The sequence below is a fragment of the Scyliorhinus canicula genome, chromosome 6 (genome assembly GCF_902713615.1).
Source record: "Scyliorhinus canicula chromosome 6, sScyCan1.1, whole genome shotgun sequence".
In the NCBI taxonomy this organism is placed as follows: domain Eukaryota; kingdom Metazoa; phylum Chordata; class Chondrichthyes; order Carcharhiniformes; family Scyliorhinidae; genus Scyliorhinus; species Scyliorhinus canicula.
In genome coordinates this window covers 143,516,587-143,588,675 of record NC_052151.1, presented here as the reverse complement: position 1 = coordinate 143,588,675, position 72,089 = coordinate 143,516,587, and positions in this window count along the sequence as shown.

Genomic DNA, 72,089 nt, shown 5'->3' with positions numbered 1-72,089 from the left:
AAGGCACCTAAAAAGTGTTTCTGCAAAGTTGTGGGCTGTTTCCTTCGCCTTAATATTTATGCCCATGGGGTCCACCTTCAGTTCTGATGTGACCATTTAATAAGGAACACTCACAGTAAAAGATTGAACTTTATTGCATAAAACAATGTGAAATACATGCTCAGGAGAGAGCAGTTCCACAACGAAGGTTAGGATTGCAGATAGGAGGGAGCAGGGCTGGAAATCAGTCATATGTTAAAATCAACCGTAGTATTTTGCTTTTTGTAAAAAAAAGAATGTGGTTAAGAATCGCAAAGAAGCCCAACTGAAGAGCAACAGGTGGCGGGATTCTCCGTTGCCCGATGCCGATATCGTAATCGGCGATCGGGCGAAGAATCGACTTCAACGTCAAAGTCGGGGCTGGCGTTGATTTTACGCCGATCAGGCATGCTCCGCCCACTGTGAAATTGCGTCATTGTGTCACGCGCCGGACGCGGTTGCAATGGCATTGGCAGGTCACCGGCCGGCCCTCCCACGATGCTCCGCCCCCGATTGGCCGAGTTCCTGACGGCGAGGGACACCTGAGGTCTCAGCCGTGAGGGGACCCGGCATGGCCGCTGCGGTCTGTATCCAGCATTACCACACTTGGCCGGGCTCCATGCCGCTGCCCGGGGGGTGGGGGGGCTTCCGCGAGGGCTGGGGGGACGGTGGTGGGTGGCCAGGAAGTGTCCAGGGAATGGGCTTTGTGGTCGCGGATTGTGTTTTGGGTCCCCCCCACGGCCGGCATGACTGCCGCAGGTCATCAGCCATACACATGCACGGTCAGGAACCCAGCCATTCTCCGGCCGTTGTCGACGAGGGAGCTGGGAGTTTCACCTGGCCCCGATGCTAGCCCCTCATCGGTCCTGGAATCAGTGAGCATTTCACGCAGGTTTTTGCTTGTTAAAGTCCATACATGCTCCGCTGGCGTCTTAGCCACTGAAACGGAGGATCCAGCCCAGGATGTACTGTAAATCATTTCCGCCAATTAAAAAGCTGCGTACATAACTTTAATGTATATGAATATGTAGAACTCAGATTGAATTCAATAATCCTGTGGTCCCTGGTCCCACAGTAAGAAGGTATTTTCAAAAGATGCAAGATTTGGAGATGGAGCTACAACATTATCCAGTGAGTTTACCTTAATATAGCACGTCTGATATATTCTCAGGTCACATTGTCAATTGAACTTTATACTCTGGGTGTTCTGTGCTAACAAAGTATGCTCATTTGAGTAATGAGGTCTTAACCTCACACAACAAATGTGATAAATAGGTTTGAAAGACCATTCAAAGTGATCATTTATTGTGTTATCCCACATAATCCAACTTTTGACTCATGGGGATGAAGTATTATTGTTACTTTTCTTGACAAATGATTATTGCCTATCACAATTAAATCCTTCTTAATTAATAACTCTCTGCAGTTCTATTTGTGCATAATCACAGGTCAAAAACTGAATAGACAGATGAAAATTAAGCCCTGTGTTGTAAGTAAGCATGACCCTTTGGTCAACCATGTTATTCCAATCGTGGACAGATCTGTGACACAGATTTAGGCTTTGCAACCTTACTGTGTAACACTTCACGCTTCCCTGATACTTCAGGAGCATTGCAGAAAGGATAACAAGACACAGAGGGTGACTGTCTATGCGGAGTCTGCACGTTCTCCCCGTGTCTGCGTGGGTTTCCTCCAGGTGCCTGGTTTCCTCCCACAGTCCAAAGATGTGCAGGTTAGGTGGATTGACCATGCTAAATTGCCCTTAGTGTCCACAAAGGTTAGGTCAAATTACGGGGTTACGGTGGAGTTGTGGACTTGGGTAGGGCACTCTCTCCAAGTGCCGGTGCAGACTCGATGGGCCGAATGGCCTCCTTCTACACTATCAATTCTGTGATCTATGATATCCTGGTGTGAGAGGGGGAGTGGGCTGTTTTGCATTGAGATAATACATATATGGTATGTTCAATAAAGGAAAGGGGGATTTCAGATGGAGGAGAAAGGTCAAGGTCTAAAGTTGCCAACCTTAGTGTTGGATCCTGTGGGTTGCAATGTGCCCAATGGGAAGATGACATACTGCTCCTCCAGCTTTGTCTGGGCTTTATTGGAGCATTACAGCTTTCATGCCTATATGACTATCCATGGCCAGCTGTTGTGACTTTGGCGACTTTAGATTTTGAACTTTCTCCTTCATCTTAACCCCCCCCCACTTTCTTTTTTTAAATATTCCATACATGTATTGCCTCAATGAAAACCCACTCCCTCTCCCTCTCACACCAGGCCATCTGTCATTTGTTCTTAACGTTGGTACTTTTTGTTGCAGTTTCTACATTCTCCCTCCTTTCAGTTCTGACGAAGAGACTATGGACTCAAAACGTTAACTTGGTTTCACTCCTGATTTATGCCAGCAGGCCTGCTGGGATTTTCCTGCGTCCTCTGTTCTTGCCTCACATCTCTCCCTCTTGGGATCTAATGTGCTCTATGGCTAAGAGCCTGGGAAGGCAGCTCTACTCCATGCAGTGAAGCCTATTCAACATTTTAAAAATATTTTTGGGATGGATATTTGAAATAAAGGCTCATTTTTTTTCTTTGTCTGTTATTTAAAGAATTTCTAAGCTGATTTCCTGGCATCCTGGACCATTGTTTTTTTTGTTAAAGGAAGCAAAATCTGTTCCACCCTCAAGTGAAGCTGACAGCCATTTGAGAATACACAATATTATATTTAGAGAAAGGTTATTTTTATTACCATTGTTGCTTTCCACTTGACACGTTTGTCTTTATTAGTGCAGTTTCCTGGGATGAGTTGTTTACGTTTATCAATGGAATATTATTTAAATGGAAAGAAGCGTGATTTGTCACTCTTTGTCTTGATGGCGATGACACCTCGCGAGGATATAGTTCCACGTGCACCAATTATCCTATGGTACCTTGCTCAAGTGGCTGTTGTTCATGTATAAGCTTTCATTCACAGTGACTACTGGCAAGCCAGATAATCATTTGTGGCACCATCACAGAACGAGATCTTGTCCTCATTTGATGTGCACTGTGCACTCTCAGCTGGGGCTGCTGAGGGTAAGTAAGTGTAAGAATTCAATGTCATTTTCACCTCCCTGGCTCAGTAGCACTGATATCAACCATGCTGTCTCAGCTCAGGTAAGTCAACTGAATGTACAGCTAGACCCAGGTCTAGGAATCTTCTGGATGGTTTAGCTCAAATACTCACTGGAGCATAAGTTTTTTTTTTAAATTTAGAATACCCAATTCATTTTTCCAATTAAGGGGCAATTTTAGTGCGGCCAATCCACCTACTCTGCACATCTTTGGGTTGTGGGGGCGAAACCCACGCAAACACGGGGAGAATGTGCAAACTCCACACAGACAGTGACCCAGAGCCGGGATTCGAACCTGGGACCTCGGCGCCATGAGGCAACAGGGCTAACCCACTGCGCCACCGTGCTGCCCCCACTGGAGCATAAGTTGAGTGGTCAAGGAAATTCCTGTCGATTCTTTTTTCTTGGACAAATCCCTATTTTTAAACTTATTTTCCTCATAAGAATAATTAATATTTGATGTACAGCGTAAAATGCAACAGTTTGTTTCATCACATGACAAGTGAATTAAATTTTATGGTAGTTATAGCGTTGAATCTGCCTTGTATCAATGTCTTGTGACAGGAAGAATCTTTCAGCAAAACAATATGCTCACTGTAACTCAGAAAATATCTTGCATGTATTTGAATGGCAGTTTACCCATGAGAAATTGTGGATTTTGCATAGGTTGGCGAATATTCATACATTGAAATGCTCAAGTATTATCATAAACCATCAGAGCTATCTAAATATCAAAGAGCACACATTTGGCTAATATGGAAGAGTCTTTTTCAAAGACTAGGAGAGACCAAATTTTGTGACAGTTTTATTGGGAAACTGTAAGAAGGGAAGATTCTAGATTAGATTCTCGACTAGGTCAGCACGGTGGAGCAGTGGTTAGCACTGCTGCCTCACAGCTCCAGAGTCCCGGATTCAACTCTAGCCTTGGGTGACTGTAGAGTTTGCAATTTCTCCCCTGTCAGTGTGGGTTTCCTCTGGGTGCTCCTGTTTCCTCCCACAGTCCAAAGATGTGCAGGTTAGGTGGATTGGCCATGCTAAATTGTCCCTTAGTGTCCAAAAGGTTAGTTGGGTTACTGGTTAAGGGGATAGGGAAGAGGCATGGGTTTAAGTCGGGTGCTCTTTCCAAAGGATGATGCAGACTTTTTGGGCCGAATGGCCTCTTTCTGCACTGTAAATTATATGATTCTATGATTTCATTTAACACGATCCCTTGAGAACATTGACTGAAATTTGGAATTAAATATAACCTGTGCTGATCAGTAATAACTCACAAAGGTGTTTGATGTTTGTTTCTAGTCTGAATTGTTTGATTTTGTGCCTAATTCCAAGGGCAAGCGGAACTTGGCCAGGTCCAGTACAGTCTAACCGGATGCTCTTCCCTTCATATGGCTTTTTCTGTTGCCACACTTCTGAATCTGTTAAGGTCAAATGATTATGCTGCTTTTAACACATCTTGTCCAACCTCATTTTGGTATTGGCATCAATGCCATCACCATTTAAAAATAATTGTTTTCCATTTCCTGCCTTTGTTGTTCTTCTTTTTATAATATCAGCTTTAATTTTTGTGTCATGAAAATTGCTAAATTGAAAGAGAATTACACAAGGAAATGGGTGTGAGAGTAGTTAAGGTTCGTCTGAGAGGAAACAGTTCTATTTCAGCTTTAGCCTAATCCATGTATGTTTATAAGTTCCATCCCCGAAAGCAGCATTTCGCATCATCGTGGGGGCGGGAATTGAGTTGGCCCTGGGTTTGTTCATGCACAGTTTGTGGAGGCAGCTAGCCATTTAAATTACCATCTGCTCCACTGAACTGGGATTTTTGAACACAAGCTCCATGAATTGCAGAGTACACAGAACAGACCAGGTAAGAAGTAGTCTGCATTTAGTGAATTCTTTTGATAGCTGGGGTGCCCCTGTGGAGAGATTGGTACCTCTTCAGATAGGGTCATTGGACCTTTTGGAGAGACACGGCATCTTTTGGGAGAAGTATGACACCCTTTGTGATTGTTAGAATTCAACTTGATTATGCACTTTTTACATGCCAAACCATTAGAATGGTCAATCTTTCAAGGAACTGTTAGGCTGTCCAGGAAGTGTCAAAGCTGTCAAGGAACCATCAAGATGTCCAGGAAGCCTCAACCTATCCAAGAAGGGTCAAGCTATCATGGAAATGTGAAGTTGTTCAGGAGGCGTCAAAGCTGCCCATTAAGTGTCAATGTATATTAATTGAGTTGTCATGGAGGGGCATTAAGGCAAAGTGTGGCATGAGTTGGCACTAAGTTGGCATGGGGGTATGAGGGGCCATGGGGTGTGTACAGGGTTCATGGGGGATGGGTGGGGAAATGTTTGGTGTAGGTTGGCATGGATGGGCACAGGGAGTGTGAGGGGTTGAGTGGGGCTGAAGGGCGAGGATTGGAAGGATTTAAAAAAAAATTAAAAACAATGCTGATGCACAGAGGCTGGCATTCTGCCCAGTCCCCTTCCACAGTGGGTAGTCTCCACACTCATTTGGTATCACCCTCTCCGGCTCCTATTTCAGCCAACACCCCTCCCGCTTGACTGAATATGTGACCTGTGGGTGGCCATGTTCAAACGTTGGCTTTGCTGAGTTGGGAACTCTCTTGACTGTGCACACCAGACCTAGGGTGGAAAACCTGGGCCACAGTGTATAAAATAAACAGCTTCAACAAAGAAGAATATTCATATATAAAATCCTCATTGTGTCCAAGAGGATATATAAGATGAATAAATCTGCTCATATCCTCATGACCTGTTTTAAGAAAAGTGTTATGTGCATTTCAGCACAAATTGGGGACAAGAGGTATATTCAACAATATTGTTGATATTTTCAGAGTGATAGATTCATAGACTCTTACAGCATCGAAAAAGCCCTTCGACACATCACATCTGCCCCAGTCAAAAACAACAACCTAACCATTCTAATCCCCTAATCCCCACCACTGAGATTAGACTGGCTGGCCTGTAGTTTACTGATTTATCCCTTCCTCCCTTCTTGAATAATGGTATTACGTTGGCTATCCTCTAGTCCTTCGGTATTCTCCTGTGGCCAGAGACAAATTGAAAATTATTGCTAGTGCCCCTGCTATTTCCTCCTTGCCTCACTCAGCAGCCTGGGATACAATTCATCTGGAGACTTGTCTATCTTAGCCTGCCAGACCAATATCTTTAATTTTATTACAGTCCTTCTCCCTGATTTCTGTATCCACACTGTCCCTCTCACAAGTGAACACTGACACAAAGCATTAATTTCAACCCTACCTACTTCCTCAGGCTCCAGACACAAATTGCCACTGTGGTCATAATGCATCCTATTCTTTCCCTAGTTATCCTTTTACTCTTAATGTACTTGTAAAACAATTTAGGATTTACCTGTCAATATCCTTTCATGTCCTCTTTTTGCTCTCCTAATTTCTCCAGGGCTTCTACCGTTTTGAGCCCTCAATATCTGCCATAATCCTCCATTTTTCTCCTTATCCAATGCTGTATATCCCTCGATATCCGAGGTTCACTGGATATGTTGGTCCCTCCCTTTTCCTTGATTTGAACATATTGGCCTTGTACTCTCCCTATTTCCTTTTTGAATGCATCTCACTGTTCTGTCTCAGATTTACCGAAAAATGTTCACTCCCAGTCCACTGCGGCTAAATCAAATCTGATCTTGCTAAAATCGGCCTCCCACCAGTTTAAAACTTTGATCTCAGACATATCATTGTCCTTTTCCATAACAATCTTGAATCTAATGGAGTTATGATCACTGTCTGCAAAATGTTCCCCCACTGATACCTCAATCACCTGCCCAGCTCTGTTACTGAAAATTATGTCCAGGACTGCCCCCTCTCTTGTAGGTTCTTCTACGTACTAGCTTAAAACGTTCTCCTGGATGCATTTTAAGAATTCCGCTTGCTCTAAATCTTTCACACTTTGGCTTCCCCAGTTAATATTGGGGAAGTTGAAAACCTGACTGTCACTACCCTATTACTTTTACACTTCTCTGAAATTTGCCTACTTATCTGCTCTTCTATTTCTCTCAGACTGTTGGAGGGCCTATAGAACACTCCCATCAATATGATTTCTCCTTTTTAGATTTTAAGTTCTACCCATATGGCTTCAGTTGTAGATCCTTCTAAGACGCCATCCCTCCTTACTGCTGTAATTGATTGATCAATATTCTGACAGCCCATCTCCGCTTTCACGTCCTTTCCTATCTAGCCTGAAGATTCTGCATCCTGGAATATTGAGTTGGATGACTCAAGCATGATTTTGCACCTGGTGTGGAGCCTGATTTGAGGTCATCCCACAATTCACCCATCGCACCCCGCATGGATACGGGAATGACGCGGGAAAATTGCGCCCATGGGTATAACTGCACGAACAGAATCGACAACATAGAAACAGGCATTTATTTCAGCCCAACTGTGTTTATTGTGGAATTTACACCATACAAATCTCCTCCCACACTACTTCATCCCACCTTTTGCCTCTATCCCTCTATTCCCTTTTTCTTCATACATGCATTAAGCCTCTCCTTAAGTCAGGGGTGGGCAAACTTTTCCGTGCAAGGGCCACATTCAGAAAATCACAATTCACAAAGGGCCGCATATTATATTAAGTAAAATAATTACTTCACCCGGTTATGATTCTGGGCGCCTCATATAGAACATAGAACAGTACAGCACAGAACAGGCCCTTTGGCCCTCGACGTTGTGCCGAGCAATGATCACCCTACTCAAGTCAACGTATCCACCCTATACCAGTAAGTAACCCAACAGCCCCCCTCCATTAACCTTAAAAAAATTTTTAAAAAAAAAAATTTAAAAAAAAAAAAAAAATTTTTTTTTTTTTTAATGACTTGGTGGGCCGCAGAAATACCTTTGGCGGGCCGCATGCGGCCCGCGGGCCGTAGTTTGCCCACCCCTGCCTTAAGTGGACTTTGGTTTGGTTCATATTGTCTCCTCTGTACCCACAGTTTATGACCAATGTCCCACCTAACACTGCCAATTTAACCGTTGTATTTTGTCTGTTCTTCTTGATCTAGCTTCATTACTTCTGTCTGTTGTTTTTATTTTGAATCAATCTTGAGCATATCTCTCTTCTCTATGTCAAGTTTCATCTCCTCCATCATGTATTTCATCTCCTTCCCTAGTCCTTACTCAGTCCATCATTCGAAGGAAGGAAGCAGCCTTCCTTCAAACCTGATCGTTCTAGCCATAAATCTGCCTGAGCAAACCTTTGTGTCTAGATATTCTCCAAAAGTCCAATATCTGGCATTTGAAAGTGCCTTCTTAAGAGCAGAGCCCCAACTGCCAATGCTCTTCTCGTAGCTCCTCTCTCACATGTTCCTATTCAACATGTCCACTGGAAGCTAATCCCATTAACCGCCATCCCATCCTGCCCATCCTTGCTGCTCTGAGCACTACTGGTGGGTCCCAAATCGCTGTGTCTGTCCACGTTTCCCAACAGTTTGACCACTTACTTATAAATAAGGTCCTTGCCATTCATTGTGGGTGCTTGAACTAACATCCTGGGCGGGATTTTCCGTAGCCCGACACCAAAATCTTTTTCAGCGATCGGGCGGAGATGCCAAAATTGGGGCCGGCGCTGGTTTGACGGCGGTCTGTTATGCACCACCCCCTCCAAAATGTCATGCATCACCCCCTCCGGAATCGGTGAGGGGTTCGCTCCAATTTGCCAGTCGTGAAACACCCACGCCGACGTTGGCACTTAGCCGCAGAAACAGAGAATTCCACCCCCTGACTTAAACTTAGCTCAAAGATGGCAACATCTAACACTTTTTGACGCCTCTCCAGCTGGTTATACTTTTCACGACCTGTCCCACCCAAAGGACAACAGTTTATGAGCAAATCACAGCTTGTCCTTGTCCCTATTCTTCTGAGACATTCTGTTCCTTCAAGTGGATCATCCTCAGTGCTTTTAATTTTCATGTCAGGTCCCTTTATCTTCTCCTGCTGATCTGTTCTCTCTTCCTCCAGTCTCTACCTAGTCGTGCTCTCCTCTGCTGACGCCACTCTCTACTTGCGGATCACCTTGATGGCCGAAATGTATTACATACTCCTTTGCTCTGCAAAACTCTTCTCTGTCCACTTCAACCTCACCTCTGACAACAAATGCAACAACTCATAAAGGTCTTCATCTTTAAGACTGATTGTATCCACGTAGCTTTCTGCTTTCCCCCCTTTTACCTTTCCCAGCAAATCAAACCTCCCCACAGCCTCAAGAAAATCTCAGGCTGAAGGGAGGTGAGGACTGTTAGATCTAGGAGATGAATGCTGGATCTCGTTTATCTGCTGCATCAGGCCCCTCTACTGGAAACCCCCTCAAACTTTCTGATCTCCTGCTCACTCTTCAGACGTCCTCCAGGAAGATTCTAAACCCATCCACTGACACTGGCCTCCATTCTCTCCTCCGCCTCTCTGCTCTTAGTCTCCAATCTTTTCTCTGGCCTTTGATCTCCCTCCCGTTTGGCCTCCACCTTTGCTGCTGCTCCAGATGTTGGCCTTCCCTCCTGCGTGTGATCTCCCTCCAAGGTAATAATAATAATAATAATAATCTTTATTGCCACAAGAAGGCTTACATTAAACTGCAATTAAGCTACTGTGAATATTTCCTAGTCGCCACATTCCGGTGCCTGTTCAGGTACACGGAGGTAGAATTCAGAATGTCCAAATTACCTATTAGCACGTCTTTTGGGACTCGTGGGAGGAAACCAGAGCACCCGGAGGAAATCCACGGAGACACAGGGAGAACATGCAGACTCCGCACAGACAGTAACCCAAGCCGGGAATCGAACCTGGGACCCTGGCGCTGTGAAGCAGCAGTGCTAACCACTGTGCTACTGTGGTCCAGCCTCTAATCCTGCCTCTGGCCTCCAATCTTCACCCCATTTTCAAGCCTTTCTGTAGTGTTCAATGCTTTAATTGGTCTTTGTTTGATAATTTGTAACTGATCCGTGATTACTTACTTTTTTAAAATAAATTTAGAGTACCCAATTATTTTTTTTCACAATTAAGGAGCAATTTAGCATGGCTAATCCACCTAACCAGCACATCTTTTGGGTTGTGGGGGTGAGACCCGTGCAGACTCAGGGAGAATGTGCAAACTCCACATGGACTGTGACCCAGAGCTGGGATTCGAACCCGGGTCCTCAGCGCCGTAGGCAGCAGTGCTAACCACTATGCCACGTACAGCCCATATGATTACTCACTTGCTTGCTTAAGCATGGGTGGAGCCTCAGAGAGCTAAACTAAATGGAAGCTCCCAGAAAAAATATCTGGGGAGACCTGAGCTGTGAACATTAACTGAAAAGATATTTGAAAGCACTATAAATAAACCTGTTGTCGACTTCGAGCCCGTATCATTTCCGCATTGCTCTGAGATAAATCAGATAAGTAGGCTGCGATTTTCCAGCACCCGCAGCGTGTTTGATGGCAGCAGACGCAGCTCACCATTGCCTGCTGGCAGGATCTTCTGGTCACACCGATGTCAATGGCGTTTTGTTCAGCTCACCCGTCCCGCGGCTATGGAACCTGGCGCAGGGTGGGGGTCACCTTCAGCAGGACTGGAAGGTCCTGCTGGGCGGAGAGCGACGTAAAATCCCACCCATAGGCTGGAATATTCTGGTCCCATTGGCAGCGGGGGAGCTTGGTGGGCAGGGGGACTTACTCTGATGTCAGGCCAAAAGATCAGTTTCCCGATGGCGGGATGAACTGTTGGAATTAAGCTCTCGGGACCTCAAAGGTGAGTTAAAGGTGGGTGGAGCTTCCCGATGGACAATGTTGAGAGCCTCTTTTGTATTCATTGGCAAGCCATGCATGATCATTGGAAAGCTACCTCATTGAAATTAGGTTCCCTGCGAGCAAAAAATGAGAATATTCACTTGCATGACAGACCATATTCATTACACCTGGTGAAGTAGACTTCTTCCATAATTCACAGTGAGTTGTTGTTGCATTGTCCTTCATGGGGAATGTCTGTGAATGCCAGCCTATGCTTGAGACCGCATGGTGGCAGTGTAGGTTGTGTGGACGATGACCAAGGAAAGGTTAGCGGGAAAAGGTGGATTAGTGGTCGGGCAAAGGTGGATGGAATAGTACAAGTTGGCTGAATGTGCTTTAAATATGGGACCAGTACATAAGGCAATGGCAGGGAGGGGTGGGGGAGGGGGAAACTTCCTGCCTGCCCCCATCACAACAATCAGTGAGCTCCTCACAGCTGCATATTCAATGAGCTGAACAGTGAAAAATCGCACATGGTCAGCCATCCATCACCCACTCCCAAGCCCGCCACTGGACTAAGGGCTGCATACCTCCATGCCTGCCCCACTGCTCCACGGGCTAATTTGCTTGCCAGTCGGACTCCTGCTCCTCACTGTGGAGGACATCTTGCCTTCAGGAGCTGCCAACCAGCAGCTCCAGCAGTTCCGACAGCTCCGGCAGCAGCAAGAGCATATTAATGGCCACTGCCAGGACTGCAGCCAATCCCAAGAAGGAGGCCCAATGGATTCCAGAGTCAAGTAAGTCCAGGATATTGGGTGGGGAGGGCTTGGTCATTTTATGGAAGGGGGGGCATGGGAGTGTGGGTGGTGTGGTCTGGTGAGCAGGTAGGGAGACAGAAAGGGGGTACTCTCTGAGGGGGGATTGGGCAAAGGGCATCCCACAAAGATAGTGCTGCACTTTGTTCCCGCCTTTGCGATATATATATTTTTTAATGGTCTGGCAGCCCTGCCTGACTGCCCATGCCAACCATATAATGGTATTTACAGTGTATTATCAGGGCCCACTGGCTTGTTAAGAAGCTCAATTTTGACTCCTGATCATTTTGACACCCGCCCACATAATGTGTTATGAGGCTGAGCTCACAGTTGGATGGGAAGGTGGTGAGGTTGGCACCCACATGCGCTCGGCACCGTAAACACGCCAAATGGGGGCATCTAAAATCCAGCCCTTAGTCTTCAGAATGAAAGATTCCGGTCACAAAGTATGTAACCGGCAAATGCACATTTAGCGATTTCTCTCTATCTTTCCTTTCCTCTCGACTCCCCAGCCGGGTCCTGAAGGCATACCAGCAGTGTTGTGTTATGCTGCTTTGGATAACACAGGCTGCTACTTGATGCAGTCTTAACTAAAGGATGCTCCAGACTCTGAAATTAGTTCAACGTGTTTATTGAACTATTAACACAGTTCTCAAATGAGTTCAACTCTTTGCTAATCTAACTGTAGTAACTCAGTCTAACTGTACCAGCTTGCTCTCAGCCACATGCTGGGGTGTGATGCTGCTGATCAACCCTGTCTAACTCTCTAGATGTCTGTCTGTGGAAAGAGGCAGGGTGTGAGTGCCTCATCCCTTTTATAGTGTTTATGTCATGCCCCCTTGTGGTGATGCCACCTCTGAGTGTCCTGACTGCCCATTGGTTGTGTCCTATTCTGAGTGTTCATTGGTTGCATGTTTGCATATCAGGGCACACAACAGTCAGCTGGCCTCTCAATCTGACCAGCTGTGGACAGAAAATTAAGATTTAAAAAGTGTTATGACCACAGAAGATGTTAATTACTGAGAAAGCCAGAGGGAACCCTGGCTTAATGGCAAGATTTATTTATTTTGTATTCTGAAAATGAGAAGGAAATGTCCTGATGTCAGCAACAAAACGCCCAGTAAAACGTCTGGGCTTTAAAAAAATAAAAAGTAAAATGTTTATTAACAACAAGAAAAAAAAATGTAAGGGTGCAAGATTACAGTTACACAGTTAAAATTAGTATTATAAAAAAATCCCTCCAAGTGACTCCCTACTTGGTCAGATTGATAAGTAAACACATTCGACTCAACACTCCCTTCCAATGTTTAATTATAAAAATCCAGTAATATTACCGGAGGCAAAATTGTTGTCGCTTTAATAAAAGTACATCACATGACCCCTCAAACTCACTTCCAATCAGCTGTGGAAATCAAAGAACTTCAGAACAAGACTCCTTTTCATAGATGAAGGCTTTTCCGGCTTGACTAGATGCCTGATTCACACTTCACCTTTTCCCAGCCCAAATCTGTTTGCTAGAAATCTTCCCCATGCGGTACATAACAAATCAGCTCAACATATCCTTTTTCCTATTTCATCTTCAATCTCATTGTTCATTGAATCATAGAAGTTACAGTGTAGAAGGAGGCCATTTGACTCATCGAATCTGCAACAGCCCCTGGAAAGAGCACCCTACCTAAGCCCACACCTCTACCCTATCCCCGTAACCCAATAGCCCCACCCAACCTTTTTGGACACTATGGGCAAGTTAGCATGACCAATCCACCCAACTTGCACATCTTTGAACTGTGGGAGGAAACCGGAGCACCTGGAGGAAACCCACGCAAACACAGGGAGAACGTGCAGACTCCACACAGACAGTAACCCAAGCCAGGAATCGAACCTGGGACACTGGAGCTGTGCAGCAACAGTGCTAACCACTGAGCTACCGTGCCGCCTTTGCGCTTAACTTTTACAAAATATAAAAATCTTTTCTGCCTTTCAAATATGGGTCAAATAAAATTTAACAATCCTCCCTTGTTTGATTATGAAACCTCTGCAAGCTGTAAACGCCTTTTAAATCCCCTCTGAAATTTAACAGCAGAAAAAAAGTAACTGTTTATTTCCTAGTGCAAATTCCTAAACTTTGGTTATTTACTTACAAAACAACTGTAACAGCTTTATTACAAATGCATACATTTAGCACCTCTACTCCTTCTCATCTCAGACAATTAAATCACTTACAAACATACAGCCTTCTTTCCAGAATAACACAATATTCTCCCCCAAATATTTTAAAAATAGTATCCATTCTCACAAATGCAAATCGGGTCCTGCTGTTGAATGTAATGAAGCCTTTGGAAAACATACTCTTCCAGCTTTCCCAACCACGATGCAGCATCCACATTCTGTCCTTGCCTCTGAGTTAATATCCAGACAATGTTTCCTTTCAGAGTTACCCTTCCTCCTACTCCTTTTTAAAATCCTACTCAACATCCGCCACCCCCTCATCCTTGTTAACCTCGCTAATGTGCACTTTACTGCACTAAAAGTCAACCTTGGTTCCGTTATTAGTAGCACTTTCATCTCTGAGCGAATAGGTTATGTGCTGAAATCCTACTCCAGAGGACTTGAGAACAAAACCCAGACTCATACTTGAGCACATTACTGACGGAATGCTCAACTGTGGAAGCTACCATATTTTGGGTGAGATGCTAAACCAAGACCTCACAGGTGGATGGAAAACAGCATTATTTTGAAGAAAAGGATGGGAGTCCTGGTCAATATTCACCCCAACAACTAATAACATGAAGACTACCGATATCTGGTCATTAACCCTCTTATTTTAAAGATCTTGCTGTGTGCAAATTGACTGCTTAGTTTCACACAACAGTGATTGCAGTTGAAAAAGTACTTAATTGGCCATTCACCCTTTGGGATGGCCTGAGGTCATGAATAGAGCACTTCTATATCTCCTTACCCACAAGCAATGCTATAACAAGTGCTTGCATGTTTAACTTGACCGTTTCTGCTTTCCCTTAGTTCCCTTTCCCAATCCCACTGGTCGTTCAGTGTTACATTCAGATGGTTTCCAAAATACACAAAATGGGGACTACAAATTATGCTGACCTGTCTCACCTGAGCCAGTCACTCAGTCAGCCCCAAACTCACCATGGTTAAAATGGGAGCAAACGCATTCATGGAGGTTGGGGTGGGTTAGGATTTGCCTCTTTTTAAATTGAACCCACCCTGCATCAACCATGAGTCCCTCCCACCCATCAAGGAGAGTTAAAACATTCTCCCTCTACCTCTCTGACTCTGGTCTCTTGCATCTTCCCTTCCTGCCAACCTTTGTCCCATCATTGATGTATACGCTTTCACTCACCTCAATTCCACAGCCCTGAAGTCTCTCCAAACCTCCATCACCTCTTTCATTTTTATCACTTTAAGATTCTCCTTTATCCACTTTATCATTGACCAAGCTTTTGTTCGTAACTTCTAGCCTTTCCTTATTCGCCTTAATATCCATTTTAGCTATGCTTCTCTGAGGTATCTTGGACCATTTTTCGAAATTAAGGGTGTTGTACAATTACCCCAGATTTTCCCGTCGGAATAATATTGGGACATCAGTGCTCACCACTATTAAAGGCAAAGTTAGACAGCACTTCCGGCATCCCATCATGTATCTAAAAACAGAAATCAGGAAACTACTGTCCATGTTGCCTTGATTCTCCACAAGTTTCACATAACTGGCCAAGAGACTTGAAATTCATATACATAAAGGGCATAAAATTAGGATATTCCACTCTGAACAGGAACAAAGCTAAGCCTATCCACAGTATAGGGATGCAGTCAGGACAGACCAATGTGGACGGAACGGACTGACGGTGTTCGGGCTCCCCCACTTGGGTCTGTGACACCCTCTGGGACCGATCTGGAAGGCCGGTGGTCACAGCAAAGATTAGAGGGAAGCCCATAGAATTACTTTGGGACACAGGAGGGTCCCGCACAACAATTAATTCCACCATTACAGCACAGGCAGACACGTGGCCGACCACATCCACAATTACACTCAGCGGATTTACAGGTCACTCACAGCAGGGACACATTACAGCCCCTGTATCAATTCAGCTAGGGAACATTTCCACCAGACACCCCATTGTTATAGTTAGTCTGCCCCGCACAGCAGAACACATACTGGGTATTGATTTTATGAATGCCCACAGCCTGTCGTTCGATCCAGTCAATCAGTGTGTCTGGAGAATGGCAAAATCGGACAGAGCACCCGCAACTCTAACAGTAGGAGAGTATGCAAATAGGATTAGCGCAGTAGGCGACTATTGTTTCGACCTGACCACGCTTAGCACTGACAAACAGGTTAGGGCAGTTTTGAACCGACACAGGACAGCATTTGCCAGTCACCGACACGACTGCGGCAGAATGACTGGACAAGTTCAAGTTACTGGACCTGACCAGAGACCACAGAGACAGTACCGATTTCCCCTAGAAGCAGAGGGAGAAATTGGAAAGGTTATAGAGAGCTTATTAGAGCAGGGGGTACTTAGGACGGTAGCCTCGACTAATAATGCCCCTATTTGGCCAGTGAGGAAGCCTGACGGATCATGGCGTCTGACCATTGATTATCGGGAACTCAAAAAAGTAACCCCAGCAGTAGCCCCCACGGTAGCAACAAGTCCCGAGACCATGCTCAAGCAGGGACTCCACTCCAAATATTTCACGGTATTGGACATTAGCAATGGCTTCTGGTCAATCCCATTGGCAAAGGCGTGCCAATACAAATTTGCCTTCACATTTAAAGGACAGCAGTATACGTGGACATGCCTCCCACAAGGATTCCACAATTCACCCTCCATTTTCCACCAACAGCTGGCAAATGGATTAGCCACATTTTCCCGACCCGAATGTCTGATACAGTATGTGGACAACCTATTACTGCAGACAGACACCAAGGCAGAGCACATCACGCTTCTGGCCGAGCTCCTGGAAGTTTTACAAGAGATTGGATGTAAAGTTAACCCCAGAAAAGCCCAAATATTAGAGAATCAAGTGATGTATTTGGGTACAGTCATCACACACGGCAAACGCGAGATCGAGTTCAAAAGAATTGAATCGATTGTCAAATTGCCCCTTCCCCAGAATGTTTCAGCCCTCCGGTCGTTTTTAGGACTGGTTGGGTACTGTCGGAACCATATCGATGGTTTTGCGACAAAGGCAGCCCCACTCTCAGACCTCCTTAAGAAAGGAGCCCCTTGGGAATGGCTTCCGCAGCATACAGAGGCTGTGGAAGAGTTAAAGAAGGCCCTTAGCGCAGCACCCGCGCTACAAGTTCCAGACCAACTCTCCCCCTATGCAATAGAGGTAGCTAGCACCGATCTGACCCTCTCGGCCGTGCTCCTTCAGGAACGGCACGAGCAGCTACGACCAGTGGCTTATGCCTCCAGACTTTTAGACCCCGTAGAACAAGGATTTTCAGCCTGCGAGAGGCACCTACTAGCAGTTTTTTGGGCAATTCAGTACTTCTCGTACATTACCGGACTCAATCCCATCACCATTTTGACCGAGCACACCCACACACAGTTACTTTTAGACGGTCGACTGAAGGACGGTTCAGTGAGCAGCTAGGTGGACATTACTGTTACAAGGGCGGGACATAACAGTTAAACGGACCAAGACACACACATTTTTATCAGACAACCTCCAGTATCCAGGACAACCCCATGATTGTGAGATTGTAGCACCCCTACACAACACAGGGCCCTTCATTGCAAAGACACCCCCCAGAAAGATAGGGAATTCAAGCCAGAGCCCCCAGCACGCAGACACGTGTGCCCCACTGAAAATATATGTGGACGGTTCATCCACAGTTTTAGATGGAGAACGCATCACTCGATGCGGGATCTATGTTGAGGATGCGCAGGGTCGCGCACTAGAAGAAATCGCATTAAAATTACCAGGTCATTTAGGCGCGCAGGCAGCAGAGCTCGCGGACATTGCTTATATAGTGGACCACCCAGATTCGTTCCCCAGCCCAGCAGACATATATTCGGACAGTTTATATGTCTGTAACAGCCTGACCGATTTTCTACCCCTGTGGAGGACAAGAGGTTTTGTCTCCACAGACGGGAAGCCCCTTCCATCAGCCCCATTACTCCGCCATATCCTAGAGAAGGCAAAGGATAGGACGTATGGCATAGTTAAAGTTAGGAGTCACCATAGGTCATCCCCCACTGGAAATGTAAAAGTCGACGCACTGGCAAAAGCAGGTTCCAGGCGAGGTCACTTTTGGACACCCCCAGCTAGCGCACCAGCTAGCGCCCCTGTGAGTGCAGTTCAGGTCTCACAGACAGAAATCAAAGATTTAGTACAGGCACAGAAGCAGGACGAAAATCTCTGGGAGATTTTTAAAGGAAATTTTGTGGCCCAGTACGATAGATTCAAACACGCTTTGACCACACATGAGGGTGTGATCATTAAAGATAAATTGTATGTGGTTCCTGAACAAGACAGGAATCAATTGATTGCCTTATTCCATGACAGTCATGGACACCAAGGGATCGACCCGACCACAAGACACCTTAGACAACTCTGTTCGTGGCCCAACTTACGACAAGATGTAACCCACCACATAGAGAATTGTTTAATTTGCGCACAGAATAACCCGAAGAGGTATTCAAAGAAGGCACAACTCAGCCACACTCGCCTCGTTAATGACCCCTGGACAAACCTCCAGATCGATTTTATATGACCATTGCCCCCTTGCAGGAATGGCTATAAATATGTTCTGGTGGTCATAGATACCTTTCCCAAATGGGTAGAGGCATTCCCTTCACGCACCAACACAGCTAAGACAGCTGCAAAGATCCTGACCCACCACATCTTTACGAGATGGGGTCTCCCCAGAAGTATAGAGTCAGATCAGGGATCTCACTTTACAGGACGGGTCATGAAGAACGTCCTGACCATATTCGGCATAAAACAGAATTTCCACATTGCGTATCACCCCCCAGTCAAGCGGGATAGTAGAACGCATGAATCGGATCCTAAAATCGACCCTTAGGAAGATGGTACAGGAGAACAATTCGACTTGGGATTCAGTGCTCCCATTCGCACTAATGTTCATCCGAAATACAGTTTCATCATCTACAGGTTTCACCCCACACACACTCATGACCGGACGCCCTATGAAAGGATCAGAATTCCTTTTAGGACTGGACATGACCAGCCCAGAAGTGACGGCCCTCACACACGAGAAAGCAGTCAAAGAATTAGTTGAAACTGTGAGGTCTGCACAGTTAGCAGCCGCTGTAACATTGGGAAAACGACGATAACAGAGCACGGCCTGTTTTAACAAGAATGTACACCCCACAGAATTTCAGGTTGGGCAACAGGTTATGCTATCTGTTTATAACCCCAGCACGTTTTTGGCTCCTAAATTTTCCGGCCCATACTCAATTTCGGACAAAATCAGCCCCTCAGTTTATAGGATAAAGTACCCCAACGGTAAGACTGCGTGGTTTCATATTAACCAACTGAAGGCTTATGGAACACAGTCAAACCACTCGCACCATGTCCTACTCGATGCAACAGAACATCTCGCTCCGCCCACAAGAGACACATTTCCACCCTCCCCCTCACAGACCAGTTCCTCATCGGACTCGACCTCGACTCCACCCACTGACTTCAGACCACGCCCCGGAACGCCCACAAGCTGCCACAGCAGAGACAGTGACAGTGACTGTGAGACTGAGGACAGCCACAAAACTCCACCCTACAGCCCCCACTTCAGCGACTACGACCCCGACTCCAGTGACCCCATGGAGATCACCTACATTAAATATCCAGACCCACACCCAAACCCACCTCCCAACACTGACAACCCCGACAATGCTCCTTCAATTTTAGACCCCACGATTTGGCACAGGGACAATTCTTGGCGACTTGTCCGCAATGACGAGAGTGACACCCGTTCACACAATGCAAAGATTGCATGCCTGATCCATACAAGGGTATGGGATCCAGGAGAAGAGGAGGACTTGATGTCTGACTCCCGACACGGCAACCCCTTTGCGACCCTGTTCGCAGGGAATGAGGAGAAGTGAGGTGTCCAGATGATGTAAAAGAGGAACTGCTTGAGAGAAGCGATGTCCTTTCTGATGGAACCTGCACGTATTTATGTTTGTTTGTACGTTAAATGTTTGATTGGAGATTGGCCACTTACTTTTCAGCTGAAAAGCTTGTGACCACCTCACATGCACGTTAGCTTATCCGCAGATATTTCTGAGAACTTCACTCAATTGAAATGTTCTCTGGTGAACCGACAATGTTCACAACTTGTCTTCTGTTTGCAGATGCTGGAGCATCTTGGCTCCTCCCTTGTTTTTTAGGTGCCCCTCTATTCTGCGAATAGAGGCTGCAATTCCACTATGACTACAATCTTACCCGTAGCGGCCCACACGCAACCCATTCGGATATCTCATTTCTAAACTTTGGTTTCATTTTAGTTTACGGTAGCCCTTAGGCCGCCATCCCATATGCTATTTACATCCAGGAACATTCGGATGGTAAATCGCAAAACCTGCGAGACGGCTCGCAGTGGCAAAGTTGTTAGGTATATGTCTGGTCCTAAATTCGCTTTTGGAAAACAAATGAGGGGAGTCACAGGGTGTGACTTGGCCATTCATTTAAGGGACAATTGGAATGAGAAGACAGATACACTAACATTACAGGTATTAAGCTAATTATTGACAGATACTGTGCTTGATCCCATAGCTTTCGAACAGTCGAAGGAAGGATCAGAGCAAGATCAGCCATACAAAAGGACAGAAGGAAGAGAAGGAAGAAGACCACGATGGAAAGCGACATGCTTTTAGTTACTGTTTTTGTATTTTTGCACACGGACGCAAACCATTTTCCCCCTATGACCCCCGCCGTTAATGTTTCCCACACACCGACTTCTCAAAGCCCAGTAATGAACAGCAAGGACCAGACCTGGTGCACAAAATTCATGAACTGGTACTCACTTTCATATGTCATTGAATCACTTTTGGTGATTGCAGTTCTCTGCATCATAGTGCAGACCCTCAGGATGAGGAAATGGAGAAGGAGAGCATCCCACTCTTGCGCCTCAACCATTTACAGAGTTCAATCCCCTATTTTCGGATTTCACCAATCCCCCCAACCCCTGGATATATAATAAAATATTTAATTTAATACGATCTGTAAATAAAAATTACTGCGGATGTATTATAATGTTCTGTGCTCGACTGCCGAGTCAGAAAACGAAATGTAAATGTACTGTGGTATGAATGAGTAAGGGTTTAGAATGTTATAAGATGTTTAAATGTGAGATGAGAATAGTTTATTGCGACAGTTAGAGGTTCCCGATTCGAATTGGTAATGCATGTCCCCTTTGACATAGCGCCAATCAGAAAATGTTAGTTAAACGTTTTTGCCATAATTGAGGAAAGAATAGAAGCCATGGAACTCGCTGAGGTCAGGGAACACAAAGACACCGAACTTGGGTGATCCTTCATGATTTCTCATGAGGATTACAAGGAGGGAGTGTAGCCACCTGGGGTGGCCACTGCCCAACACAAAATGGAAGATTGCAAGGAATGCAGGGAAAATGGACATGTTGGAAAGCAAGCAGCTTGCAAGGTGATTGTGTATTGGGACGACTGCAGAAACCGGTTTTGACTGCTGCAGAGACCAGACAGCACTGTGAAAGAAAACCCGTTAACATACTAATGAGGCAATACCAGGTGAGTCCCAGATACAATGGACACAAGTTAAGCACAAATTGATACATTCTATGGAAGGCCAGACCCAGTGGCGCCAGAGAAGCCCAAGACAAAAGGTCCCAAGAACTGCCCCAGCAACCAAGGAACTGCCCTAGGATTGGGGGGTTCAAACATATCGATTGGGAAGAGACCCAATCGATTCCAAGCAGGTAAGGGAATCTGCCCAAAGGGGCGCGGACCCCCTGGGACCTATAAAAGAAAGGTCCCACACATGGTTCAGTCTCCTGTCTCCGGGCTCCTGTCTTCTACAGCCGTCGAGCAGCAGCCACCAACAAGTAAGTGCCTAAAGACAACGACCACTACCAGACATAGGCACTCCTGACACCCTTGGCAATTGATAGCAATCCGAAGTCTGCAGACCAGAGCAGAGCAAGAGGCCTTGTTCCCTGACCTCGCAGTTCCTTCGAGATAAGTATTAGTTGTTTAGCGGTAGGAGTAAGTTTAATTCTTTAGCGTGTGCATGGGTAGTTATTATAATTGTGTTATAATAAACTCTGGTTGTTTGGACTTACTAATTGGTGTACGGATTTAATTGCTTTGAACTTCACCTTGAAACTTGTGGCGGTGTCTTAACGGCACCTGGCGACTCCAGATATCTCAAAGGGAAAGGATGGCCCCTTTGGAGTGAGTTTTGTGTGAAGGAGGAGACAGGTCCCGGGAGTATAGGACATACTTGGTGGGAGAACCTTTCTCAAATTCACAGGAAGAATTTAAGTAAAGCACGCAAGCCGATGGCAATTGTGTCCTGCTTGGCACAATTGCGAGGCACAGAGGAGGTCGTTCGGACGTTCCGAGCAGAATTAGAGGAAAGGAATAGGATGAGCAAAGTGGATGTCAGGGACATCGAAAAGGAAAACCTAAAGTTAAGAAGGAAGCTGGCAGAGAAGGATAGAGAGGTGGATGATGCCAAGAGGGCCCATCAGTTCTGTCTAGCCCATCTGAGCAGTTCCCAAACCCAATATGAAAAAGCCTATCAAGATGTGCAGTGTGCAGTCCTGATAAGAGAAGAGTCAGAAAAGCAGGTAGAGGCACTGCAAAGGCAATGCTCTGACCTAAAGGCAGCTTTAAGAGCACTCCATGCTGTCACCACTGAGCAAAGGCAAAGCACAGTGGATCACGCAAGGTGTAGGAAGCAGATTGCGGAGCTGCAATCTCTGCTTTCCGTACAGAATGGGTTCCAAAGCACCTTTGGAACACAGTTAGATGAGGAAAATGCCCCAGATTGGCAAGAATTGAACGAGACAATGCAGCGCTATGTTCAGGGAACATGTGCGCCAGCAGCGCAACAGAAAAGGAAAGCGCCCCAACCCCCCACAGATCAGATAGCACCCGCATCTATGAACCCAGTCACCACCCAGAGAAAGGCAACCATAGAAGGCGCACCCGACATCATCTACACTCCCTCCTTGTGTTGGTCGTTCTGGGTGAGTGTGCTTATCACTCACTTGGCTCTGTTTCTCGTTCTGAGCTCTGGAGTCGCCAGGTGCCGTTAAGACACCGCCACAAGTTTCAAGGTGAAGTTCAAAGCAATAAAAACCATACACCAATTAGTAAGTCCAAACAACTAGAGTTTATTATAACACAATTATAATAACTACCCATGCACACGCTAAAGAATTAAACTTACTCCTACCGCTAAACAACTAATACTTATCACGAAGGGACTGCGAGGTCAGGGAACAAGGCCTCTTGCTCTGCTCTGGTCTGCAGACTTCGGATTGCTATCAGTTGCAAAGGGTGTCAGGAGTGCCTATGTCTGGTAGCGGTCATTGTCTTTAGGCACTTACTTGTTGGTGGCTGCTGCTCGACGGCTGTAGAAGACAGGAGCCCGGAGACAGGAGACTGAACCATGTGTGGGACCTTTCTTTTATAGGTCCCAGGGGGTCTGCGCCCCTTTGGGCGGACTCCCTTACCTGCTTGGAATCGATTTGGTCTCTTCCCAATCGATATGTTTGAACCCCCCAATCCTAGGGCAGTTCCTTGGTTGCTGGGGTGGTTCTTGGGACCTTTTGTCTTGGGCTTCTCTGGCGCCACTGGGTCTGGCCTTCCATAGAATGTATCAATTTGTGCTTAACTTGTGTCCATTGTATCTGGGACTCGCCTGGTATTGCCTCATTAATATGTTAACGGGTTTTCTTTCACAGTGCTGTCTGGTCTCTGCAGCAGTCAAAACCGGTTTCTGCAGTCATCCCAATACACAATCGCCTTGCAAGCTGCTTGCTTTCCAACATGTCCATTTTCCATGCATTCTTTGCAATCTTCCATTTTGTGTTGGGCAGAGGCTACCCCAGGTGGCTACATAAGGTACCCACGAAACACACCTGAAAAGTCTAGGGCTTGTCCATGCAAGTGCAAGTAAATTTTTAACGGTGTGTTATGTCTTAATTAATGCCAAATAATCAGTGTGACACTGGAAGTTAACTTTTACAAGGGTGCAGACACAGTTTGGGGAGATTAAAAAAAGGAAAGCTTTTTAAAAGATTTTCTTTCTGTCTCTTTTATCTCACTCTGAACCTCAATTTTACATTAACTGTTCTAACTTACATTTCCTGGTTTAGACTCTACATGCCTTAGGAGAAATTTCTCAGTCTAACTTGTTGAAGAGGCAGATAGTTGCTTTGCTCTGTTCACACAAGTTCCAGATCTCCCAAAGAGGACATTGCACTGTTTCAGACTCCCAGGGCAAGATCCTCCAGCCTCCCAGTCACGTGTTTCTCGGCAGCGGGAGGCAGCACGCCATTCGCTGGTGGCGGGATTCTCTGCTCCCACCGCTGTCAATGGGACTTCCACATCGGCAGGGAACCCGTGGGCAGGCGTGCGCTGCTGGTGGGACAAGAGGACCCCTCCGCCAGTGAACGGCCGGAGAATTCAGGCCCCACGACCGTAAATTGCTACATTAAAGCAAACAAAGGCTCTGTGGGAATCGAGCATAATGAGTGGCGAGCACCATTTGTTCACCACTGACTGCAAAATCCATGATGTTATCCAAGAAAAAACAATTTGATTAGAATTAAGTAAATTTAGAAACCAGACTATTCACATGAGCTGCAAGGATTTTTGACAAAAAGAAACAGGCCGGGTGGGATGCAATTAGAAGGTTAACTTTCTGTTTGAGCTCTCTCTCAAGGGGCTTCATGGGTAAAGATCTCACTTGGTGCAACATGAAGCCATTTAGCCCAGAGAACTCAATATTCAATCATCAGTCTGCGATAAATAGGTTCTCAGTCAATTGTCTTCGGTACTTTGGGCTGGTGAAGTGAAAAATCAAGTAGAGTTTCTTCTCCTGACGGCTTAATCAGTGGTTGTAACTGGAAGGTGTACGTATGTAAGTGCAAGTTGACAGCAGAATTGGTCTTGTTTATTACCTAGTCTGCAGTTAGATTTCCTCCGAACATTGTCCAGACTTACATGTGAAGAATGGCAACCGGGATGAGTGACCAGAAAATTGTTGTTGCTTGTGGAATTATAACCCCAATGGAGGTTAACACTTTCAGGAGAAGAGTTGAAAAGTGAAATAAAGAAAGGGGAGGTAAAAATTGCTAGATGAAAATCAATAACAGACTTGGTCTCGACCAGAAAACACAATTAGCCTTCACATTAGGGTCCCTGGGTGAGCCACTATTTGGACAATGAAGTGGCGGTACAATAAATCCAGTCCTGTACAGCATCTGTGCCCCTTACATAGGCTAGAAATTGTGCAAATGCACAAATAGGGAAAGTGGCAAAACAGTAACGGCATCAATCAGTTCAGAGCTACAGATCAGTGTGATAAGATTGACATTTGATATGTCAAAGAATATTAATTGTATTTTGCTCACGATATTGAAATTATTTCATAAGAACAGTACCTCTACATAACATACTTGAGTATCTGCCTATTCCACGGAGTTGAGTTTTTCATGCTGTACATGTTATTGTGAAATATGCGTTAATGATGTATAGTACTTTGTTCAAGTGAGAAGCACATACTTTTTTTTAAAAAGTTTGTAAAGTCTTCAAACCATTAGTACTTTCTTTTGAAATGTTACAGGTAATTGGGATGTAATGGTCACTGCACACAGTGAATTCCCATCAGCTGTGTTACTCCACTCAACAGATGTTTTATCTCTTCAGAGATGTGTGGAATGTTTGTGCAGTAACTGGAGTCCTAGGACATACTGAGATAATGGTTCAGCAGGAGATGGGACACACCAGCTGATAAAACTAATGATGGATGCCTATTTGTTTCTGATTCAAGGTATTTCTCCCCAAGGAGAATCTGAGGCATGGCAGGTAATTCACTTAGAATATTTTATGTCTGTGTGCACTAACTGTCACCTGGGAAGAAATGATCCATCCACTATCTGAAGAATCCCTCTTCCATTGAAGTGAATACTGACAGCCTCAGATAAGCACATACTTCATCCTGGCAGTACTTAACTTTAAACATGCACCAAATCACTTCCCTTCCATACTGCAAACTTTGTGGAAGGTTGTGGGGTCATAACCCCTGCAAAGTGTTTTATTTCAGCTCCCTCCAACCCATCAAAAATCATTCCTGCCTGTGCTTCAAATTCATTCTTGTCTTATAGAATTACTGTCCTAGAATTGATATAACTTATGTTCAAACATTATTGATATTCCCAGTGTTTATCATGTGAAATAAAGGCAATGAAAAATATACTCCCTTTGGTTTTAGTTAAGTTTGACTTGGCCAAGCAATCAGTTACCATTCCTGAAACTGGGTCATTTTAAATGGGCTCAAAATTTGTATTTGACAAACTATTTCAACATTTCAGAGTTTGGTTGGATTTTGTACTGATATACTTCCATAAATACTAATTAGAACACTGACTTAATTCTATTAACGCTTATTATTCCTGTTAATTGAATAGCCTAAAATGGCTGTTGGCAAATGTACGACAGTGCTTAATAATGTCAGGAGTGAGAGACAGCCCATTTCCAGTCTTATGCAAAATTACTAAACAGAAGAAATTTGACATCAAGTTCTAATGTGTTAATTCCATGATAAGAAGTCTTACAACACCAGGTTAAAGTCCAACATGTTTGTTTCAAACACTAGCTTTCGGAGCACTGCTCCTTCCTCAGGTGAATGAATAACCTGGTGTTGTAAGACTTCTTACTGTGCTCCAGTCCAAGGCCGGCATCTCCACATCATGTCTTCAATCCATGAGATAGACCAATTAATGAGACAGTCAGCAATTATTCATCAAACACTCTATATCACAACCATAATGTATTGCTCCATTGACACTTTCTGATGACCCTCTGCCTTGTTTGCTATTTTTATTACAGCCAATTTGACCCCCCCCCCCCCTCCTAGTGAGCCAATTGCTAGGTGATTTCCTCATTGGTATTCAAGTGAGATTTTGTCTCACTTGTGACCACGGGGCCATGATTCAATTGCCTTCATGATAAATGAATAAGTAATTCCGAGTTGCCATATCTGGTATCCAAATTCAGGTAGGTCCAAGATTGTTAAACTTGGATTGGACAGACCTGTCACCACAATCAAATCCATTGGGTTCCTCTTTACGATCAGCATTCATTCTGTAGGTACCCAAGGCAGTTTGTTCAGCAGGGTATGGTCAGTCTAAATCAAATTGCAACAGACTCCACTCTCGCTTGGCAGTTGGTACTATTCAACAGGCCTTTTGGTATTTAGACACAGTGCTGAAGCTCATTAACTTTTCATTCAGTGCCTCAGTCAGGAACCAGCACAAATAACAACAGATTGACTGTTCCAGACTGACTACTGCTGGGTTGTAAAAGGATACTGTGAAGACTGATTTCTCCAGTGAGCCTCTGTTTTAAACAGTAAAATGCAGCACGATAAAACCAGTATGGTGCCCCATGTGTGTCCCTCACACAGACCAGAATTACTTCAAGTGTACAAATAGATAAAGCGTCAAAACTGTGTTCGCGGGCGCGATTACCCGGCTGCATCTTGCTGCAATTAGGTGGGGATGTGGCCGGTAGAACCCGCGAAAGGCCTTTTCTGGAATTCCTGACGGTCACTATGTGAGATCTAATGAGGCCTCGTGAGACGTCGCCATCTGGATCTGGTGTTATTTTGCCCTCACCAAGGATCGGGCCTGGGGGTCCCATGCCCGTATGAGGTGGGGTGCGGATGGGATTCGAGGACCCCCCCCCCCCCAAAGGTCAGTTGGGGCGTTGAGGGGATCCCGAGGTTGTATTGTGGGGGTCAAGAGATTGGGGCACCATTTAACAACGGCGCCCAGACCTCTTCCTGCATTGGCGAACGGAACTCCTCAGTGCAGGAAATGTGACAGAGTGCGACCTCGGCGATGTGTTCCCCACTGAGGCCTGAAAGAATAACAGAGTGTCGTTTCATAGCTACAAGCAGGAATGACCCCGCTAATCCTGCCCAGAATGGACTCTGTTTTCGATAGATATGCACCCAGCATCAATTAGTTCACAGCTAGAAGATGGTGCAGTAAGATTAATATTTGTTACATCAAAGAAGATCAGATATCATTTTGCTTAGATTAATCTTTTTTAAAAAAAACGTTTAGTTTTATATGTTTTCGTATTGCCGACCACATGGATATGAGTTTTTGCTGCTGTACATTTTTTAAAAAAAATTTAGAGTGCCCAATTCATTTTTTCCAATTAAATGGCAATTTAGCGTGGTCAATCCATCCACCCTGCACATTTTTGGGTTGTGGGGGCGAAACCCACACAAACACGGGGAGAATGTGCAAACTCCCAACGGACAGTGACCCAGAGCTGGGATCAAACATGGGTCCTCAGCGGCGTGAGGTAGCAGTGCTAACCATTTGCCACCGTGCCGCCCCTTACATTTTATTGTTAAACTATTGGTCCGAAACAGCTCAACAGCTCTTCAACATGGATGTCATTTATAAAATCCTTTACGTTTAATTTGACAACCATTTGTAGCAAGTCATATTCCTGATGACATCCAATCAAACAGTCTTTCCATTTGTAGAACACTTTCAGCCACAGAAGTCAAATAAAGTCCTATTTTCATTTTTGGAACAAGGCACAGCACTGAGGCTGCAGACTGGGTGGCTTGCTGATCAGTGTAGGGTCCGAGTGATTATCTGGAAATTACGGACAATTTCCCTTTATGAAGAAAGTGCACAGGAGTCATTGAATTCAACAGGAAATGGTGATTGGTTGGAGACAGGCAGTTAGCCTTCCTGTTTAACATGAATCAAATAGAGAAACATTCGTATACAGGGCTGTTTCCTGCAACCCGTCATGTTTTGACTTTGTACCAATTTATTAGCCCACTGAATGATATTAACCCCTGTATGACAGGACAGGTATCTCTCACAACTTGCGACCACCAGTGTGACGTGATTGCATGACATTTTAATCAGCCATTCCTTCTTGCATTAACCTCATTGCCATTCCCATAAGTGGTCCCGGTATTCCTCATGAATCAGAAAGCTGAAGCACTGTGGTTTTACGCCTCTCTCGGAGTTTCAGAACTCTTAAGATCTGGATCATTCGTGCCCACCCTACTTTAATTCCCTCCGAGCCACACTTGTAAACACTATTATCAGCATACCACATTTAGGAAGGCCAACCCTCCAGGGTGGTCATAGATTTTGTAGGAATTAGAGATTAATCCTCTGAACACTGCTGGAAGCAAAGTGGTGAAGGAAACTGAGGGCCATTAAAATATTGTACGTTTTTTCATTCGTTTTGACTATTTTCATTTATTAGTTATAAAGAATGGAATTGGAGATGACGGAAAAAGGTTGTTTGACAGGACAGGATGGTTGGAGGTGGGAGGCCATGTGATGCAAATACCAGGAATACATCCAACCAGAGTTGTCAACTGTAGACACATTGAACTGAATTAACCAACTGCATTTATTGAACCAATAGAAATAAGTGGACCATATACTGACCAGTGCAAGAAATGATGAGGGGGGAAAGCCTGTAGCAGAATTATCCATTTGAGAGACCAATTGCTGACGCCAGGGCTGAATTGCAAGTGTTCAACATTCACGAACGCGGTGCCGGTTCTGGAGATATTCGGGACATGTTAATGGGATTGCACCGATGCCACGTGGAACTAGTGCAATTCAAATGCATCCGGCATGTGGTACGATGGGGTCGGGATCGGCACTAGGGAGCCTGACAAGCAGGATCTGCATCTAAGCACTCCACTCCCCACACATCCTCATCCCAGCCAGGAAGATGGCACTGGTTGCGCTGGAGCACACCTAACTTGTCGGTGGGTTGGCTGGAGCCGGGGGGGGGGGGGGGGGGGGGGGGCACCGAGGGGGATGTCCTGGGGATTGAGGGGGGGGGGGACATCCATATGACCTGTGGCGCGAAGATCACAGTGGACAGACAGTGGTGTGCACCGCTCCCTGGCTGCCTTGCAGGCTGAGGCAAAAGTGGTCTGTTCCTGGCCACCCCAACAAATGGTCCACCTCCTAGCTGACCCCCCACTACTCCCCCCTGCCCTGACAAATATCCCCTGGCCAGCAAACGGAACTGTGATAAATGACCACAATTAGTGATATCACTTGAAGGATAAAGATTGGCGAGAACATTGGGAAAACTTCTCTGCTCTTCGTCAAAAAGAACAACGGGATCTTTTATATTCAGCGGAAATGGCAGACTGTGTGGTTTGCTGTTTCATCCGAAAGACGGTACCCTTGACATTTAAGAGCTCCATTATCCCTGCACTGAAATGTCAGCCTCAATTATGCGATTAAATCCTGAGGTGGGGTTTAAACCCACAAACTTTTGAATCAGAGATAAATGTCTCCAGTGAGCCCAAGAGGATGGTTCTGCTGCGGTATGTTCATTCCAATATTGAAAAAACATTTAATGGTGCCTACTTGAAACTCTTCCTCCACAAAAGATTTTATTTTCCCATTTTCCACCAGCCCACTACTGAAACATTTTAGTCCTTTACCTATCTTAGTCAAGATTAACTGTTCAATGTGAATGACAATAGGATGGAATCTCCACCCTGTGATGTGGGCGGAGAATCAGGGGTCCAGCCGAAATCAAGGTGTGCACCGGGTGCCGAATGGACCGCTATGCTCTGGAGCAGCAGGATTGGACCCCAATGACCCATTTGCATCCCCCTTAGCGGGCAGGGCACGAGAGCCTCCAGGCCCCCGTGATTCTCCGGTCCTCTGGGCGGGAATCACTTGGGCGCAGATCACATTTAGTGTGGCCCTGACTTGGTGGACCTCCTGGTGGGCCAAGGGGTTATCCCCTTAAGGGAGTTGCCCTCAAAGTCCACCCTAAAGCCACCCTCCCCATCCCCACAATGCATGACCTTCCCAACCCTCTCCTACCAGACCCTCCCCACTACTCCTCCCAGAGAATCCTCTAAAATGGGACACACCTCGAGAGACCCCCTAGATAGGGAACCCCCCCCACACACACACACACACACAGACCCACTCAATAGGGAGGACCCACCCCTGTCTGGAAGCTGGAGAGCAGTCCAGACAGTGGCAGTTAAACAACTACTGTTGTGGCATTCACCTGGGCATACACCTGCTAGCTCAGACTGAGGAAGCACCTTGTGTCAATTCCTGGAAACAGAAATACAGTGACCTGTGTTTAAACCCCTCAGATCCTTTAGCTGCAAGTATTTCATTCATTTCTCTTAGTGGACTATGATTGACAGCTTCACAAAAACAGCTTTTAGCCTTGCTTCATGCATCTTCCCACAAGGATGAGTAACTCTCACTGTTCAGATCACAATATTTCCAAACATCAACCACATCAAAGAGAGTTAAGTGCTGTCATTTTCCAGCTTAGCACTTCAAAATCACTCAAGCATGAAGGGGGTGATTGGAAAAGGGGAAATGAGAAAATATGGGGGTGGTGGCTGAATTGCGATGTTGTCAGGGTGTGTTGGGCTGCTTTGCGATGCAGGGGGGTGGAGGCTCATCCGCGATGTGATGGGAGGATGGTCATTCATGGCACCTTGCTATCGGGCTGCCTGCTCAAAATGGCGGCCTGATAATGGGATTCCTTCGGGAATCCCTGATAGTGCTCGCCATGCATAAATTTCCATGGCACGCGGGAGCGCAAATCAGTTCAAATTCACTTCTGGTGGGAGGACATAGTCACCCAAAAGGAGTATCCTGGCAAATGTTCTGGTCTGACAAATCCCCAAAATAGGCCAATTGACTGTTTGCCAACAAAGTTGTGAACACACAGGCTCATTGACCTTGCGTAATGTGATGCACAAGAGCTGTGCGTCGTTAATCACTGAGGAGAGTCTCTGCATATCATGGAATCACACTTCTATACATTAATCTATTAGCAGTGACTGACAGTAACTTCCAAACGATCCCACCTAATCTCATGAAAACATAATTAGAGAAATTCTTAGACATGGAAGAGTCACTTTACTGAAAGGCATATGTCTTCCTGGCCAAAGGCCCAGAGCAAAGCTTGGAACATTTCCATGAAGCTTAGGTTGTGGACCGTTTGCCTGCAATCGACTTTAATGCTTGGAAAGCATCCTGGCATGGTGCCTACTTGGCAAAACGCAGCACCAAAGTTCAGCTGATAGAATTACTACAGTTAATGGCAGAGAATGATCTGATGCCACAAAACTTGCATCACTGGGTCCTGCAGAAACAATCTATGCTGTAAGTCTAATGCATTTAACGATGATATAGCCCACAAGCTTCAAATCCTAAAAACTTAAGGGAAAGGAGAAGAACTGCTCTATGATGGTTTGTCGATCAATCCAGGGTAGGTATTTGGATTTCTAGTCATGTGCCCATCTGGTTCTGGTGACAGAATTGAATGGGGTGGGGAAGGGAAATGAGTCAGAGCTCTATTACAAGAGATACTCATCCATTTTAGTGCTGCTTTGATTTTCACCATTTTTAATGGCAGATGAATTTAGGGAATTAAATTTGGGCCCAGCAGTAAACTTTATCACATAAAAGTCCAGAATTGAGAATTGTGTCACTCAGAACTGCTGCCTCACAGCGTCAGGAACCTAGGCTCTATTACAGCCTGGGTGACTGGCTGCGTGGAGTTTGCACATTCTCCGCCTGTCTGCATGGGTTTCTTTGGGTACTCTGGTTTCCTCCACAATCCAAAGATGTTCAGATTAGGTGGATTGGCCATACTAAATTGCCCCTCAGAGCCCAAAGATATGAAAGTTAGGTTGTGGGGATAGGGTGGGTTGGATAGGGAGTTCACCTGGGTAGAGTGCTCTTTCAAAGAGTTAGTATGACTTGATGGGCCAAATGGCCACCTCTGCAGAGATACTATGATTCCATGAAAACAATGGCATCCCTCTGCTGTCTAACACAGTATTTCCCAAGCTTCATCCAGTGTTACAACCAGGTGAGGAGAGGCCAGCTGTCTCTCCTCTCTCACTCGTCGCTTGATCGCAACATGTTTTTTAAAGGATGATTACCAATTCAGTGAGCGCCTGTGTGCTGGGTCTATAAAATTAACAAATAGGAAAGTTTCCGTTAGTTTTTAAAAAGTAAAAAGAATAGTTTTTATTGCACTTAACTCAGTCTAAAAAAAATAAGGGGCTGGATTCTCTGATTCTGAGACTAACTGCGGAGGATCTGTGGTACTTTACATGGAAAAGAATTGGCGCCGGCCTCTCACCGATGCTGCGACAGGTGAGGGGCTAGCAGCCACACCATGTAAAACCTCCAGCCTCCACGAAATAAACGCCTCGAGATTGGCCAGGTCCGTGGCCGTGCATGCATACGGTGACGACCTGCAGCGGTCGGGCCGTAAAACATGGCGCCGGCTGTGTGCGGACCCGGCCTGCCTGATAGTGCCCACCTGGACACCCTCTCGCTGCTCCCTGGCCACCCCCCACCAGTACCCCCAGCCCTAGCGGAAGCACCCCCCCCTCCCCCCGGCCAGCAGCATGGCTCCTGCCCAACTGTCGTAGCATTGGACACAGTCCGCAGCTGCACGCTGGGTTCCCGCAGGGCGGGACCAGAAGTGAACAGTGCCGTCATGAATGCGGACCATCGGGGAATTCCTTCAGGTGACGTGCTGAGGCCGTCCCAACAGCGTGCGACACGCGCCACAATAATGCTGTTTCAGAGGGGCCAGAGCATGCGAAACCTGCATCAAACAGGCTTTGCTCCAAAAGGGATTCCCCGCTCGATCGCCAATTACGAAATCGATGTCGGGGAACGGAGAATCTCGCCCAAGCACATTGGCCAGGATTTTCCGCCCGTCTCCAGTGGACATTGTTGCAGGTGGGATGGGAACATTTGCAGATCCGTTGACTTTTATGAGTTCCCCAAATTTTCCCATCCCACCTGCGAAAATGCCTGCTATGTCAGGGCTGGAACGTTCACACACAAACATGCTCAAAATTCATATACACAAATAGGTTACAGGGTGGGAGATTAGAATAAGCATATTTAAATAGCAATAAATTAAAAGGGGTATACAGCTCTTGAAGGCTAGTGACGTGGCTGGCTTCAGGCTAAATTCAGTGGTTCTTCTGAGCAAGATGTGGCAAGATGTGTTGGGAGACTTGCACATGCTTCTCCTATTGTATGTCCAAGCCACTCCTGCAGGAATAAAGGAGCTATGAATGTACAATGCAATGCATTATATATTGGGCTAACATTACTATTGATCTGTAGAACAAGAGGGTCAATAATTTCAGGGAGATGGTCTGGTCTGGGGATGGGGCTGTGAGGTTATGGGCAATTGGGAATATGGAGGAGACAGTCATGGAGGTAACCAGATTTGTTGTTGGGGTGGAAAATCACCCAAAGAAGGTGGAAGGTGGTGGGAATGGCATTTTAGTGGTGATGGCAATTCACTGAGCAGAAGAGACTATTGGCATGAGAGGGTGTGTGAAGGTAGGGTTGCATGATAAGGACACCACGATTATGGTTAAAGGCAATGACTTGCATCAGAACATGCTCCCATAGTGCAAATGGCATATTTTTGTGCCTTACATGGGTGCAGGTCCAAGCTTTACTCACCCACACCTCCCCTCCCTCCCTCCCCCAATGTCCCACCACCACCACCTTCCCACCCACCACTGACCCATCTCATCCCTCGGGCTTCAGGAGGAGGAAGAGGTGGCCGAGGAGGCAGCATCACATCTTACTAGCCCACATTCTGTCAAGATGGGCAAATGAGAAGAATGTAGTGCAAATCAGAGTCGGTACCGTCAGGTGAAGGGCACACACCAGAGTGGAGGAGGAGGTGTCAAAGACATCTATGCAGAGTCTCGTTCAGAGGAGGGAGAAAAAATCATGATGATGTTACAGCGGACAAAGACGGAGGCCGAGGGAGTCACCTTTTCGAACATGGAATTTGGATTATTAGCAACAGATGTGTGGTCATCTGGCAGAGTTCCTGGAGGCAATGCTTGCTCATGCACTGTGAATGGAGGTGTATATGGTGGCGATGAGAGACAACTTGTCTTCGGGGCTTGACCACATGAGCTTCATCAATGAGAGATTGGCCAAAGTCACGCAGAAATATCTGCAGCATCACTCAGAGTTGATGCAGGAGCAGTGTATCGGCCAAGAAAGGGCGCAAGGCTCAGTATGCTCAGAGTATTTCATGAGCAATATGTGAGAAGCATATTCCTTAACAGGACAGTCACACTTGTGGCACAGCGGTTGCTGGAATGATATGGTGCTGTTGTGCACCAGCAGCCAACTGTGCTGAAACCACCTGAAGGCCAGCTGAGGGCTGTGGGAAGTTATTAGGATGGTGAAGGTACTGAGAGCATCTCAGCATCCTCATCTTCTTCCAATTCCTGAGTATCTCTGCCAGACCCCCAAAACCATTGTCTGCTCCACGTGCTAGGGACAGTAGCTGCCTATTCTGAAATGCAACAGGCAAAGTCTGAAGTAGGTCTCCAATGGGTGTCTTCACAATGGAGCAGGCCACCATGCTCCTCAATGCCATACAGCACGAGGGTTGAGCAGCCTGTTTCCATCTCCTCTGAGGCAACATGGGGTGCACTTCTTCGGAGAATGTTACCTCGATCACTAATGTGTTCACCATATCACTTTGTATATATCATAATTATAGCATTATAAATACATATCACCATATCCAAAATATTTTGGTTTGCTTTTGAACATGAATACTGTCAACGAGAATGTTTACAGAATGAAGGTGGTTCTTAGCAGCGGCACTGAAGACTGCACGCTGAAGATTAATTCTCATCAACAACAATAGGAGCATGGATGTGCTCATGCATTTGCAGCAGTGGAAAGCTCTTTCATTCTCCAGACCTTCAGATAAAGTATAGCAAGGATTGCGAATGAAGGTATTCCTTGCAGCATTCCTTACCTATCAATGATTGACTTTAAGGGAGGATTAATGATCGCCCTCAAATAGGTTGGGTTTATCAGGTGCACTTCAAGCATGTGTTATGTCGAAGGCAGTCATGCAGACGTGAGTCTCCGTGAACCAAGCTGCCATGAATACTCGAGGAAAGCATTCTTGTGTGTTTTCCCCACTACATTGGAAGCTTGTCTTCCAGATAGTAGAGACTGCAATTTCTCAGGGAGGTGAGGTTTACCTTTGCATGTTGCAGATGTAGTTCACTCCTGGAACTGGGCAATGGTGGTGTATAATTTAGGAGGTTATTAAAGGAGTTTTTGAACACAGGTGTGGCTTCGCCTTGCACAATGTGCGTTAGTCGAGCGGTATACCACAGGGATCAGTGCCGGGCCCCTTACTGTTTGTCTTTTTTCTCAATGATATAGATGAGAATGTGGTGGGAATGAAAGGCAAGTTTGCAGACCACACCAAGATTGGTAGGGCGGTTAACAGGGAAGAAGAGGGTCATAGGTTACAAGAAGATATAGATGGGTTGGTCAGATGGGCAGAGCAGTGGCAGATGGTGTTTAACCCAGATAAATGCGACGTGATGCACTTTGGAAGAAGAAACAAGACCAGGGAGTATGTAATAAATGGCAGGACACTAGGAAACTCAGAGGAACAGGTGGATCTTGGGGTATTTGTTCACATATTGGTGAAGGCGGCAGAACAGGTGAATAGGGTAGTTAAGAAGGCACATGGGACACTTGCCTTTTATCAGTCATGACATAGAATGTAAGAGCAGGGATATTATGATAGTGCTGTACAGAACGTTGGCTCGGCCACAGCTGGAGTAATGTGTTCTGGGCACCTCACTATAGGAAGGAGGTGATTGCATTGGTGGGGGCACAGATGCAGAGATAGGGGTAACCCCAGGTTAAAGAGGTGTAAATTGTCTCAAGCCAGGACAGTTGATAGGATTTTGCACGACCAGGCCAGATGGTGGGGGATGAATATAATGTGACATGAATCCCAGGTCCCGGTTGAGGCCGCACTCATGTGTGCGGAACTTGGCTATAAGTTTCTGCTCGACGATTCTGCGTTGTCGCGCGTCCTGAAGGCCGCCTTGGAGAACACTTACCCAGAGATCAGAGGCTGAATTACAGGTTAAGACATGGCTGTGTTATCGTGCCATTCAGGCTCTATTTGTGACCAGCCACAGCCACCCCAGAAACCAGCCATAAACCTGTGTCAGTGTTTGAAGAAGCTGAAGCAGTTGGAAATTCCTCAGGATAAGTGAGTCTTGGCAGCTTCCAAGGTACTGTGCAAAAATATGCAGGAAAACCATGATATGGTCACTCACCGCCTGCACATTCAGGGAGTGGAAGAATTTCCGGTGCATGAAGGTGTCAAGTTGATGAGTTGCCGCCCTTACGGTGACAGGGATGCATCGACAGCCCCTGCACCTGGGGAAGCCTGCATGGTTTCACAACACCAGTTTGACACCATTTTAATGCATTATATCTCCTGCGGTCCCAGGAGAGGGGTCCCAGACCGGGAGGGGGCGGTGTGTTTTAACCCCTGAGAGGTGGTGGATGAAAGGGGGATGTGGGGGTGGTGGGGAGACGTTAAGCATGGTGGGAATTGTTTGAGCTGCAGGATTTAAAAACAAATGGCTACTTTTTCACAGGTTTTTTTTGCAGCAGCAACAAATCCTCAAAGATCTGTCCGTTAGGCCCTGTCCACCATTAGAAAAAAACATGAGAATTTAAAGAGGCCTTGCAGCTGGTAACATTCCATCTGAGCCCCATTTGTGCCCCAGAGCTCGTGAACCTAAAATCTCATCTCGCGCCCCTTCTGAGGGCCATTGCCTACGCTTTGGAAAGCCTGGGTCTAATGTCTAATGTTTAATAGCAGGCACCTTGACATTTTTGTCAGAACCCTATGTGTACTCTCTACCCAACAATAGACCAGTCAGCCAAACTTTTCTTCCATAAGAAATAATCACATACTGGTGTCTCTTGGCTGCTTCAAGACTTTACATTTTGCATTTAACACACATAGCCCTGTGACTCTCCCCCCACCCCGCCCCACCACCCGCCCCCATCCCCCATCCTCCTCCAGCCTCAGTAGTGAACACCCAGTATGAGAGGGTACGGCTCACTGTTATTATTAAAACTAAATAAATCCCAGAAAATACTGCAGGGTCAGCCCAACTAATACCGTGATGGCGGAAATGGTGCCACAGCGTTCTCGAGTTCAGCATTCTACCTGTGTAGAAAACATGTCAAGAAAATGGTAAAATCCATCAGCCTTTGTAATGAAAAGACTCATGTTAGGCTATAGAATACCTCCATCGGTTAGTAGATTATTTAGAACATTGATGAAAAGTGGAATGGAGACGTGTGTTCCAACAGGACAAAGTAAGTTTCAGATGATGTGCAATTTATATAATGCTATTATGCACAGCTAAGAATGCTGAGAAATGACTCATCGTATCTGTTGAGCCAGACTACAGAATATATTATCATGCCAAACATTCTATATGAAAAAAGTGTTAAGCAAACCTTTTACGCTGTCAGGGAAGGCAAACTGAAAAGGCACACATCATAGAGCTTACCATTGTGCTTTTATATAATTATACCTGGTGTACGGAAATGAATTAACAGAGGTTTGTCAAACACTTTAAGACAAGGACTGTGTACCTTTTAAAATAATATCATTGACTAAAATGATAGTGATAACAACCGTGCTGCAGTAACACAATTGTCTGCCTTCTGAGGGCTCACTGAACATTTGATCGGAAAGCCTGAAATGTAATCCTTCCAAAATTGTAACCTTCAAGTTTAAAAAAATAAGGGGGAAATTATTGGGAAGTGATGTAAAGCAGCCTTTTGTGCAGGTAAAGTTAAGTGTTTATATAAACCTAATTGACCAGGTCATCAGAAGAGTAATTGCTTCTGCCCAATCTTAAACTCTCACCATGAATTGAAGTATGCTAGAAATTCGATCACGAAAATTATACTAGGAACCATACTTTGACTCAATCGTTATAACTGTTATGAGGGTGGACTGAAGAAATAAGTAGATTGAAAACGAAACGTGGAATAACTGAAGTGCTCACGATACAATTTTGTAATAGGTTTCTATTCATTAGCTTGAAAGTGAGAAATGTCAGTGTAATATATTTTGAGGTATGTTTTATCTGCTGTTAATGTTAGGAAAATATCAGTGTGAGTGGATTTGTAGGTTGACTGACTTCTTGTTAGCATTCGCCAACAGGAGTAGATAGCTTGCAGTTGGCAACAAATATTGGTATCAAGCTACAAAGTGAAGGACAAAGTTCCCACTAATCTTGCTGAACCTCAAAAGAATAGTTCTCTCACATTTAGTGTGATATTTTCATTTCGTTAATCTTTCTGAATGAAATTTCTAATTTACTCACAATTCTACAAGGCTTTGAGCTGTAGTTTTACACTAGCTAAGGCTGGATTGAACAGCTCAAACATGGCTGGATTCTCCGGCCCACCAGCCATGCGTTTCCCGATGGTGGAGTTCTCTGTTCCGGTCACTTACCAATGGGATTTCCCATTGTAGACACTTCACGCTGGCGTGGGCGGGGATGCACTGCTGGCGGGAACAGAGAATTCCGATGATGGAGAATTCGGGCCAGTCTGTTTGCTTAAAAGCCTAACAGAGAGTGAGGATTTGAATTTGGGTCTCAAAATGTGAAAATAATCTATCTTAGTTCACTGCCCCACCCAATCCCTTAAATAAGACTATTAATTCACGTTGACAGCTGTTTGAGAATTTAAATAGTTTCCAGACTTTGAACTTAATGATGAAAAGCCAAAGGATGTTGTGTAGCTCACACTGGCAGAGTGATATTTTAATAAGTCTTGACAGTTTAGAAATCTGTCTAAATAGCCTACATGATTGAACACAATAATGGGGAGGCCAACACCATTCATCACTATACATGTGCAAATTGCTACTTCTGTCGAGAGCAGAGGTGCAGTTAAACGTGGAAATCCAGAAATTGCTGTCTGAGATGCACTGTTCTACTGTTAGCTTCATGAAATTGGCATACCTCTGTCTGACGCACTACTGAAACCCATTGAACACTTTGAGGTTTCTGTACTTAGGTGGAAGATAATTCATTCATTTTTGGTAGTGGGCTGTGATTGACAGCTTCTACAAAACAGCTGTGAGCCTTGCTTCATTCTTCTTCCTGGATGAATAACTCTAAGTGCTGTAACCACAATGTTTACAAACATCAACCAAATCAAAGAGAGTTAAGTGCATTCTAATCACACAACCTGATGCTTGAATAATTTTGAAGTGCTGAGCAGGAAATTGACAGCACTTAACTCTCTTTGATGTTGTTGATGTTTCCAAACATTGTGGTGACAGCACTGAGAGTTACTCATCCATGAAGAAGATGAATGAAGCAGGGCTGGTTTGCGGTGCAGGGGGTCATGGTCAGCCATCGGATTTTGTTCAAAATGGCAGCCTGATTGCAGGATTGTATTTGCTTGGTGGGGCATACAGCGTTGCTTTGTGATGCGCAAATCAGTAGCAATTCTCCTCCGGCGGGAGAACATAGAACAGGATCCTCTATCGGCTGATGCTGGGATTAGGAAACATAATTGGGTGGAGAGTCACACGCCAGCTGAAAATCAAGGCCGACGCTAGGCGTCCAACAGAATGCCATGCTACAGTATCTCGACAGTCGCGTGAATGCATTTTAAGCCGCACATACAGTAAACACCGTTGGCATATCATTAACAGGCCCATTCCGGTATTCTCTGTGGCTCCTGCGATGCTCCACCCCCACCTTCGCCAGGAGCAATTACCAAAGGTGAGTATCATTTGTGGTTTTGAAAATCACGAAACAGGCACCATGCCCGCTGAGGGAGAGATTGGAGGTAGGACATGTTCCCAGATGTGGAACCATAGGCTGCTGGACTTGCTACTGGCATGATAGCCCGTACAGGATACCGCCAGATGTGCGCCGCGGAGCGTACCACTGGCATGGGTAGTGCCAGCCACCGGTAACCTTGCCAGCAGGGACAGGCACCGGGACGAGAGGCTTCCACAGTGCCAGACATTGATGGGGCCTGGGGTGCGGTGCGGAGGGCAGAGTGTCAGGGGGAATGGCTGGGGGTGGGAGCGAGGATGGGAGAGGATGGTGGGGCCACCATGTAGCTTATTGGGCACAGGGGTACCCATCATGCTAAAATGTCTGGCTTTCAGCCCCTGCAGATAATATATTTTAGAATCCAACCAGGAATGGTTGCCATCTGCCTTGACGCCGCAGCCCTGGGGGATGCATTGAGGCTGTCTGAGCAGGAGCTGCTCAGGGAGGAACCTGCAGCAGTGCAGTGTGCGGCAGAGGAACAAGAGCCAGCCGGTGAAGTTGGAGATCCGGCCACCCAGCAGGCCGAAGAGAAGCTGGGAAGGAGGTGCCGCATTAGGCCCCGAGTGTACCAGAAGTGCCTGTCATTCGAGGATCTGTCGGACTGGGCATGCCATCGAAGAATCTGGCTGAGTAGAGCGCAGTGCGACATAACTGCTGGATCATGGTGCACCTGTAACCACAGGTTAACATTTTACCCTGTTAATGTTCATTTGCATACTCCGGCTGGTGCGGGGCACGAACCTCGATCTTGACGCCAGTGGGGGACTGGAGCATTGGAAATGGATTGGCACCCGCTTTAACGCTGACACTGGATTCTCCACCGCACTGGGAACTTCGCCGCTGGCAACGGGTGCCAGAGAATCCAGTCCTTTTTGTCTGTAGTTACTCTATGTCAGCATATGTTTGGTTTTAGATGACAGACTTGTTTGGCCAGCAAACAAGCAGATGAAGTGTCATTGCACCACTTCATGGTACCACAGTGGTTATCATTGTTGCTTCACAGTGAGGGTCCCAGGTTCGATTCCCACTTGGGTCACTGACTGTGTGGAGTCTGCAAATTCTCCCTGTGTCTGCGTGGATTCCTCGATGCTCCAGTTTCCTCCCACAAGTCCCGAAAGACATGCTGTTGGGTAATTTGGACAGTTTGAATTCTCCCTCTGTGTACCCGAACAGGCGCCGGAATGTGACGATTGGGGGCTTTTCACAGCAACTTCATTGCAGTGTTAATGTAAGCCTACTTGTGACAGTAATGATGATTATTATTAAAATGCTGTTAATCAATCCTCAGTGTGGTAACAAAAATAAGGAACTAAGTGCTGGATTTTCGTGGGGTTGAGTTCCCACCGCCCCTAGTTTTTGCTGGCATTCCTGACATGACTGGCTTCATTGCGGGTTGGTATCTCCTGGTACCCCATAGTTTTTGTAGATACAGGCCAACTTCTCAAGGACACCTGGTCCATGGTCACTTAGAGAGTTATGAACCATAGGTTGGATGTGGGTACTTTCTGAAAGATAGCTTCAAAAGGTCTTACCCACAGCTCCATACCAACCCTTGTCCCCCCCCATCCCAACGTCATGACGGGCCATTGGGGTGGGAGGGATGGCGTGGATTGGCAGTCATGGGATATGGGGGTGGGTGTAAGGTGTGAAAGGATATGAGGGGTGAGGGCTAGAGAGCCCAATATTTACAAAACAATTGGAGCAAAATCCCTAAGAACCAAGGCAGGCCTTTAAAGCAGCCCACCTTGCCACTCGGCAGCCCTTTGATGTTTCCTGTGATCTGCATTCGGAGTCATGGATTTAGTGGGGGAGGGGATATGGTCTGACTTCATCCTGCACCTGGCTCCATCACACCCTGCACTCCACCACACCATTCAACAAGCGAAAGTAGGAGCAACGGGACAGGTTTTTCTGAGATGGATGTGCCGAGTTGGAAAATTTCCCTACTCAAACTACCTTGTTGGTGAAAATCTGGCCCTAAGAATTAAGATGCAGTCATTTTAAAGCATTAAATAAAACTCCTCTTCTGCCATAGAAACTGATGTATCATCTTTCTGAGGCATAAAGCACCAGATAGTCTTGTTGAGTTGTTGGTAGTTTCGTGTTCATTTGTATTTCTTGATATCATGTTAAAGCCAAATGAGAGTAGCCCATCTACCCTTAAACCTAATGGTAGTTACGCAGATATTTTTCCTTGAAGTACAGAAAGATTAGTCTAGTCCCAAATTAGAGGGCTGAATTCCCTTGCCTTGTCCTGATGAGGAGCAGCCTGTGCACAGAGGAATGGAAGGCCGCTGCATCACAGGGAAATCTAGGTGTATCTTTAATTCCTGGTAGTGCTCACTTGAATGGGCAGATGTACTTAGAGCAGGCCACCCAGAGGACAGAACATTCAGGGACACATCAGTCTTAAAGACCCATAGCTGAGGAAATAGGAGCAGAAAAACAACTAGAGGTGCATAATATATTGATGAATTTTGAAAAGAGAAAAGTGTGTTTTCATAAATTGCTGAGTTAGAAACCATGGCCATAATTTTAGAATAAGTCACCAAAAGGAGGTTGGGGAATGTTTTGTTGGGAAATGCATGGAATGCCTCATTCGAAACACCAATGAAAGCAAAATCCATCAAAACCTTTCAGGAGGAAATGGATAAATGTTTGAAAAATAAATAGTTTCCAGGGAAAGGACTAGAAAGTAAGACGAGGTGGTTCGATCATTCAGAGATAGCATGTGCACAATGGACTGAATTGCCTTTTCTGTGTTGTTAAATTTGAATGACTCTTCTAAATGAAAGGGGGAGATTTTTCATATTTAGTTTCTGGCAATGTGGTAATGAATATGTATATATTTTACATGGTGTTATAGAAGGAGAAAATGCTATTAGTTCACCATTAGAGTAAGGATTTCAGTATGCACTAAAATTGGGATCAGATTTTCAAGTTTGTTTGAAGCTCTGCAACCTAATCCTGAGTAACTCATTTTCTCATTTCCACTGGAACACATGAAAATTCAGCGTCGGAGCCCACGGAGGCCGGAAGGAGAACGGGATGCTCAAGGAAATGGCAAAACAAGGAGCTGCAAAATGTCTTACTCTCTCCGTCTCACACATACAAAATAAAAATTTCCCTCTTCCATGGCTTCCACAAAATGAAATGCATGATAACCACCAAGTCCATAAACCAGACTTAAAATCACGCTGTGCAATAAGATGAAGGTGCGAAGCTGCTTAAAAATGGATTCATGACTTTTAAGCCGACAAAGGGGTTTCACACAAATGTGTTATAACTTTTACTGATATCGCATAGTCTGATTCCAATATAAAATATCAAAAGTAAACTATAAAAGATAGATTTTATGAATTTTCACTCCTGACAGGAAGCTTTGCATTGGAAATTCAATCATGGTCAGCAGGCCCCAAAGGATTCTTCTGTCCATTTCACACACCCAAACCCATGCAGTTTCAGTGCATGAATGTCAGTGCCTGGAGTGTGACTCGCTCTGCTTGCCTGTCAGCCTGGAAAAGAAAATAAACCTTCACCAATCTTTATTTCCAAACTCAAAACTATAATTCATATAAATGGGAAATAGAAAGAAAAGGGAAGTCCCAGCTCCGATGACTGGGCCTAGTATCTGTGTCCATTTACACTTGATCTTTGCTTTTTGCCTTTCGTGATTTTTCTACCCATGCAGTTACATCCCTTCAATGACATGTGCCCTAAATTGTGGGATAAACCTGTTAGATGGTATCTTGCAGCAACTCTTCTGACATTTTACATACAACAGCCACTGCATTCCAAAGAAAAATTCTGTCGATGCTTGAAATCTGAAATAAAATAAGAAATGGCTCAGAAGGTCAGGAAAACATTTAGTTAACATTCCAGCTTGATGATCAATCTTTTGAACTCCTGGGTCTCGATCGAATGGCGTCATGGCGCTGACTCAGTGATGTGACGAGGCCATTAAACTCGCGAGAAGCCTCTCATGGGATTTGCGATGCTCGGAATGCCCAGTGGGATCCTTGAACAAGATCTCGCAAGATGCCGTGATCTGGATCCCACCTTCGCTGGGTGGGATCCTGTTTTACATCTTTAAGTGAGCAGTAAGGCTCACTTAAATATGTCTATGCGGATTCTTCTGGTGCCTGGGAACAAACACCCGCACCTGGGAGATCTCACCGTGGCATTGTTTAGCACTTGCCACACAAACGTGGACCAGGCGTAATGGCATTTGGGGAGGTTCCCCAGGTCATCGGAGGCTGCCAGGTTGTCGGGCTCTGGGCAGGTTGGTACCCTGGCACTCCCTCTGCCACCTGGGCACCTTGGCAATGCCTGCCTGACACCTTGGCACTGCCACCAGGGAACCCTGGCAATGCCAGGCTGGAAGGGGCACTGACAGTGTGCCAGGCTGGCACTGCCAAAGTGCCCAGGTGCCAGGTTGCCTGTGCCAGGGATTGGGCCCAGGAGTCCCCTGCCCTTATGAGGTGGGGTGAGCGTTGGCTCGAGGACACCATAACAAGTAGGTTGGGGTGGGGTCTGGAGGCCACACATCGTGCCGCCATTTTAAAATGACGCCCTGATCTCTTCCTCCCGCCAGTGCAGGAAATAAAGATAAGTGCGGCATCAGCGGGGTGTTCCTAGGCAAGGCCAAATAAAAACAGAGTCCCGTTTGATAGTGAAGTCGGTTTTAGCACTGCAAGCACCAAGAAAGACTCCGCTATTCGCACCCAAAATGGGACTTTGTTCTTTGGGCATTAAATTGCTTGCGATTTCCAGCATTTCCTATTTTAATCCCTGCATTTCCTTCACTATGATTCTGAAACACCCCCCACCCCCCAACCACAAATTAAATGAAATTAGGCAACAATTACCTACTTTTAATAACTCAACATCTATGGGCTGTAAGCTGTGCCTCTATTTTATTTCCTTTTCTTTGCTGGTTTGTTCTCTTTTTCTCTCAATTTCCTCTCATTTCCTTTTGAAGTGTTTTTGGACACCAGCTATTCACAATTCTACCTTTAGATACATCTTTTGTTTCTTTACTTGTTTGAATATCACACCCTTTAGCCTTGTGCCCTGAAGCCTTTCACCATTTACTCGCTCCGGCTACTCCACGGTAGCATAGTGGATAGCACAAATGCTTCACAGCTCCAGGATCCCAGGTTCGATTCCCAGCTTGGGTCACTATCTTTGCGGAGTCTGCACGTTCTCCCCGTCTGTGCGTGGGTTTCCTCCGGGTGCTCCGGTTTCCTCCCACAGTCCAAAGATGTGCAGGTTAGGTGGATTGGCCTACTAAATTGCCCTTAGTGTCCAAAATTGCCCTTAGTGTTGGGTGGGGTTACTGGGTTATGGCGATAGGGCGGAGACGTGGGCCTGGGTAGGGTGCTCTTTCCAAGAGCCGGTGCAGACTCGTTGGGCCGAATGGCCTCCTTCTGTACTGTAAATTCTATGATTCTATGATCCCATCACACATCTCCCCTTTTATTCTTTATCATCCTCCTCCCTTTCAATTTCTCAAAGCCGATTACATTTATGACTTTCATAATTTTGAGAAAAGGCCACAGATTGGTTTCTCTCTCCACTGACGCTGTCTGGTCTGTTGAGTATTTCCAGCATTTTGAGTGTTGGATTATCCATGTGCATGTTTCAGAGTCAGTCTCGACCGGTCTCGATAAAATGTATGGGACACTACTCAGGTAGAAAAGGTGCCTCTACACTTTCTTCATTTTAATAACAATCTCTCTAACCCTTTGTACATTATCAGAATGCAGGTCACTGTCCAATCGCCTTATGAATGGAAATAAAATGGACAGCTAGAATGTTTTCATTATTTTTAGGAAGCAGCTCAATAACAAGAACATTTTACACAAATTTTACCCACATTGTGTGGGTCTGCATTTCATTAATGATCTCAATCTTCTCATTATAATAACTGTTTCGCTGATGCTCGTGAATGTTTTCATTCCAGTAAGTACAGGAGCGTAAGTGTAAATCAGATAGCCTTTTCCTGCAAATAGAATTACTTTATCTCTTGTTGTGAGCTAACAGTAAAGTTTGACTTAATGCTGAATGTGGTAGTATGACTAGGGGTATTGCGGTACCTGGAAGTGTGAGCTGCCATTGGTGCAGAGGACTCGCTGCCCATTGGCCCGGGTAAGTCATGTGCCTCTCAGCCGATTGGCTGAGAGGTAGGTAGCTTCACCTACGAGGCGGGATAATAGAATCTGTGCTTCCCGGCAGTCGGCCTTTTTTCTGTACGTCTGCTGCCGGGTACACTTCTTGTGTATTAAAGCCTATTGTTCGGACTTCATCTACGTTTCGTGTCCATTGATTGTGCATCACTGAATATGAAATACCCCATTCTGGTCTCTTGTTGGATAGGAGAGGAGCAAACAAATTGTACATTGTGTTATGTCATGTTACCACAGCTGGGTTTCAGTCGGGCTGAAGGGGAGTCTCACACACTGCTAGCAAGAACCAGTTCCATGTGGAAGGCCCTATGGAATGAAATGCCTTTCAGGCATCTAAGTGGCCACCACCGGGCCTTCTCTGTGATTGTGCTTGTCGGTGGCGGGTGTCCCGTCCATCCAGAGGTGCTGGCCAATCACAGGCCGGTAGCCCCTCATGCTGCTAATGCAAGGGTGAGAGGTGGCAGCTGATGGTGATACACCCACCAGAGGTTCAGAATCATCATGGGATTGCAGACCAAGGGTGACTGAGGCGGGATGGGGATCATGCAATGGGGGTCACAGGAAGGGGGCAGGGAGGGTGAAGCAGCAGAAGTGGGGTGACTTCCATCTGCCATACCCCTGCCTTATGCCAGGCTCCATGATCAGACACAGAACACTTGATAATAAGGGAAGCCTCCCAAACCTCCCACAGACAATTTGCAAACCATTTGGGTTTGATAGGTTTTGGGAAAGCCATGTGCCCTCCATTAATCCCTCAGCCACCAATAAATTGCGGTAACTTCAGAGATAACGAACATCACTTGCCTCATTAATTAGTCGAATTGAATCCTGCCACTGCCGGCCAGGAATTCCACGTCTGCCCCTTCTACCCCTCTGACTGAATTGGAGAAGGTTTTGCTGCCATTGAGAGAGAGCACGATTATTGTCCAGCAAAGGCAGGTTAAATTCAGAATTTTAAACATAAGCTTATTCTGTACCGAATGGTTGCTTTATAGTACAGAACTTGTGTATTTCTGAAAAAAGAGACATGCTGTCGAAGCCAACTCTTTATCTACAGTGATTTTACATTGTTCCTGGATGACTGCTCAGCAGTGATTTACATGATTCTTGTGCAAAAGCACAACCCACAGCTTGATCTGAAGTTCATTGCATGACAGTGCTCTCATTGACTTAGGGTTTGGGGAAAGGATTGGCCTTTGTGAACTGGACTATGTTGAGAATGGTCTTTCTCAAGAGTGATGCTTTTGCAAAACATAGAATCATAGAATTCTACAGTGCATAAGGAGGCTATTCGACCCATCGTGTCTGCACCGACCTTCTGAAAGAGCACCCTACGTAGGCCCATTCCCCCACCCTATCCCACCTAACCTGCACACTAAGGGGCAATTTAGCATGGCCAGTCCACCTAATCTGCACATTTTTGGACTGTGGGAAGAAACCAGAGCACCCGGAGGAAACCCATGCAGATACGGAGAGAACATACAAACTCCACACAGTCACCCAAGGCCGGAATTGAATCCGGGTCACTGGCGCTGTGAGGCAGCAGTGCTAGCCACTGTGCCACCTAGATCTTCTAATCCTCAGCAGGGTTTATGAAAGGTAAATGTTGTCATTGGCTGCTGTGTCAATATTAAATGTGCCATTTTTCTTCCAAATGTAAAGAACATCCAGGACAGAAACATGGGAGGCCTCAGATAATTGTAGGATATGAGTGTTTATGATAAATCAAACCGCTGGCCTGGTGAGGCACCCTCTGTGCGTACAATGCAAACAAACCTGTCAACTTTATTGCATGATGTGGAGTTAAAGGTCACTGTCCTGATGTGTGAAGGGGTCCGGCTTCTTCCCGCAAGTCCCAAAAGGGGCTGTTTAGCACAGGGCTAAATCACTGGCTTTGAAAGCAGGCCAGCAGCACGGTTCGATTTCCGTAACAGCCTTCCCGAACAGGCAACTAGGGGCGACTAGGGGCTTTTCACAGTAACTTCATTTGAAACCTACTCGTGACAATAAGCGATTTTCATTTTCATTTTTTCCATTTAATTCAGTAGCAAGGTGGTGCCTCTGCATTATGCATTTATGAGAGCTGACAATGGAGTGGAGTTCTCCGGATGCTTCTCACTCTGGGGATGTTAAGTGCAAACCATTGAAGAATGGTATGTGTGTTCAGACCACCTCACGGTGGGATTCTCTGTCCTGCCCCACCCGTTTTCTGGTGTGGCTCGCCCCCGCCGGCAGCAGGATTCTCCTTCCCATCAGCCGGCTAATGGGGTTTCTCGATGTGGGCCCCCCTCCCACGCTGTTGGAAAATCCGCAGGCGTGAGTGTGCTGCTGGCGAAACGGAGAATCCAGCCCTTTTAATCTGGTGTCAAACTGACATGAGTGCATCCTTGCGTCATTTGTCATGTCAGCCATTTGAAAGTGGCCATGCACACTGACTTGTTGAGGTCATGGGTGAAATAACTGTACAATATGCCTCAGAACAGGTCCTAAGGGAGTGCTAAACATATTTCACAGTGGATGCATGTTGCCAAGGGCACGTTTCCTTCCAAGAATGACCCGGTTGTCAGGAAATAAGGTGACAAAAGCTATTCTGTGATCTTTGTAAGACTTCTGATCATTCCTGAGATGTCCAAGCTTGGAATGAAAATGTGTATCCAATGATCGAAGGTTGACGGATACTTTGATGATGAAAATTTGACTTCACCCTTACCAACCAAGAATCTTGTAGCATCCTCTTCAATGTCCTCCTCATCTGAGGAGAGATCTAGCTGCCCAATTTCTACCTCAGGCAATACTTCTCCTTTTTGCAGCAAAAGGGTGTGCAGGGTGCAACAAACAACGATGATGTGAGGCACTCTCTGTGGTGAATATTGGAGAGCCCCACTTGAACAGTCCAATGCCCCACCGAGGCCTCACTGACATTAATTTCCTTTTTAAAAATGCTGCTCTGATGACTCAGCTGTCCCATAGCGGCCTCCGGAGCCTCCTCACGCCTCAAGGTAACTGTTAGGGGATCCTCGAGCCTCCCTTACTCCACCTCTCAAGGACAGGGTACCCCCAGGCAAATCCCTGACACAGGCAATCTGGTACCTGGACATCTTGGCACTATCAGCCTGGCACCCTGGCAGTGCTCTTGCTAGCTTATCCATTTCACTTGGGCACCCTGGCAATGCCCCATTCCTTGACCTGGTTTCCAGGTGGCAATGCCAAGGTGTCCAGATGGCAGCAGGAGAGCCAAGATACTAACCTGCCCAGAGCCCGAGCACTCGGGTGCATCTGATGGCCTAGGAGACTTCCCTGCCCCCCCCCCCCCTCCCCCGACCCCTCAGGTGCCATTAAGCCTGGTCCATTTTTGTGTGGATGAGTACTAAATGGCAGCATGGTGAAGTCTCCCTGGCATGGCCGTTAGTTCCCCGGTGCTGGGAGAATCCGGCGCAGATATATTTAAGCGAGCCTAGCTGAACACTTAAATATAACTGCCCATGTCCAAAGTGGTGGGGATGGGGGTGGAGCCATGCCCGAAGGTGGCGGTTCTCAGGGTATCAGATCAGCCAGATCTCTTCATGGGGAGGAGGGTGGATGCCCTTGCATTTGCCTCCCTGATCGCCCGCTGTAGAATCCTGCCTGGTTGGCGATCAGCAGCACCACCTAAAGCTGCAGACTGGCTGTCCAACCGATCGGAATTTCTCCAAAAGGAGAAAATCAAATTTACCATTTGATGGGTCGGAAGACGGCTTCCACAAAACATGGGAGCCATTCACCCGACTTTTCCGAGACCTGTTTGTGGCCAACACATAAATAAATAAATAGCCAGTAGCCAGGGGGAAATAGCCAGGACAAGATAGAAAGAGGAAAACGAGGGAGGACCGGGGAGGGGGGGGGGGGGGGGGGGGGGGGGGGGGGGGGGGGTGGTGGTGGTGGTGGTGGTGGGGGAGCAAGGGAAGGTAAGGTAGCAAAACCCTTTCAAATATAAACCCCTTATATAATTTTAGGAAGCCTCTAATATATGTCTCGTGGCATCACAGAAGCCTTTTGGCTTAATATTCCGGCACCGGCTCTTTGGTAGAGGTATCCAATTGGTCCAACTTTTTTTCCCCACTGTCTCCAAACATTTTTCCTTCCGATGATTTTTTCCCCCCGGGGCTCTGGAAACCTGGGGCTGGATTTTCCGGTTGACGACGCCGATATTGCGTTCGGCGACCTGCCAGAGAATCCAAGATTCTGACAGGATCGGGTGCGGCGCCGCTTTTGCAATACTCCGTCCCCTCCAAAGGGGCGTGCTCAGAGACTATGCTGCGCCACCTATCGACAGCCTCAGGACATTACCTGAGGATTGCCCCCGATGCTCCCCCCCCACCGACCAGCCGAGTGCCCGATGCCGTGGGTCTCTCATGGTCTCACCCGTTGGGAATTTGTTGTGGCAGCTGTGGGCTCAGTCCAGAACCGCCACATTCGGGGGAGGGCCGATCCGTGTGCAGGGGGGGGGGGACATTATTCGGAGCTGGGGAACTGTGGGGGGTTGGTCCGGGGTGCGCTAGCCGGCTGAAGGGGCTGACTACGGACCCGGCAATTCATCAGGGCGCATCGGCAGCTAGAGCCGGGTGCTCTACACTGCTGTTCTGCTAGCCCCCAACAAAACGGGGAATCAGTGGCCTTTTTGCGCCAGTTTTCCTGTCGTTCCCACGCCGGCATGGGGACATAGCCCCAGAATTGGAGAATCCAGCCTCTGATGTCTGGGAACTGTCTGTCAGGAATTATACCGTTCAATCCATTTTTGTAGCATGATAGTTTTGCCCAGGTTTGCAAATCTGCCACCAAGCTGTGGAAAATGGATTTGAACAGCATAAAATCTGCGATCTGTCCCGCAACAAAAATTCCAAGAACAGCATAAAAAATGTTACATTCATGACAAAATAGGCAAAAAGAAAAAAAAAATGACAAACAATTTATGGTATCAATAAAATAACAGATGGTCGGGGATGGATTACACAGTGAGGTGGCCTCCACTAGTCCTAAGCCTCTTATGTGGACTTGTGGCTACCCTGCTGTTGAATACATCAGCTCCCACCAACTCTAGTTAAGTGAATTGCACTAAATGTATAATATCATGCTTTTTAATTCACAAAAGTGAGTCTTGACTGTTCCCTCTTCGCCTTTGATCACTCTTGCAATAGTAATCATAATTCCCCAAGGCACTGTCAGTATTTTTATGGATATTTCCCATCCACATTAGTCACAAAGCTCAAAAGCATAATCGCAATATGCAGTGAGCTCCTGTCCTGATAAAAGCCATATCTTAATCCTCTAACGCCATATTAGACTCATTGCTGTTTCCTTGTGACCCACTGAAACAGAAACCCATGTTTCCCGAGACATATACACAGCAGAATGGATAGTTGTGAAGGAAGTAGAAAATCAAACTGGATTAATCAGCTGGCCTGCACCAGGAGGTTTAATGGTTCAAATTTCTGATTTTTTATGGTATAGTGTGGGGGAATTTGGGCTGAAACTTGAGACTCTGGTACAGTATCATTTCCTAACAAAAGACAAAGTGGGTATGTTTATCAAGTGAAGTAATACCAGTAAATAAATTATGATCAACAAAAAAAAGCAAAGAAAAAGCAAAGAAGTTACTTGAGTCGGGTGAGCAGTTTGGAGAACAATATAGGACACAAGTCACAATTCTGCTCATCTCCATGATGTGGTCATTCATGGAAGCATGCTTTGTCTTGCTCCATGCTTGGAGTAGAGTGGTGCCACTCAAGCTTTTCAACCATTTGTCTCTCTCCAGAGGAAAGAGATGCCCATGGTCCTTTGCAGACTACCTTCCCGAACGTACACACATCACCTGAAGAATGATGGCCGGAATCTTCTGGTCACGCTGATAGTGAACCCCGCTGGCAGTGGGGGATATAAAACGGGAAACCCCATTGACAGCGGTGAGATCAGAAGATTCTGCTGCCGGCCCATGGCGGGCTGCCTCCCTCTGCCACAAAGCACACCATGGAGGGGGGGGGGGGGGGGGGGGGGGGGGCATGGAAAATCCCATCCATTGTCTGTCCTTAAACTGCATTTAGAAAGAGTATTAGTCCAGGAAAAATGATCCAAGCATCTTGGAGTAAACAGCATTGTTACGATTGAAAACACGTTTCGGCCTAAAAATTGCTTTGCTCTCTACTTTGTGAATCAAAAAGGCCTTATATAATTCGGGAAACATGGATTTCTGTTTCAGTGGGTCACAAGGAAACAGCAATGAGTCTAATATGGCGTTAGAGGATTAAGATATGGCTTTTATCAGGAACTTCCGAACACAAAATAGGTCCTCTTATTTTGTGGATGAGTGACCAGCATGCTGCAGGAACCGGTCATATACCAACAGGCAGTGCATCGGCCATGACAAAGATTGGTCTATGAGACTACCAGCACCAAACCTAATGTGAGTCTGCGAGGTTGAGGGATGGAGAGTGTGGGTGAGTGAATGGTGGTGAGCAGCATTCCTCAGCTTTACCACCAAGGTAATAATTACACAGCAGTGAGATCAAAAAGTGTCAAGTTTAAACAAAAAGCATTTTTGACACCACTTTCTCACCCTATCCCCATTTCCCTGGATCTATTTAAGTGCCCAAAATTCTATTGATCTCTATTGATGCCAAATCACAATTCTCCATCACCTCGACAATGGCGTCAATGCGTACCGGAACGCACATACAGTAGACATCGTTTGCATGTCATTTGTCGAGGGGGTAACCCGGTATTCTCCGGGGCCACGATTCTCTACCTCCGATGGGCCGGTGTCATGGCTGCTGAGGAAGAGAGAGAAGAGGGAGGAACCGGAGAGGAGCGACTACTGGCTGTCAGGCTGGTTGCTGGCCTTGCTGGTTGGGGTGGGGGTGGGGGGGGTGGGGGGGTGGGGGGGGGTGGGGTGGGGGGGGTGGGGGGGTGGGGGGGGTGGGGGGGGTGGGGGGGGTGGGGGGGGGGTGGGGGGGTGGGGGGGGGTGGGGGGGTGGGGGGGGGTGGGGGGGGGGTGTTGGGTTACGGGTATAGGGTGGACATGTGGGTTTGAGTAGGGTAATCATTGCTCGGCACAACATCGAGGGCCGGAGGGCCTGTTCTGTGCTGTACTGTTCTATAATTCTATACTCTGCCCCCTCCACGCCAACCAAAACCTCTCGGCTCACCAGAAAAAAGTTGATTCTTGAATACACCCGATAAACATTTGAGAAAAAGGAATACTCCCTTCACCCTGGATTCTTGAAGCGCCACGGGTCCACCATAGCCATCTTCTCCATGAACCCTCCCAGCTCCTTTGCCATTTGTATCCTATCCATTGAACTGGGGCTTGATCTATCTACCCTCGGCTCTAGGACACAATTAAAATCTCCTCCCATAATCAACTGGTACGTGACCAAGTCCGGGATCGCTGTCAGCAACCCTCTCATAAAACCTATGTCGTCCCAATTCGGTGAATACACATTCACCAAAACCAGCGGTGTCCCCTCCAATACCCCACTCACCATCACATATCTTCCACCCGGGTGCCTCACTACCTTAACGCTCACAAACCCCATTTTCTTGCTCATCAAAATGGCCAACCCCCATGACTTTGAATCAAACCCGAGTGGAAAGCACACCCATCCCTTTCTCAACCTAACCTGGTTCTTCACACGGAGGTGCATCTCGTGTAGAAAGACCACCTCTGCCTTTAAACTCCTTAGGTGCTGAAAGACCCGAGAACTTTTCACTGGTTCATTGAACCCATGCACGTCCAATGTTATCAGCCGTACTTGGGGCTTATGCCTCCATTCCCGCTACCATCCGCCATCCTCCTCTTTTGGCTCTACCCCTGTTAATTTCACCCTGTACCTGGATGGCCAAGATAGCCCCTTTCTCTGCCCCGACCATGTTTCTTCCCCAACCTTGCTGTGTCACATCTCCATCCCTTCCCCCCAACCCCCTCCCCCACCACTCCCTCCTCCCCTACCTCACTTCCTCTCACTAGTATTGCCTGCCAGTGTGGTAACCTGCCCAAAGGCTCCTCCTACTGACCCCCCAAACCCCCCACCCTCACCTATTTGTTCTTTGAAGAAGGCTTCCCGCTGACCTCCCCCTCCCCCACCCAAACAAAGATTCATCTTGAACCACAGGCCACCTTCCCCAAAAACAAACAAAAGAAAAAAATACAGCCACAGACAGCAGGAGGGGGAGGGAGGGGGGGGGGGGGGGGGAGGAGGAGGGGGGACAGTCATCCCCTTGCAAACTTTTCACCCCTGCTATCCTTTGTCAACCCAACAGAAAAAAGAGGAAAACCCCTCCGCGTCGGAGGAAAAGTAAAAAAACTTCCCTCCAACCCCGACTCTACCCATGTTCCCCATTATTCCAGACTGCCAGCACCTCCATGTCCCCAAGATTCTTCAGTTCTCCCCCAGTTTATGTTCCTTGATAAAGTAATTGGCCGCTTCTTGGGTCTCAAAATAATATTCCCAGCCTTCATAAGCCACCCATAGTTTTGTTGGATAGAGCACCCCAAACCTGATCTGCCTTCGATAAAACTCCGCCTTGAACCCTGTTGAACCCCGCACACTATTTTCCCAGTTCGGCTCCAATGTCCTGATGTATTCGGACCTTGTTCCCCTTGATGTACCGTCAATTACCACGAGACAAGAATGGTGAAACAATCGAGGCTTTATTGCACAAGATGCTGTGCCTCCTGTAGCTGGAACCAGAATGGGAGCAGCACAGGAGAGCATACGCTTTTATACGCCACCTGCTGGGAGGAGCAGTAGGCAGGGATTTACCATAGTACTTGTAACACATGGTCAGTGCCGTAATACATACAATATATCACTAGTGGCGCCTACCACATTCACCCCCTGTTTAAAAAAGAGTCCGGCGGGGGTGACGAAAACATTACTGATTAAGTCTGTCAGGGGCTTTGACCCTCCTCTCCGATCGCCTCAGTCCGGTGGTGATGTGGGCACCGATGTGGTCACCTGCTACTCCAGGTGCATGTTGTCCTCGTCTTCGTGACCCCTGAGTGGATCCAGTGGGAGGACGGAGCATGCTGAGTGGGAGCGGCGTTGAGGTTTGCTGGAGGGAGGGTGGGTCGTGCAGGGGTGAATGAGGCAACCAGGGGGGGAGGAGCAGTGTCAGGTCGGGGGTCGTGGGTGGGGACTCAGCGGGTGCCAGGTCCCAGAGGGAGACTGTGTCTTGGTGCCCGTCGGGGTGTGTCATGTAGGCGTACTGCGGGTTTGCATGTAGGAGGTGGACTTTCGCGACCAAAGAGACCGATTTATGGCTCCGCGCATGCTTCGGAGGACGATGGATCCAGGAACTGTCAGCCATGTTGGGAGCAAGACTCTGGAGGTGGACTTCCTGGGGAAGGCAAGCACACGTTCGTCAGGGATCTCATCAGTGGCAGTGCAGAGGAGCGACCGGATGGAGTGGAGCGTGTCGGGGAGGACCTCCTGCCAGTGGGAGACCGGGAGATTTTTAGACCGCAGGGCCAGCAGGACGGCCTTCCAGCCCATCCCATTCTCCCTCTCCACCTGTCCGTTTCCCCGGGTGTTGTAGCTGGTCGTCCTGCTCGAGGCGATGCCTTTGCTGAGCAGGAACTGATGCAGCTCATCGCTCATGAAAGAGGATCCCCGATCGCTGTGGATGTAGGTGGGGAAACCGAACAGAGTGAAGATGCTGCGCAGGGCTTTGATTACTGTGGCAGAAGTCATGTCGGCGTACTGGATGGCGAAAGGGAACCGGGAGTACTCATCAATTACGTTGAGGAAGTACACGTTGCGGTCGGTGGAGGGGAGGGGCCCAAAGGGGCATTCAAAGGGGCAGGAGGCCTTCACCAGGTGTGCTCTCTCTGGCCGGTAGAAGTGCGGCTTGCACTCTGCGCAGACTTGGCAGTCTCTTGTGATGGTCCTGACCTCCTTAATGGAGTAGGGCAGGTTGCGGGCCTTGACAAAATGGAAGAACCGGGTGACCCCCCAGGTGGCAGAGGTCATAGTGGAGAGCCCAGAGTCGGTCCACTTGTGCGCTGTCACATGTACTGCGGGATAGGGCATCAGGGGGCTCATTGAGCTTCCCCGGGTGATACAAGATCTCATAGTTATAGGTGGAGAGCTCGATCCTCCACCTCAAGATCTTGTCATTTTTGATCTTGCCCCTGTGTTTTATCAAACATGAAGGCAACCGACTGTTGGTCAGTGAGGAGAGTGAATCTCCTGCCGGCCAGGTAATACCTCCAATGTCGCACAGCTTCCACAATGGTCCCGGGCTGATCAGCAGTGGCGGAGGTATCAATAGGCAGCGAACTGCCAGACGAGCAGGGGTCCTGATGCGCAGTCCAAAATGGCGCCGAAGAAGGCAGCACCCACGGGGCGCACATGGTGGGCAGCATCAAAGATGGCAGCGCCCACGGGCCGCACATGGCTTGTGGTGGAGAAGATGCCAGCTCCCCTGGGTCGCACGTGGGGGGTGTAAAACTGCCGGGCCTGGAAACAGCGGCGACCGACCGGGCCTGGCAGACAGAAACAAAGTGACCTTTCTTCCCACACCCGTTGCAGGTCGCGCTCCGCGCCGGGCAGCGCTGCCTGGGGTGTTTGCTTTGTCCACAAAAATAACACTTGGGCCCCCCGGAGTTGGCTGGCTGCCATGCGGCGCAGGCTTGCGGTGAGCTGGAATTGGCAGCTGGTGGGATCCACGATGCCCACGAGGGTGCCGCGCGGTCGGGGGTGTCGGACTCCAGATTACGGGAGGCCACTTCTAGTGAGTTAGCTCGCTGCCTAGTCTCAGCAAGATCGAGTGTACCCCTTCCAATAGTCGCTGGCGGACATATGTAGACTTTATTCCTGTGATATAAGCATCTCTAATTAATAGTTTGGTGTGTTGGACTGCTGAAACTGCCTGGCAATTACAGTTCCTACCAAGGATCTGTAGGGCCCACAAGAAATCGTCCAGCGTCTCCTCCTGGAGTTGCCGTCTTGTGGCCAGGAGGTGCCTGGTGTACACTTAATTCACCGGTTTGACGTAATGTTCCTTTAGGAGCATCATCGCTTCTGTGTAGGTGTGCACATCCGGGATAAGGGAAAAATTTCAGGGCTCACCCGTGAGTAGAGGACTTGGAGCATCTGTGGGCGGGAGAGTTCTTCAGTGACTGCTCTGAGGTAGCCTTCGATGCAGGCTAGCCAGTGGTTGGAGGTGGACGTGGCGTTGGCTGCGTGAGGGCTCAGCTGCAAGCGATCAGGTTTGATTAGGAAGTCCAGCTTTTTAAAATCTTGTGCAATATATCGATGTACCGTCAATTACCACGAGACGATGTAGCCACCTAAGATGGACACTGGGCTACAAAATGGAGAACTGCTAAGGCTGCAGGGAGAAAACAGTCTTAGCAAGGACAAGCTGTTTGCAGAAGGATAATTAGCATTCTGCACGTACAGAAACCAGTTTGTGGCCAGGTGCAGAATCTCAGCTAAAGGTGTAAATGGCAACAACGATTTACATAGTAATGAGGTGATCCAGATCCAGGCCCACACAATAGAAACATTTAGGTATGAATGGATACTTTGAGTAGACGCCCAGACGAAACGGCACCATAGTATCCATCACAAAGAACCATAGAGATCGCCCCACCCATCGAGAAGCGACCCTCAGATTGGGGGGTTTGAAAAATATCGATTGGGAGAAGGCCCAATCGATACACGGCAGGTAGAGAACCGCCCCGAAGAGGCACGGACTTTGGGGGACCTATAAAAGTAGACCCCGCACATGGTCCGGTCTGTTGTTTTTGGCTCCGGCTCTCTGCTGTTTTCATCGCTTTGCTGATACATCGCATCCTGACTCCAGTTCCATCACCAGCCGTTGAGCCACCAGCCATCGAACTGTAAGTGTCACCACAACGATCGCTACGTGAGCCAGACTTTGCTAGACCCTGACGATTTTAAGACCCTGAGAGTTGCAGACCAAGAACGGGACGAAGGCCTCGCTCCCTGACCTTGCCTGTTCCTGTCTAGATAAGTATTTTAGTTGTTTAGTTTAGAAGTAACTTAGTCTCTTTAGCGTATGCATGTGTATTTATTATATTTGTTATAATAAATATCAATCGTTTGAACTTACTAATCGGTGTACAGATTTATTACTTTGAACCTGACCTTGATGTACTTGTGAGGTGTCTAAATACGGCACCTGGCGACTCCTGAGCAGAATTACATACACAGAGCCGTAGTAGTGTTAAGCACACGGCCTTTAAACGGAGGCGTGTTAATACACTCCAATAAAACGCGTAATACACTCAAGTAAAACATGCAACAACGGGAATGGTGAAACAATCGAGGCTTTATTGCACAAGATGGTGTGCCTCCTGTAGCTGGAACCAGAATTGGAGCAGTGCAGGAGAGCATACGTTTTTATACGCCACCTGCTGGGAGGAGCCAGCAGGCAGGGATTTACCGTAGTACTTGTAATACACAGGCAGTGCCGTAATACATACAATTTATCACTCGTGGTGTCTACCACACCCCTCCCATTCACAGTTGTGCTTCTCCCTGGCCCACTGCAAAATCTTCTCTTTCTCCAAAACACAGTACCCTCACAATCACTGCCACTGGTGGCTACCTAGCTTTTAGCTTCTGCCTCCGAGATCTGTGCACTCTGTCCGCCTCAGAGGCCTTGTCTAGCACTCCCTCCGCCATCAGCCCCACCAGCAAACTCAAAACGTACCTCGTGACACTAGCACCTTCCACTCCTTCGGGCAATTATTCGCAGATTCTGCTTCCTCGACCTGTTTTTCTGCTCCTCCACCTTTTCTCTCAATGTCTTGCAAAGGTCTCCAGAAAACACCTCCTCCGCCTCCAGTCAACCACTCTATCGCTGTGTTCGGAGATCACCCCCTCGATCTCTCGGATCTGCAACCCCTGCGCCTCCAGACCTTTTTCCACCCTCTCCATTGAACCCTTCAGGAGTGTCACAGCCCCTTTGATGGCCTTCGAGTGATTCTCCTGCATCTCCTTCCTCTGCTGGTGGAACTCTTCCTTGATGAAGGCCATCAACTGTTTTATCTGGGGCTTTCCTACTTGCACTGACCATCTCCCCTCCGCCATCTTTCCAATAACTGCTGCACCACCGGTGCCTTCCAACTCCTTGACCAGGTCTTTCACCTTCTGAAAACCAGCAGACATGCCACACCGGGGGAAACTTCTCTGACTTTCAGTGACACTTTTCCATCGAAGTTACACACGATTTTGGGTAAAAGGAGTTCTTTTCTGTGCCTTCAAGCAGGGGCTGCCCTGTGTGCGACCACTCACACCATGGTCACCACTGGGATATACCAAACTACTTGTAATAAAGGTTTAAAGTACCATTTGTCTGCCTAATTGCTGGCTGTGTCACTGTCTGTGGATCATGAGCAAGGACCTTCAGTCTGTCTGGGCACCAACATTTGCTACTTTTACCCTTTAAAAAATATACAGCTTTTCTGTTCTTCCTACCAGAGCAGATAATTCCACACTTCCTCCCATTATACTCCTTTAGCCACCTTTTTTGCCCAATCCACTGAACTATTCAGCTTCCCTTTGCCGCCTTTTTCCATCCTCCTCACAGCTAACTTTCTCACTTGGCTTTTTAAGGTCAGAAAACTTGGATGCATTACACTCGAATACCCATTTAGGTGCATGTACTTTTATCTCTCCCTTTTTTTATTTTAAAAATTAAAACCTCCTCAAAGAAGAACAAACAATTTGATTTATGCGATTAAATTCCTTTGAGGAACAAGCAGCTGATATTAGTGTCCTTTGATTTTCAGTGCATATGAAATGCATTCCACTGGCTCCATGTGACGCACAGAATCCAGAATAAAAAGCATGTTATTGTTAAGAGTGCAGTACGCTGCAGAACCTCCATAATGGCACTTCACAGTTTGCACATAACTGGTCAATTTCCTCATAAGAAGAAAAATAATATGTGGAAATGACTTCATCATGTAAAAATGTCAGCTGAGCACCAGGCTGAATTTGGAATTCACATGCCTCTGGCCTATTTCCTTGGGTGACCCCTCATTATCATGTGCAACATGCCAATTGATGAGGGCAAAGCTAATACACTCTGGTTCCTCTGCAGATTTGATAAATCTTTCATGCTATACTAAAGATTTACTTAGCGAAGGACTTTAGCTTATAAACTGAGCAGCAGATTGTAGTAACTTTTTCCCCTCTTGAACATTGTCAAGTCTCTGGGGGGATTGAAGCCAAAACATTGTGTGTCTGTGTATGTATTGCTATTCATGCTTAAATGTAAAAACAAAATGCCAGGAATTCCAGTTTTTCTTCAGCCCTCATTGTCTTTTTCATTTACTTTAAGTTTAGGTTCAGGCTACATTCATTTTGTAGTGCCTTCACCATAAGCTAAGTTTACTCGTAAGTCCACAAATTTAGACTCTGTGGTGCTGCTAATGCCAACAACAATGAAGCCCTGATGGGGAATAATGATGGCTGGAACGTTTCCGGCCATCCCTGGCATGGCGTGCCCGAACTGACAGGGCTTTAGCACGGGCTGGTAGCATGCAAAGTGAGCTGCTCATGAAGTCATTTGGCCTCTATGATTAATTTGCCTCACATTCTCCCAATTTGGACCACGCAGATCCAGATTATGCTCTCTCTCACTCGCTCACACAGCTGAACATATCTTCAGCTGCAAACGGGAACCTCACCCCTAGTCAACTGGTGTTATTTAAACCATCCAACCTCTGCAGGCGAGGTGCTTTTGTCTTACTTTTACTCTTGAAAGTTACTGCAAGTAACTGTGGTGCATTCTTGGAGGACTCTGGTGCCTTGTTGGGTTTTGATGGCGCTGTTGCTGTATCCGGATGGGGAGTTTTCTGCCCTGTATAGAGAAAGCCTCATAGAGTTACGGGGTATAGTTGCAGTCCCTCTTCAGCCCAGACTGCAGAGAGGGAAAACTGTACGTAGCAGGAGAAGGGAGGAGATCTCTAAATAAATGATCCTATCCATCAAGGGTATTCAGGGATTCCCCTACATCCAGGAACAATGTGTTCACACTTCACCAAGGAAGAAGTTATTGAGCTGTGCTATCTCCTTTAGCAGGACCCAGAGCCACAAAACAGCGTGAGGACAGTGTTGCCAGTGGCTGCCAAGGTCACCACTACTTAATTTCTACTTATTCAAATCTCTACTCACATGGATCTTTCCTGGGTGGAGGGGATGACAAAGCCAACATTTCCTGGTTTTCTTTCCATCAGTACATCAAAAGGTAATGGAGGCTTGAATGGCAGGAGAAGAAACTTGATTGTCTTCTCTCTTACCAGAGAGAAGCAGGATAAGTGGGCATATGGCTTTGCCTAGGTACCAGGATTCGCATTGGTGCATCTACTGCATACACATGGCTCTCTTGGCCCCACATGTAAGAGGGAACAGAATTGTAAGTGCTATTTCACAGAATATCATGTTGATAAATGCTATTGGTGACAGCCACAACACCATCCTGAAGCGGTTTTTCAGGCGAGGTGCTTTTGTCTTACTTTTACTCTGGCTTACTCTTGCAAAGTTACTGCAAGTAACTGTAGTGCATTCTTGGAGGACTCTAGTGTATTGTTGGGTTTTGAAGGTGCTGTTGCTGTATCCGGATGGGGAGTTTTCTGCCCTGTGTAGAGTTGGCTGTTTGGTGCCAAGGAATATGCTCTATACATCTGGTTCATGAATACCCAACCCCATCTAAAATGGTTACAATAGAGAAGGAAGCTATTTGTCCTGTTGTATTTGTGCTGCCTCCCTGAAGGAGCAATTGGCCTAGTGATACTTCATCATCTTCTTGCAGCCCTCAACATTCTCCCTTTTCAGATAACAATCCAATTTCCTCTTGACTACCTGGATTGAACCTACCTCAACCACACTCCCAGGCAGTTCTTTCCAGATCCTAACCACTCGCTGCATAAATAAAGGTTTTCTTCCTGTCTCCATTGCTTCTTTTCCCAATTACTGATAATCTGTGTCCTCAGATTTTCAATCCTTCCAACAATGAGAATAGTTTCTCCCTATCTACACTGCCCAGACCCATTCTGCATACCTCTGTAAATCTCCTCTCAACCTTCTTTTCTCCAAACAAAAACAGTCCCAATTTCTCCAATCAGTCTATTTTTAATTTATTCGTTCACAGAATTTAGGTGCCGCTGACCATTTATTGCACATCCATAATTGCCCTTGAGAATGTGATGGTGAGCTGTCTCCTTGAATTGCTGCATTCTAGGTGGTGCAGGTGCACTCACAGTGCTGTTCAGGAAGGAATGCCAGGATTTTGACCCAGCAACAGTAAAGAATGGCGATATATTTCCAAGTCAGGATGGTGTTTGACGTGGAGGGGAAGTTACAGGTGGTGGTGTTGCTCTGGTTCTTTTAGACGGTAGATGCTGTGGGTTTGGAAGATTCTGTTGAAGGAGCATTGGGGAGTTGCTCCATTGCATCATGTAGACTGCATGCACAACTAGCACAGTGGCACAATAGTTAGCATTTCTGCCTCACAGCATCAGGGACCCTCGTTCAATTCCGGCCTTGGATGACTGTGTGAAGTTTGCACGTTCTCCCCATGTCTGCAAGGATTTCCTCCCACAGTCTGAAGACGTGCAGGTTAGTGGATTGGCCAAACTAAAATTTAGTGTCCAAAGATGTGTAGGTTAGCTGGGGTTCGATATAGGGTGTGGGATTGGGCCAAGGTGGTGTGCTTCATCAGATGGTCAGTGCAGACACAATGGGTTGAATGACCTCTTTCTCCACTGTAGGGATTCTTCTGTGACTGCCACTGTGCATCAGTCGTAGGAGAAGTGAATGTTTAAGCTGGTCGATGGGGTTTCAATGAAGTAACCTACTTTTTCCTGGATGGCATTGAGCTACTTCAGTGTTGTTGGAGATCCACTCAATGGGGAATGTGAAGAGTATTCAATCACACACCTGAATTGTGCCCCGTGGATGGGCCTTGGGAAGTTAGGTGATCAGTCACGCTCCACAGAATTCCCAGCGTCTGACCTACTCTTGTAGCCACAGTATTTATATGGCTGGTCCAGTTCAGTTTCCGGCCAATGGGAAACTCTGGACTGAAGTTTTTGGTTCCTGGAACCATTGTCATGAATTTTTTCTGCAACCTCTCTCATGGCTTCACATGCTTCTTAAATTGCAGGGGCTGGTTCAACTCATTTGGCTGGACAACTGGTTAATGATGCAAAGCAAGGCCAACAACATGGCTTCAATCCCCGTACCAGCTGAGGTTATTTATGAAGACCCCGCCTTCTGGACTTTGCCCCTTACCTAAAGTATGGTGATCATCAGGTTAAAGCGCCACCAGTCAGCTCTCCCCTTCAAAGGGGAACAGCCTATGGTCATCTGGGACTAGGGTGATTTTACTTTTAAATTGTGCTGCTGAGAATCTGACCATACTACAACAACACAGATATGATGAAAGCCATGCAGCCACAAGCAAACTCATGGAGTAAGCTGCTTAGACCACTGAGATGGAACCCATCAGGGATCGCAGCAGTGGTTGTCCAAGTCCAGGTTCATTGTGGTCTTCTGTAACCTCCACAATTTCGCCATCAGGAAGAGGTGGATGAGGAGGTTGGGAAGAGGCTTCCAGGATCTTTTGTTCCAGTCTGGCCGTCTGAGTGTGGTTAGTCAGACTCCAGTTCCCTGAAGATATCATCTGATCATCACAATTACTCCACAATTCTCCACCTTTTAATCATCTGGTATTTATCATCACAATATCCTTGTTCAAAATCTTGAAATAAAATCAATCAACAAAGAAACATTTCCATGACAACTTTATCCAACAGCACTTTCAAAAATACAAACAAAAATGAATTATTCACCCTGGGACACTCCAGCAGGTCAATCGCCGAATGGAGGTGTCCCAGAGGCTACAGGTGCAGGAGAAATCGCCGGCAATGAGTGGCATGGAGGCCAACGCTGCTAGGATGGCAACCGCAGTAGAGAGCCTGGTGCACAACATCGGAACTATTAGTGAGGGTGCCAAGGCGTCACGCAGTCGGACTGACATAGCTGAGGGTCTCGGCAGACTGTGCGACTCACTGGGGGATGTGACCCAGTACTAAGCTGACCTTGATGAGGTTCTGAGGGACAGGTCCCACTCTCAGATGGGAATGGCCGATGCGCTGCGGAGCTTGTCCCAGTCGCAGGTGGGCAATACTGAGGTGCTGCAGTGCATGGCCCTGCCACTGAGGAGCATCGCCGAGGTCTTTGACACAATGGTGTGGACCATGGGGCTGGCAGAGCCAGATGATGCAGGGGAAGCCGGAACTCGAACCACCTGCCCCTCTGTCCCAAGGTGAATCCCAGGGTCCAATGGGTACCAACTGAGAGGAAAAAGCGCTGGGTGCCAATCTAGACATGTCCTATGGAGTGGGGATGGTGGCCAATAGTTCCCCTGAGTTCCACCCCTCTGATGAGACCGTGTCTGCCAGGCAGCACATAGGACAGGGCAGCCGACAAGTGTACCGCCTGTCCTGCAGCTTCCGGCTGGTCGTCCGGTTCCTCCCTGAGTTCCTCCTCAAGCTCCTGCTGGTCCGGCACCTCCTCATCATTTTCCTCCTCCTCGTTCTACTCCTCCTCGCAGGTAACCACATGTTCCTCATCACCAGCCACCAGCACGTCGCCCCACTGCTGTGCCAGGTTGTGAAGGATACAGCAAACCACCTCAAAGTGGTGACCCTCAGGGGAGTGAACTGCAGTGCACCAATGGAGTGGTCGAGGCATCTTGAGGAACCTCATCTTGAGGAGTCCAACGCACCGCTCAATCACAGCCCGAGTGGCCACATGGGAGGGAAGCAGGGAAGACAGTGGAACGGCAATGTCAGGAGTTTTGGGGGCTTATTCGGGAGGCACAACAGAAATTCATCCCAAGGAGGAAGAAACATGCTAAAGGGAAGACAAGGCATCCATAGCTGATGAGGGAAGTCAAGGTCAGCATAAAAGCAAAAGAAAAGGCATACGAAGTGGTGAGGATTAGTGGGAAGCCAGAGGATTTTTAAAAGCAAGCAGAGGGCAACTAAAAAAGCAATATGGGGTGAGAAGATGAAATATGAGGACAAGCTAGCTAGTAATATAAGGAAGATAGGAAGAGTTTTTTTCAATATATAAAAGGTGAAAGGCAAAAATAGACATTGGACCATTGGAAAATGTGGCTGGAGAAGTAATAATAGGAACCGAAGAAATGGCAGACGAATAGTTACTTTGCATCAGTCTTTGTGGTAGAAGACACCATTGGGATGCCAGAGTTCCAGGAGAACCAGGGGCAGAGGTGAGTGCTGTGCCCATTACTAAGGAGAAGGTTCTGGGGAAACTGAAAGGTCTGAAGGTGGATCAGTCACCTGGACCGGATGGACTACACCCCAGGGTCCTAAAAGAGATAGCTGAGGAAATTGTGGAGGCATTGGTGATGATTTTTCAGGAATCACTGGGGGCAGGAAGGGTCCCAGAGGACTGGGAGGTGGGTAATGTAACACCACTGTTTAAGAAGGGAGGGAGGCAGAAGACAAGAAAGTATAGGCCAGTTAGCCTGACTTCGGTCATTGGTAAGATTTCACAGTCTGTTATTAAAGACGAGATCGTGAGGTACTTCGAAGTGCATGGTAAAATAGGACTGAGTCAGCACGGCTTTGTCAAAGGGAGGACGTGTCTGACAAATCTGTTAGAGTTCTGTGAGGAGGTAACAAGGAAGTTAGACAAAGGGGAACCAGTGGACGTGATTTATTTAGATTTCCAGAAGGCCTTTGACAAGGTGCGGCATAGGAGACTTTTAAATAAATTAAAAGCCCATGGTGTTAAGGGTAAGATCCTGGCATTTAGAGAGGATTGGCTGACTGGCAGAAGGCAGAGAGTGGGAATAAAGGGGTCTTTTTCAGGATGGTAGCCGGTGACTAGTGGTGTGCCTCAGGGTCGGTGCTGGGACCACAACTTTTCACAATATACATTAATGCTCTGGAAGAAAGGAGTGAAGGCACTGTTGCTAAGTTTGCAGATGATACAAAAATCTGTAGAGGGCCAAATAGTATTGAGGAAGCAAGGAGGCTGCAGAAGGATTTGGACAAGCTAGGAGAATAGGCAATCAAGTGGCAAATGAAATACAACATGGAAAAATGAGAGGTTATGCACTTTGGAAGGAGGAATTTAGGCATGGATTATTTTCTAAATGGGTAATGGTTAGGAAATCAGAAGCACAAAGGGACTTGGGAGTCCTTGTTCAAGATTCTCTTAAGGTTAATGTGTAGGTTCAGTCGGCAGTTAAGAAGGCAAATGCAATGTCAGCATTCATGTCAACGGCAAGAATACAAGACCAGGGATGTACTTCTGCGGATGTATAAGGCTCTGGTCAGACCCCATTTGAAATATTGTGAGCAATTTTGGGCCCTGTCTCTGAGGAAAGGATGAGCTGGCCTTGGAAAGGGTCCAGAGGTGGTTCAAAAGAATGATCCCTGGAATAATGAACTTGTCGTCTGAGGAATGGTTTTGCACTTTGTGTCTGTACTCGGAGTTTAGAAGGAAGAGGGGAATCTTATTGAAACTTACAGGATACTGCGAAGCCTGGATAGAGTGGATATGGAGAGAATGTTTCCACTTGTGGGAGAACCAAGAACCAGATGACACCATGTCAGACTGAAGGAACGATCCTTTAAAACAGAGATGAGGAGGAATTCCTTCAGCCGGAGGGTGGTGAATAGAACAGTACAGCACAGAACAGGCCCTTCGGCCCTCAATGTTGTGCCGAGCCATGATCACCCTACTCAAACCCACGTATCCACCCTATACCCGTAACCCAACAACCCCCCCTTAACCTTACTTTTATTAGGACACTACGGGCAATTTAGCATGGCCAATCCACCTCACCCGCACATCTTTGGACTGTGGGAGGAAACCGGAGCACCCGGAGGAAACCCACGCACACAGGGGGAGGATGTGCAAACTCCACACAGACAGTGACCCAGCCGGGAATCGAACCTGGGACCCTGGAGCTGTGAAGCATTTATGCTAACCACCATGCTACCCTGCTGCCCCCAGAATCTGTGGAACTCTTTGCCACAGAAGCTGTGGAGGCCAAATCACTGAGTGTCTTTAAGACAGTAATAGATAGGTTCTTGATTAATAAGGGGATCAGGGGTTATGGGGAGAAGACAGGAGAATGGGGATGAGAAAATATCAGCCATGATTGAATGGCAGAGCAGCCTCGATGGGCCGAGTGGCCTAATTCTGCTCCTATGTCTTATGGTCTTATGAGCCTCATTGTAGCAGGTCTCCTCTTCGGTCTCCATCCTCCATACTGGCGTCATTAGCCAGGTCCTCAGCGGGTACCCCTTATCCCCAAGAGCCAGCCGCCCATCCGAGGGTGATCCTCGAAGAGGGCAGGGATGACCAACTGCCCCAGGATGTAGCTGTCACGAACACTCTCTGGAAAGCGTGCACACACGTGCATGATCTTCACGTGGTGGTCGCACATGTTGTATATTCAGGGGGTGGAACCCCTTCCCATTAATGTAGGGCACTCCCAGATGGCCCAGTGAGTGCAAAGTAACATGTGTGCTATCCACTACCTCCTGGACCTTGGGCATCCCGGTGATGGCAGAGGGTCCTGCTGCCCGGACATTCTGTTGGACTTTTCCATGTCAAAGTTAATATATGACGTGGCGATGCCGGTGTTGGACTAGGATGGGCACAGTAAGAAGTCTTCAACACTAGGTTAAAGTCCAACAACAAACCTGTTGGACTTTAACCTGGTGTTGTAAGACTTCTGAAAGTTAATATAGTTTTCCACTTTGGCAAACTTCCGTTTCCTGTCGGATGCATCTGGGGCTGTGGCCTGCGAGATGCCACATAGGTTCTCCCTTGATCCCTGGAAGGATCCCGAGATGTAAAAGTTCAGGACTGCAGTGACCTTGACCACCAGGAGCGGGTCACCACGTGGTGCCAAGTGCACGAGGGTATGGCACAGGTGCCGCACCGTCTCCTTCATGCGGCACAAACTGTCCGTGATCTGTTCAAAGGACCAGTGATGCCAGTACACTCCGCACCCTGGGTCGTTGCAGGATTCGCCCTCTGGGTCTTCCTGGTCAGATGAGGGTGTGCGACGGGAGCGGGCACAAGGACCGCCGCCTCGAGAATCTGCAGGCGCTGCTGCTACCACCATCTCCAGCGTCTGGCCGCCCAGTCTAGCTTCAGCACCACTCAGAAAAGTTCTGCGGGGTCCAAAATACTGTCCATGACATTCAATATCCATAAGGCACAGGGAGAGGGTATGAGACTGACAAACAGAGGTGGCTCCCACCCCAGGACCCTCCATTCCCCACTTGATCCCCTTTCACCCGGAACACCCTGCCCAAGCACACACAGCCGCAGTGCCCCCCCCCCCCCCCCCCCACCCCCCAGCAGACCCCAGGCCCTGTACCCCGGACACCCACTCATAACGTCACCTGGACCAGGCGCTGGTCCCCTGCCCATTGCACTCATGCACCTTCCAGCCGTGGGCATGCCCCCGGAGCTGTGTCCCATTCCCTGGATGTTCGGATGTTGGTTGCTACGTGTGTGGTGTTGCCTCCGGTGGTGCCCCTGCATCAAGGGATGACTGGGATGCTGGGCAATTACTCGCACATGCTAGATGGCCCGCCACCCACGGGAATCCATTTGGCTTGCGTGGAGTGCGTGGCAGTTGGTGGGGGTTATGGGTGGTCAGTGGGGTAGAGGGGCAGGGGGCTGGGGTTGCACCCGGAATGGGTGCACACATTCTTCAATCCATGGGGGCATCACGACTAGCCTGAGCCTGTTACCATCGAAAGGGCACTTTCAAGCCAGGATCAATGGGTCGCGATCATTGCTGAGAACTCTGGCTTCATCCTCACTTTTATATTGTTTTGTGGCATGTGGGTATCGCCATTGGTGGGCACAGTGGAGCAGTGGTTAGCACTACTGCCGCACGATTCCGAGGACCTGAGTTTGATCCCGGCCCCGCGTCAATGTCTATATGGGGTTTGCACATTCTCCACATGTCTGCCTGGGTTTCGCCCCCACAACCCAAAGATGTCCAAGGAAGGTGGATTGGCCACACTAAATTGCACCTAATTGGAAAAATAGAATTGGGTTCTCTAAATTTAGGGGGCAGCACAGTAGCACAGTGGTTGGTGCTGTTGCTTCACAGCGCCAAGGACCTGGGTTCGATTCCCGGCTTGGGTCACTGTCTGTGTGGCATCTGCACATTCTCCCCGTGTCTGCGTGGGTTTCCTCCGGTTGAACCGGTTTCCTCCCACAGTCCAAAGATGTGCAGGTTAGGGGGTTTGACTAAATTGCCCTTGGTGTCCAAAAAGCTTAACTGAGGTTACTGGGTTATGGGGATAGGGCCGGTGCAGACTCGATGGGCCGAAAGGCCTCCTTCTGCACTGTAAATTCTATGATTCTATGATTCACACAATCCCCCCCCCCCCCCCCCCACCTCCATCCGATGGCAGCCCACCCCTGTGGAGGGGTCGCCACCCCCGTGGAGGGGCCCTCCCCCCCCCCCCCCCCCCCCTGTCTCCTCCACCACCTGCCAAGCATCCCCAGGCTCTTTGCCTGTGAGCAAAGATGGCTACCCACCTCCTCACAGAAGCCCTTCCGCCAGGTTCACATTTTTCAAAAGGAGTACTAATCGGCGGCAGCGTGACCCCTTGCTGGTGAGACCGCTGAATAACGGGAGGCCATTGGATAAGGAGTGGCTCTCGTTAATTATATGGAAATAGGGCTTAAATGGTGATAATTGGTTTCTGCCACAGTACGGCGAGATCTCGATTTCTCCTACGGCAGCACGGTGGTTGCATCACAAACTGTTTGGCCCCTGTGGCGGTTCTCGTTTTCTGCCTCTCCTGCTATTCACAGGCCTCATTTTGCTTGAGCAAGAGCATCACACCCGTAGTCTGTGACTCAGTTCAAGCCACTCAGTTCAAGGACAATGGGGGATAGCAATTAGGGATGGCCCAGCCAGTGATGCCCACATGTGTTCTCCCACTGCTGAGCTATGTGGAGCACCGTGTCCTCCAGAGTGCCCAGATGCCTGTCCCACCTCCAGTTCTGCTGCCCCCCACTTCATTTTCTCCTGTTATGGGCATTTTGTCCTGCGAGAGCAAGGGAAGTCAGTGTGTTGCAATGTATTTGGGTGATGTGCTTAACAATAACTGAAAAGATAGAAGTACAGTATATAGTAATAGCAAGAGGTCAGTGTGAAACTGGCATAATTAGCATGTGTATGAGAGTGATGTGGAGTCTGCAAATGTAAGGCATGAGTCCTGATTGCTGATGGGTGAGTAATGGGTGCATTAAGCAGTGTAAGAGGGTGATGGTGTGATGGAGAAATATCCTGTTAAATGCAATCATTGATCTTGGCCAACCATTTGAAGTCATTGGCTTTCTTGCGGCAAGGTTTTGGGGCCAGACCCTGGGAATTGTCCTCCCTGGTCACCTGCTCCTATTCCCTTCTCAGGCTGTATCTTGAGGGACTCTTGGTTTCCTGTAGATGCATAGCTTCTCTACTCTTTTCCACCTCCTATACTAATGCCACCAGTCACATCAGCAAACCTGAGAACCAGAACCTGTGTTCTGCTGCTCCATTTATGTCTCCACTACAGGCAGTCAGAAACAGCTTCTGAAGAATGAGTGCAGCTTTATTTCAAAATGTGTTGGGTGTAATGTTCTCTGTATGCACGGATGGTGAGGTCTTTGCAGTTGAAGTGATCAGAGAACATATGGCTTTGTAAATGTACAAGACTGTTTCTTAATTAACTAAAACACTGAAGGCTTTCTATGATGTCTATTAAGAATACAGTTGGATACGACGGCTAAATACAAACAAATATGATTAACTATTATTAATTACTGTTGACTCAGGAGCTGCTCGATCTGTGACTGCACTCTGTGCTAGCTGTCCAGCTTGTCTCCCTCTTCGTGCTGTCCAGGAGAATATGTCCTGTCTCCCATGTGGCCTGTCTTCCAGTGTCCTACTCCTGTAGCCATGCCACCTGTGGTCGGATGCTAGAATACTAATCTATACATACAGGCACTAATGTTTTCATACAGTTTGGTTATTATATTATATACATAGATGATAGTTCACATATCATTACATAGGGTAGCTGAACCATGTGCTGGACACGCACTCTGCTTGGCTCCCTGTTGAGAG